General features: G+C 41.2%; 1 protein-coding gene across 3 annotated transcripts; it reads left to right on the top strand.

Annotated features, from left to right (window-relative positions):
• The first annotated feature begins 13,892 nt into the window (after window positions 1-13,892).
• Window positions 13,893-59,249, top strand: TCF20 (transcription factor 20). 3 transcript variants are annotated; one of them, XM_075723543.1, is made up of 4 exons: window positions 13,893-19,523; window positions 43,932-44,025; window positions 51,919-51,968; window positions 54,973-55,089. In XM_075723543.1, the coding sequence occupies exons 1-4, from the start codon at window positions 13,923-13,925 to the stop codon at window positions 55,054-55,056; spliced, it is 5,829 nt and encodes a 1,942-aa protein (XP_075579658.1). In that variant the 5' UTR covers window positions 13,893-13,922; the 3' UTR covers window positions 55,057-55,089. The 3 variants fall into 3 exon arrangements, with proteins under 3 accessions (XP_075579658.1, XP_075579649.1, XP_075579639.1); XM_075723534.1 differs by lacking the exon at window positions 54,973-55,089 and adding an exon at window positions 59,042-59,249 and having other exon boundaries at window positions 13,895-19,523; XM_075723524.1 differs by having other exon boundaries at window positions 13,895-19,523; window positions 55,006-55,089.
• Window positions 59,250-60,948: the final 1,699 nt, after the last annotated feature.

Below are 60,948 nucleotides of genomic sequence, written 5' to 3' on the forward strand. Positions count from 1 at the left end.
CCAAGTCCTTCTCCGCAGGGCTGCTCTCAATCTCTTCATCCCCCAACCTGTACTGATACCGGGGGTTGCCCTGTCCCAGGTGCAGGACCTTGCACTTGGCCTTGTTGAACCTCATGAGGTTCACACAGGCCCACCTCTCCAGCTTGTCCAGGTCCCTCTGGATGACATCTCGTCCTCCTGGTGTGTCAACCACACCACTCAGCTTGGTGTCATCTGCAAACTTGCTGAGGGTGCACTCGATCCCACTGTCTTTGTCATTGATGAAGATGTTAAATAGCACTGGTCCCAGTACGGACCCCTGAGGGACCCCACTTGTCACCGGTCTCCATGTGGACATTGAGCCATTGACCACGACCCTCTGGATGTGACCATCCAACCAATTCCTTATCCATCGAACAGTCCACCCATCAAACCCATATCTCCCCACTTTAGAGAGAAGGATGTTGTGGGGGACTGTGTTGAACGCTTTACAGAAATCCAAGTAGATGACATCCATTGCTTTTCCCTTGTCCGCTGACACAGTCACTCCTTCATAGAAAGCCACTAGGTTGGTCAGGCAGGACTTGCCCTTGCTGAATCCATGCTGGCTGTCTCAAATCACCTCCCTGTCCTCCATGTGCTTGAGCATATCTTCTAGGAGGATCTGTTCCATGATCTTCCCAGGCACAGAGGTGAGGCTGACAGGTCAGTAGTTCCCAGGGTCCTCCTTTCTTCCCTTTTTAAAAATGGGCACAACATTCCCCTTTTTCCAGTCAGCAGGGACTTTACCTGACTGCCATGACTTTTCAAATATCATGGAGAGTGGCTTGGCAACTACATCAGCCAATTCCCTCAGGACTCTGGGATGCATCTCATCAGGTCCCATAGACTTGTGTACATTGAGGTTCTTCAGGTGGTCTCGAACCTGATCTTCCCTTACAGTGGGAGGGGCTGGTACAGCGGTAAGCCCTGGTCCCCATCTTGTGGTCCATCAATTAGGGAGGAGTGAGGAGAGAGGTTGCCGGTGAAGACCGAGGCAAAGAAGTTGTTGAGTACCTCAGCCTTCTCCTCGTCCATTGATAACAAGTTCGCCTTTCTTGTTCATCAGGGGGGATACGCTTTCTTTAACCTTCCTTTTCTGGTTGATATACCTGTAGAAGCCCTTCTTGTTGTTCTTTGCGTCCCTTGCCAAATTCAGCTCCATCCTCACCTTGGCCTTCCTGACCTCCTCCCTACACAACTGTGCCGTTTCCCTGTATTCCCCCCAGGACACCTGTCCCTGCTTCCACTGCCTGTGCAGTTCCCTCTTACTCTTTAGTTTGACCAGCAGGTCTCTACTCAGCCATGCTGGTCTCTTCTCTTCCTTGCCTGATTTTTTACACTTGGGGACTGATAGCTCTTGTGCTCTATGGAAGGTGTCCTTAAAGATCTGCCAACTCTGTTCCATTCCCCTGTCCCTGAGGACCGTCTCCCAGGGGGTCCTTCTGACTAACTCCTTGAAGAGCTAGAAGTTTGCTTTCCTAAAATTTAGGGTCCTGACTGCACTCCTCGCTTTTCCCATGTCCCTCAGGAGCGTGAACTCCACCAACGCGTGATCACTGCAGCCCAAGCTGCCTCCAGCCTTGACATCACCGATGAGCTCGGTTGCATTGGTGACCATCAGATCCAGTATCGCGTCCCCTTGTGTAGGGGTGTCTATTACTTGGCTTAGGAAGTTGTTGTCTATGCATTCCAGGAGTCTCCTGGATTGCCTACAGCTCACCGTGTTGCTTTTCCAGCAAATGTCAGGGTGGTTGAAGTCCCCCAGCAGGACAAGAGTCTGCAAGTGCGAAGCCTCCCGGAGCTGGAGGAAGAAGGCTTCGTCAGCAGGCTCCTCTTGATCAGGTGGCCTGTAGTAGACACCAACCACCAGGTTCCCTTTGTTACCTCTGTCTCTGACTCTTACCCATAAGCTTTCGGCCTGCTCATGGCTATTCTTCAGGGACAGCTCTTCACACTGTATTGATTTCTTTACCATCCCTGGAGATATTTAAAAGATGTGTAGATGTGGTGCTTAGGGACATAGTTTAGTGGTGGACTTGGCAGTGCTAGGTTAATGGTTGGACTTGATGATCTTAATGGTCTTTTGCAACGTAAGTGATTCTATGATTTTATATTTTCATGTCTTTTCCTTTTGTTTCTCATCTTGCATTCAAGGGAAAAAGAGTCAAGTCAACAGCGTTTTGTCATACGGTGTACATTTTGGTTTGCCACTGTTAAGTTTTCCTCTCTCTCTCCATGCATGTGGAAGTGGAGAGGTTTTCATTCTCCCCCTTCTCCAACGTATTTGCATGAAATGTTGTGCTTATCAGATTTTCTGCTGTTCTTGATCCTGACCATACCTTGTGCATATTGCTACATAAAAATGGTCTTTTAGATAGATCTTGGAAAGTATGATAGACACTTAGCAGGCAGCGAATTAAATGAGTTGGGCAAAATTGTTACAGAAGGTGGTAGCAGATTGTCTTTGTATCGCAGGGCATTGCTGAGTGAGTGGCAGATTCTCTTCTGTACTGCTGGAGAGCGGAAGTAGCGGGAGCATAATTGAGAATTGCTCCAAAGTGATGCTATTTATTTTGCATGAAAAAAACCTGAACTGTGCTATCCTTATCCCCCTTCCCTCCAAATCACTGCATTGTAATGGAGAAACATCATTCCTTTGCGTTTCTTAGTCTACCGTTTACTGTGAGAGTGCATAAAGAGAACTTTACTGATGCAGAATTGTTTGGTTGCCAGCTGTGGTAGGGAATTGGCTTTGGTGATGACCCAGGGAGATCCACTGCAGTGTGGCATTCTGTGTCTCTGCACTTCTCACTTCAGTCAGCATCATGTTTACTGCAGTTTGGGGAGCAGGGTGGCGATTCTCACCCTCTGGTCTTTTTCCCTTTTGCTCTGGGGTATTTTCTACATTTGGTATCTTATGCCTTTTCTACATTTGGTATCTTCTCATATTCCAGTTATTGGAGACAAACCTGTTTTCTTTCTTGAGAATTGCTCAGCTGAGTACATGTTTTTTGAATGATGGTAGTAGTATCATGCAATTAGGAATTTGACTTGTTGTGTGTTCATTTTGTTTATTTCCTTGTCTTTTTGCCTTGCAGAAGTATAGTTTGATGTATGTTTGAAAGGTGGAGTTTGTGGAAAACCAAAGGGGTGTGTATATACAGTAGAGCTGCTGAAAGTGGCAAAGGGAGAAGAGGTTAACTGTATGTATACAGCCTAATCAAAAGCCTGTCGAAGTTGGTGGAAAAGGATGACTTGAGTGAATCTGGATCAAGCTCACCAGGGAAAGCACATCTCTTTAGCTCAACGAGAAGCAGGGACAGGAAGCTCCTAAATGTGGACAGGAGGAGGAATTAGGAAATATACTTCCTTACTTATCCACAGAACTGTAGTGTTTATAAAGACTTTGTTAGGCTGTGTTTACTCATGAAATTTTTCCAGATTAGCTCCATGTGCACGTTGCCCTTCTGAAAATAAGCTAAGGAGTAAGAACCTTTTGCCCAGTTGGTTAACAAGATGTGAAGAATTAAATCAGGAGCAGTTCTCAAGGTAAAAGGCAATGACTTGTTTTTGTTGTCATCCTTCTAGCTGAAACAAGGTAGCAAACTTCAAGTTTTCATTGAATGTTTGGATGTTTTAGAGCAAGGGAGGAAACAGCATCTCATCTTTATGTTCTTGTAATAGAACTCTAGGAATACATTAGCATTATGGAATGATTATATATAATCCATCATGTATGGTTTATGTTAATTGTCCTTCTTTTATTTAGCCTCCTCTTGCAGGGAGGCAGGATGGAGAAAGAAACAGTGGAGTCTTCTGGTTTTGTTTTTTCTTTTCTCTCCAGTGTACAGGATGAATGCAGGAGCTCAAGTTTAACAGAATGATGGGGCTGATTCTCAGAGTAGTGGACCATCTAAAGCTCCCTCTGTCTTACTTTGGATTCTTAACTCTAACATTTCCAAAAATTATGCTCAGAGTGCAGCATCTTTGTTATCCTCCACTAATCTGTATTTATAGAGGTGTTCTTTCTTCTCTGGTGCTGAATTCATCCCTCCTCTTTGCTTTCAACTGTGGACTTTCTTAAAGATATATGCTCTAGGATACAAGATGGAATAACATGCAGTGGAAGCGTCATCCATCAACTTTCCAAGTGTGTCTCCATCAAGGACCTCAAGCACTGCCCAGCGTTATCACTGTGGTGATACTGAAATCTGCTGTAGGAGGAGAAAGTTTTAGACCCCAGTTGTGAGAGGATCTGCAGTTGTAACTTGTTCACTTCTATGAACTGCTTATGTTCATTAGAGTTAATCTGGTGTCTGTGGTGTGGTCTGACTACTGTTGTCATTCACCGTGCCTTTGGCTGGAGCAGCAGAACTTAGAAGCTTGGAGTTAAGTGTCTGCAATTTAAAGTAGCAGGGTACAGTATCTTGTTTGTTGGTTACGGTGGCCTGAGTTTATACTGTATCATTTCAGACATTTAACTGAGGTGTATTGGAAGTTTAATCACCTTATAAAATTGACACAGAATCTTCTGGAAGGCTTTCATTGACTCCATGGGGAAGCTGGTGAGAGTGAACCAATTTAAGTGCTTTAGGCTAAGGCTTAGTGATACAGGAATTTCAAGAGTACGAACTTAAGGAGTTCTTAACTGTTTGCTCCAACACTGCAGCATGCTGCCTCCTCTCTGTCATCTGCCTGTGGTTATGCCAGTATAGCTACAGTGGGGATGCACGATGAGGTGGTTCAAGAAACTAGCCCAGTCTGAAAAATCCAAAGAAAAGCTGCAGTGCTGGGGTGGGAATGAGACTCTTGGGGATGGGAAGGTAGGAGCAGGGAGGAACTCCTTAAAATAGTGCTGCCACTGAAGTAACCTTTTTGATGAATCACTTAAATGTAGGAAATTATTTTGTATTAATCTGAACTGTTTCTCCTGTCTCCCTGTAACTGTGGCTTTAGCCTTAGTCTCTCCCTTTAGTCTCTCTTAGGAGACAACACTTAAACTGTAGGAATGGATCTGCTTCAACTTTTGGCCCCAGCATGAAGCAGATGCTGTGGAATCCAGAGGGTGGAGGAATGAGCAAAGTGATGTTTAGGGGATATAGATTGTAGGAGACAAGGAGAGATGTCAGGGAAAGAAAAGTTGGGTTTTTTTAAGTGTGAAAATCTTAAAAATGCTTGGAATTTTTTTTTTTTGAGGGAAGTTCAACCACTTCTTTCTTATGTTAGAGAAAAAACTTATTTTCACCTAACACTTTATCAGTAAGCATCATATGGCCTTGACTGTATATTTGTCTCAAGTCTTTCATAGCAGGAATATTTGCAGACCTTCCACCCCCAAATTGCTCTTAAATCTGTGTCACTTTAGAGGGATGAAGTGCTAAATTGATAGGAAGAATGATAACCTTGTCTAGTGAAACTTGAAAGTGGTATAGTGCATAGCTAAATTTCTTGTGTTGTCTTAAAGGAACAAAAATTATCTGTAAGAAGTTTGGAGGACATAAATTTGAGTACAGCTTTTCTGCAATTGTATGGTAGTTCTTTAATTTGTCTGTTTAAGTAGATCAAGGTTATTTTTCTACTTGATTTTAATGTTACTGCATATAACGTAACTGGGTGGTGTTATCCTCAACAATGGTTTTATCCTAATCAGTGGATTTAATTCTTATGTACGGTGCGTAACCTGTATTGTAATAATGCTCACACATAACTGATACTGTGTTAATTTACATCATACGCCTTGAGGAGTTCCCAGGAGTCTTAGTTACAGGCTCATTGTACCAGGCATTGTAAAATAGAATAAAAAGACTTAATTGTATAGACTACATTGAACAGAAAAGAAAGACATGTATTACAGGTAGTATTAAATATGACCTAAGTATTCATCTCAGCAGCTTGTCATAATTTGAAGAGATAATGCATTTAAGACTTTAAAGGCATGGGCTAGTACTCAGTATGAACAATTTATAAAAGTTAATTAAAAATAATGTGGTAGGGTTGGTTTTTTTAACTTCTGTATAGTTCTGAGTATTTGAGGTACTGGATTCATTTCCGCAATGAAAACAGGAGCTTGGACAGGTAGAACCTGGCAACCCTTCTCACTCTTTTCTGCTTTCCTCTTGCAATTAATAATTGACTTCTTTTCACTGTCTTCAATTTTGTAACTGAAAGGTGAAGGTTTGGTGAGAGTTGTGATGCCTTTGCTGAACCTTGTGCCTCACATATTTGAGGAGGTGAAGAGCAGATCAGGAGCTGTCCTTGAAATGGTTGCTCAGATTTTGCTGTATTGTAGAAGCAGACATGATGTTTGACTGTATGGAGACATTGGAGATATGGACACAGGTGAATTTGCAGTAAGAGGTGTATAATGAGCTTCCAAACTCTTTTGGAGGACTAGTGCATTGGGTTAGGATGTGCAATCAGCTGATCTGCAGCTTTGAGAAAAGAAATGAAGAGCTGAGGGTTCAGTATTATTTTAATTTTGATGGTGGGAAGGGTTGTTTGACTGTTGTGTAAAGATGAAGAGCCTTTAAAATATGAACTTCTGATTTCAAGTGCACTTCAGTAGCCATGCCACTTAAGCAGTTCCTGCTGTGTCCGTTTTGCTGGTACAGATGTTTGTGTGATGATACAGTGAATGTATCTGTCAGTTCAGAAATGGCTTTTCTCTCTTGCAGAATTGTTTTTCAACCGTATCAGTGCCCTGATCTGGCTTGCTGCGTGAACGGCTGTGTTAGCACAGTGGAAGAGGTGGGATCTCTTAAGCTAGTACATGGAGGACTGACCCTATACGTGAAAATAAATTGTTACTTTAATCTTTGACATAAAATGGAATCTGACTGATTTGCACAGGTGTTTATTAAAATAGCGGTATCTGTTAAAAATTTGGATGGATAACTTTCAGCAGTCGGTTGGTGGATTTTTAAAAGCTATTTAAGTGCGTCTGTGCTGTCAATTGAGACCGAGAACCAATGACATAATATACATAAAATCACATAAAATTCTGCTGAACTTTGATCATTAGTTATATTTCTAGAAATACGTGTTTTCATAGCACCACAACTTTAGTACCAGCTTACAACAAAATTTTGTTCTTGTCAAACTTCTTTCTTCATGCTTAGGAATATGAATTTAACAGTACACTTCACTCAAAGTGCAGAGCTAAACTGGAGATGGTGTTTTAGTTTTGTTTAGGTAGTGAGTAAAGAAGACTTGCAGCTGCAAAAAATCTGGTTGGGTATTTTTAATATTGGTGTTAAAATATTTTTTTAAAAAAATAATTCAGAAAAAAATATTTTGAGGGTGGGGGAAGAAATCAGCAGTCAAATAGCATCCACATGCAAAATTCTGATTATTTTGTTGTTGTTGTTTGTTTATATGGTGCCTCTTATTATAGCAGTTGAATACTCTGAATATGTCTGTTCACGTCTCCCCTGTGAGATAGGAAGATGCAATGACTCAGGCTTAGTAAAATTTTCTGTGGTCACTTAGGGAAATATATGAAATAAGAAGTGAATGTAGATCTTATCTAGCACAATAATCCCCAGAGCATTCCCCTCTCTAAGCTGACAAAGCTCACTGTGTTCCTTCTGCCACGCTCATCTGTTCTTCACCCATTCTGTGAGAAACATTTCCTTAATTGTTTGGATTTAAGCTCATACATACTGACTTTCTAAAAAGCTGTACAGACATTTTGATAAAGAAAGCATAGTGTCTCTGTGAGATGATGGAAACTAGTTAGAATCCACGTGGCCAAGCTTGAACTAATTTGAGGAATCTTTTGATGAAGTGGGCAGGACAAAATTCAGTTTTTATGTCAAGGCCAGTATTAGCACTGAATTGCAAGACATGTTGCTAATATATATTATTATTAGATATTGAAGCATGTGTAACAACTACATATGGGTATTTTTAAGACATAATGTGGTTTTTTTGTTTGTTTGTTTGTTTGTTTTTTTTACAACGTAAAACTCTGTTTTCAGTAACGTAGTATTCTGGTTTTAGCGGCAATTATACACTTTCCAAGGTACTTTATCTACTTCAACAGGTTCTGGCACTCTTGGTGAAAATTAATTGTATACTGTTAAAACTTTGAGTGGTGTAGTAAGGCTTCTTTGATAAAATAAATTATGATGGCTTGGTGTGAGCCAGATCTGACTGCAGTTTTCTCTAGAAGCGTGGTGGTGAATAAGACAATACCAGAGTTTCCCATGTCTGAGATCATTCTGTTTATTTGTAGTATGCGAAAGTAACTTTTAATGGAGCAGGATCTGAAATTGCTTTATAGAAAGGTATGAAGAGAATCTGTTTGTAGTTCAGGGTAACCACAACTTTTTGAAAGAAGTGAGCAGTGAGTATTATTGCTTGGACAAACTGGTGACCTTTTGAAGTGCTGGCTTCCTTGATTTGCTTCCATATCACACCTAGGGTTTAAAAGTAAAACTGGTTTCCCTTTCCTTTGAAAAAGGCATCAAACGTAGAACAAATAAGTTAGATCTGTTACTTTGTAAAATGCAGTCTTAGGTTTGATCCTTAGGTTCATCTACTTGTGGCATAGCTGATTTGCCTTCTCTTAAAAGCAGCAGACAGGGTAAAGTTCCTCCAGAACTGAAACAAGATCAATCTATTCCCAGCCATTACTCAGGTGTGCAAGTAATAACTGTGTACCTGCAGAAATGAGGGTTAGTAACTTGGCCTTGACAATGGAAATGATACTCAGTACATGGAAATCTTTTTCCTCTTATATTTCAGGCTTAATTGAGACTCTGGGATTGAGACAAATTATGCCACTGAGTTGCTCATACTCACATTCTGGCTTGGTGGGGGGGTTTTTTGGTTGTGGGTGTGCTCTGCTACTTTAAGATACAGTGAGGAAGGACAAAAATGGTAATTTTTACGTTTCGTATGGGTTGTGACTAGAAACGGCTACAGAGATGTGTGTATATCTCTGTCATTTGCACAGTATTTAGCAAATAAGTGTTTTAATCAGAAGCCTGGACACTGTAAAAAAAAAAAAACAAAAACACAAAAAAACCCCAAAAAACCAAAAAAACCTCTTGTTCGTGTACATTTTTTGACTATGGAAAATGCTATCTTACTGTTTGTCGCCTGCCTGTAACTACATTTTCTTTCCTGATAAGCATGCTAGGAAGCGAGAGGTCTTTGACAGATCACCAAAAATATATTGCATTTGACTGCTGCCTGAGACTTCTCTGCACAGATGGGTCGCAGTAGTCAACCCAAATCTAAAGAAAATTTAACGAAGCAGAAAGACCTCACTTACCTCCTACAGAATTAAGTGATGCTGGTTTCGTTTGCTCCTTTATAGGCATATTGTTAAGAATTAAGCATATCCCCATAGTAATTTGGGTTTTAGCTCGCTTGTTTTGAGTTGTCTGTCTGTAGTGCTGTACTACTATGCTGGCATCAGTGTTATGTGTGAAAATCTGGGCAGCTGTCCTGTATTTTGTCCAGTCCTTGATAATTAGGACAAAAAAGTTTTAAAGATTTATATGGATTTAAAAAAAACTAGTACAGTATGTTGCAGAAGATCATTTCACACAGTAATCTTGGTGTAGGAGGACTGATGAACCCTGTTTATCAGCAATGGTTGGGGGCAGTCTCATATATATTCAGGAACTGTTGAAAGATGCTTACATGCTGTTGACTACCATTTAATAATCTTGCTTACAGTAGCATCAGAATGCAGTAGCTCCATATTTTGAGGAACTCCTATGTTTTCACAAAGTTGTTCTACAAGGCTGTTTCGGATGATGAAACAAGAAACAAAATCTGTATTGTAGATGTGCTTAAAAATAAGTTCACATGGAGAAGGTAGGTTGAAAGATGCCTGAAATAACTTGAGATGTTTCACAAATAAGTCTGAGATATGGATAACAGGACCTACTGCTTCCCTCTATTCATGACTTATGTGCAGTGATTTTGTCACTGAGGCTGTTTCTTTATCAGCCACACAAGCTTGTAATATGCTTCCTTTGTTCCTACCAGGTTGAAGGCAAATTTTGATTACTGGGCTATTGGGGAAATAACAAAAGTGTTGGAGCAGAGTGAAACTGCTTAGCCTAGTGAATGTAGTCTGTAATCTCTAGATGGATATGCTTAGATGGCTCTACAGCTACAGGCTATAAATAGTTGAGGAGAATAATGAAGCTTTATTGATAGAGCTGGGTGCACATGTAGTGAGAGTGTAGGTGTGACACTGGAGTAGTAAAAGCTGTGCCAGAATCTTACCTTTCCTTTGAATAAGTGGGGAAGGCTTTGGATGTTTTTGTTGTGTGTGTTGGAAAACACTGTAAATGTGTGTAATTTGTGGCTGTTAATGGAGCACTTTTTTGGAGATGGGACTTTGCCCCTTCAGCTGGGGATAGGACTACGGATGTGTGCCACCATTATGGAGTTTTATGTGATTGTGTTGTAATCTACAGTCGGCAGCTGGTGTATCCTTCTCTTGAGTTCCTGCATGTGGAGGAGTATGTGCTAGCTGCAAATGTTTTCTTTAAAGGCTTCCAGTAAAAATTTAATCAAATATATTTTTTTCCTGTGGATCTAGGTAGACTTTGAAGGCCTCATCTGTCTGAATGTATTTTATTAACAAGGCTTGCCCGTGGAATTATTTTCAGTGGTTTTGCTGGGAACATAACACTTAGATCTAAGCACTTTACAGTGCTGTTAATATTAAGAAAGATCATTACAATAGTAATTGTAATAGTCCTGTGTTTATAGTACATAAATGACAGGAAATGTGCTATATGTCTTAAGTTATCAATGATGTAATGGATTGGAGTACCTCCTATCTTTTCTTACTCCTGTTATTAATGAAATGCCTTTTTTTGGCTGCTATTCTGCTGGTTGTGTTACTCAAGTTAAGTTCCTTGTGAGATATTCAAAGAAAGTGTTGTTCTGTAGGAGACTTTGAAAACAGAAAGCATTTGCTTAGGGCAGCAGCAATTTAAGTTCTCCTGATACTTCTCAGGGTAAAATCCAAGGTTAAAAAAAGTAATAAATTGAAGGAGAAAAACATGTTCTCCCTGTTTTGAGTTAGCGTCTGTATCTTCTGGACTAAATAAATTTTATGTGATCGCATGAGATTATGGAGGATAGGAATTTGTGCCTCAGGTTGACCTTTACTGGGTCTCTGTTCCTAAAGGTATTTTACAGCATCTTGTGCTGTTTCTGTGCCATTATGTAAATAAAATGATTCTTTTTTAATAGTGAGGAGGTCTTAAGAATGTTTCCTAGCATTTAATGTATGTTAGCAGTTTTCAAGCCTTTCTTAGTATTATTATAGAAGAATAAATATCATCAGTGATGAAAGTTTTTGGATGATGTAATGCAAAATAGGCTTCCTGAGACCTTGTTCAGACTATGCAAAGTGAGCTTTATTAAAGTCATATTTAAACATTAGTCTGGGATTCTGTGAGAGACTGAGCCTGTGATGAGGATGGAAATGTTGCCTTCATGAGAAGAGGATGCCAAGCACGTGACTGCCAGGGTGTGCACGCAGTCTCCATACCACATGAATGTTGCTGATTGCAGAGCCCCAAACTGCTTATCTAGAGAAGCTGCTTTCTAACATCTGCCAGTTACAGTAGATGTTCTCTTGCCTTTAGTTTGATAACTTTCTTCTATTTCTATGTATATTTTCTTTTCTGCTTTTATTTTTTGTCCCACTTTGCACCTTAACAGTAAGTCATAGAAAAAGGGAGAAAGAAGCTTGCATTAGATATCCCAATTTTGAGGGCAGGAGCTTCAACCTGATGAAGCGTCAAAGGGAATAATTCAGAAAAGAGAAGGATTTATCCATAAGAAGCCCAAACTGGGCAGATCAGCACGGTGTGACATTCATAGAAGTGTTATTCATGTGATATATGTAGTCTTTAAAATGCTAAAAAAGTGGGAGTTCAGCAGAACAGCAGACCTCTCTTATAGTATGACACTTAAAATATAAAGTATAAGATTAAAACAGCAGTAAAATTTACTTCCTAGAAGGGGAGAGACAATTGAAAGTATCAACAACTTGAAAGTTCCCTTCTGATTCTAGTAAATGTTTCAGTAATACTCTTGTGGACATCAAGCTGCACAAACCAGGGCCGCAACACAAAGGTGCATTTGAGTTAGCAGAGAAGGATTGTGGAGACCTGCATTGCAGTGGGGTTTTGTCTGTGTTCTGTAGCCTGCATGCACAGACAGATAGTGGAAACCCAAATATATCTAGGATACCTTTCTGAAAGACCCTAACAGTGGAGTTAGAGACTGCTGTATATAACATGCATGTTAATTTAAAAAAAAGAAAAATATCTTCAGAGGCAGATGGGAGAAGAGCATGATGCCAGACATCACCTGCATCTCCTCATTTGTATGCCTGTCGTCTTGGGGCTCTGCTGATCATCTACTTGAACAAAACTTTTATGTGCATAACTAGACCTTAATTTTGAGTGGGTTCAGTTGAATGTGGCAATAAAACATGTGGCACAAAACATGGCTAAATGAGAAAACATAATGCAGGCAAGTCTTTCCAGGAAGTCTCCAATCTGAGGAGTCAGGGTTCTGTTTCCTGGAAAAGTGTGAGCATTGTCTTAAGATTTGTTTAAAGGAAGGAGTCTCTCCAGGTGGCTTTATCCAGTTTGTTTTCAGGAAGAGAAAACCACAAGGTGTTTCATAAATGAAATGCTTTTGTCATCTATTTACTGATTTTTTTTTTTTAAATACTTATTTAAATGAAAAAAGAAAAAGTTAGTGTATATGCATATACTTGTTCATTACTATACTTTTCTTAATGTGTCTAGTGATGTGTCAGGCTTTTACAGAGGGACTAGCAAGGGTCCCCGGGCAATTTTGCAGCTGTGGTCCAGTCCTTGAGGATGAGTCATGATTCCACACACTGAATAATAGATTGAAGTACATAGGAGAACCTTCATGAAGTGTATTTACTTAGGAGTTGATTATGTAAATGTAGATGATGATACATGGTATTCCAAAATATATATTCTGGCTGACAGATGTTTTCAGTTAAGTTTTATTCAAGGTAATATTAAAGTCCTAAGGGATGAAGTTGTAGACCCTTTTGCTCAAATAGAGTGGACTTGTTCTGACTTTCCATCTTTTAAAACAAAGCAAATGGGGGGGGGGGGGGGGAATACCATGTGTTGTCTTGCTGTGTTGGTTTTCACCTAAATTTTCAGGTGTAGGTCCCTGGAGTAGTCAGAAGCAGAGCATGGAGCAGATGTCTTCGAGCATGCTGGAGCCAGTTCTGTCACAGGTTCCCATAGATCCTTTAATTGGAGAATCTTGGTTTGAGCTTTGGTCAATTGTATCTTGAGTGTTTTCTAACAGATATCTTTCCCAGAGTGAAACATGGGCCTTGGATATCATTCTTACAGTAGATCCAAGAGTGGTTTGAGAGTGTTGCAGGCTTCTCACTGTTGCATGTTTTAACAGGGTAGCAAAATACTTGATCACTCCCAGTATTAGCTATAGAGAATAGCTGGAGGGTGAGGATTGTTCTCCTTTGCTTTGCAAAATATTGTTGGAAGCTTGTTTCTTCAGGGGCACATAAACAGACCCAGTTAGTAAATGACTGTGGGGAAATATTAGTGCTAAAAATGCACTCCAACTGGTAGTAGGCTACCGACTTAGATTTTCTTGGGAATGATTCCTCTTACTTGCACTACCTAGAAGGTTGGAACATTGCAAGGAGAGGGGATACACATTGATGTACCAGAAAGTAGGAGACAGCTACTAATTTTTAATTGCTATTAAAGCAGTGAAATTGAGAAGTGGTACTGGTGTGACTGGGAGATGTGGATGCTATACCTTTTTTTTTCCTCTTTCTTTTTCTCCCCTTTTAGGAGGGCTTTTGAGCTGCCGCTCTGCTGCTGAACAGCATGCAGTCCTTTCGGGAGCAAAGTAGTTACCACGGAAACCAGCAGAGCTACCCGCAGGAAGTGCACGGTTCATCCCGACTGGAAGAGTTCAGCCCCCGCCAGCAGGCCCAGATGTTCCAGAGCTTTGGAGGAGGTGCTGGTAGTGGACGTCGTGGAGCAACAGGAGCCCCTACAGCAATGCCTGGTGAGAGCTCTGGCCATCAGAGCTACCAAGGTTTCAGAAAAGAAGCAGGAGAGTTTTACTATATGGCTGCCAACAAAGATCCAGTGGCGTCAGGAGGGCAGCAGCCGCCTCAGCGCAGGCCTTCTGGACCAGTACAGAGCTATGGGCCCCCTCAAGGGAGTAGCTTTGGGAGTCAGTATGGGAGTGAGGGACATGTGGGCCAGTTTCAAACACAGCACTCGACCCTTGGGGGTGTATCCCACTATCAACAGGATTATACTGGTCCTTTTTCTCCAGGGAGTGCCCAGTATCAGCAGCAGGCTTCTAGCCAGCAGCAGCAGGTGCAGCAGCTGAGACAGCAGATCTATCAATCTCATCAGCCTTTACCCCAGGCTTCCAGCCAGTCTGCTTCTAGCACCTCACATTTGCAGCCAATGCAGCGACCATCCACTCTGCCTTCCTCTGCTTCTGGGTACCAGTTACGAGTGGGTCAGTTCAGCCAACACTATCAGCCACCTTCATCGTCCTCCTCCTCCTCTTTCCCCTCCCCACAGCGTTTTGGCCAGTCAGGACAGAATTATGATGGAAGCTACAGTGTAAATTCTGGGTCGCAGTATGAAGGCCATGCTGTGGGTTCCAATGCACAGGCATATGGGACCCAGTCAAACTACAGCTTTCAGACTCAACCGATGAAAACCTTTGAGCAGTCTAAGCTGCCCCAAAGCGGGCAGCAGGGGCAGCAGCAACAGCACCCACCTCAGCACGTAATGCAGTATTCAAATGCTGCCACGAAGCTCTCTCTTCAAAGTCAAGTGGGACAGTACAGCCAGACTGAAGTTCCTGTAAGGTCACCGATGCAGTTCCACCAAAACTTCAGTCCAATCTCTAATCCATCTCCTGCTGCATCTGTGGTTCAGTCTCCAAGCTGCAGCTCTACCCCTTCTCCACTCATGCCAGGTGGAGAAAATCTCCAGTGTGGGCAAGGCAACATGTCCATGGGTTCTAGAAACCGAATCCTGCAGATGATGCCTCAGCTTAGTCCTACACCATCTATGATGCCAAGCCCCAATGCTCATGCAGGGGGATTCAAGGGGTTTGGGCTGGAAGGACTGCAGGAAAAAAGGCTCACAGATCCAGGGCTGAGCAGCCTGAGTGCTCTAAGTTCTCAAGTGGCCAATCTGCCCAACACAGTCCAGCACATGTTGCTCTCGGATGCTTTGGCACCTCAGAAAAAAAGTTCCAAAAGGTCATCCTCTTCAAAGAAGGCTGACAGCTGCACCAACTCAGAAGGCTCCTCCCAGGCAGAGGAGCAGCTCAAGTCTCCCCTGGCAGAATCCCTTGATGGTGGCTGTTCCAGTAGTTCAGAGGATCATGGGGAAAGGGTGAGACAGCTGAGTGGCCAGAGCACCAGCTCAGACACCACTTACAAAGGGGGTAACTTAGAGAGATCCAACTCCTCACCAGCACAAGGCTCACAGAATGAGCCGTCAAAACTCAGCAGCAGCCCTGCAGCTAGGGAAGATGTGGCCTCCCCTGATGGGAAGGAAGCTGTGGTGGCTGTGGAAAATGCCCCAAAAGTGAATGAAAAGGCAGTTGGGGTGATTGTCTCCCGGGAAGCCATGACAGGAAGAGTAGAAAAGTCAGGTGGACAAGATAAACCTGCACAAGATGATGCTTCCACAGCCCCTCAAGCACCAGCTAGTGCTAGTGGAACGAAAGAAGCCGGTCATGCAGGGACGCAGCCAGAAACTCAAGGAGGAAGTAAAGGGAGCAAAAGTGGAGATAACAGTAACCATAATGGAGAGGGGAACAGCCAGCCTGGTCATGCAGTTGTTGGGCCAAATTTTCCTGCAAGAACAGAACCTTCCAAATCTCCTGGCAGTTTAAGATACAGTTACAAGGATAATATAGCAGCTGGTATACAGAGAAATATTGGTGGGTTTCCACAGTATCCTTCTGGTCAAGAAAAAGGGGATTTTCCAGGGCACAGTGAGCGCAAAGGCCGGAATGAGAAGTTTCCTAGCCTCCTACAGGAGGTCTTACAGGGGTACCACCATCATCCAGACAGAAGGTATTCTAGGAATGCACAGGAGCATTCTGGGATGGCTGGGAGTTTGGAGGGAGCCATGAGGCCCAATATCTTAATTAGTCAAACCAATGAATTGACCAATAGAGGCCTCCTAAATAAAAGCATGGGGTCTCTCCTGGAAGGCCCTCACTGGGGCCCCTGGGATAGGAAGTCTAGCAGCGCGGCTTCTGACATGAAGCAGATAAATCTAGCTGATTACCCTATTACTAGAAAGTTTGATGTGGAGTCTCAGTCTTCTGCCCATGAAGGGGGAGCGCTCTCAGAGAGGAGATCAGTGATCTGTGACATATCTCCATTAAGGCAACTTGTCAGAGATCCTGGCCCTCACCCAATGGGGCACATGGGTCCTGAGGCCAGAAGTGGAAGGAGTGAACGCCTTGCCCCTGGCTTGAGCCAGTCAGTAATACTCCCTGGTGGTTTAGTATCCATGGAAACAAAGATGAAAGCTCACAGTGGGCAAATAAAAGAAGAAGATTTTGAACAGTCAAAGAGCTCAGCTAGTCTCAATAATAAAAAAACAGGAGACCACTGTCATCCTGCTGGCATCAAGCATGAATCTTTCCGAGGCAATGCTAGCCCTGGAGCTGCAGTCTCCGATGCTGCTCCAGACTACATTTCCCAGCAGGACAGCAGATCGACACAGATGAGACGAGCACCTGGCAGAACTGGAAGCAGCAGGGGTAAATCACCTTCTCAGTTTCAGGATCTTGCTGATAAGCTGAAAATGTCACCAGGCAGAAGCAGAGGCCCAGGGACAGATCTGCATCATATGAACCCACACATGACACTATCTGAAAGAGTTAACAGGGGTTCCTTGCATTCTGCTTACCCTCAGAATTCAGAAGGCCCATCTTTGGCTTCAGCATATCACACAAATGCTAGGCCTCATGCTTTTGGTGACCCTAACCAGAGTTTAAATTCCCAGTATCATTACAAGAGACAGATATACCAGCAACAGCAAGAAGAATACAAAGATTGGGCAAGCAGCACTGCTCAGGGTGTGATTGCTGCAGCTCAGCATAGGCAGGAAGGAGCAAGGAAGAGCCCAAGACAACAGCAGTTTCTGGAAAGAGTAAGGAGTCCCTTAAAAAATGACAAGGATGGAATGATGTACCTTCAAGGTAGCTCTTACCATGATACTGGAAGCCAGGAAGCTGGGCGCTGTGTTATGGGGAGTGACAGTACTCAGAGCAAATGCACCGAACTGAAACACGGCAACCAGAAGTTGCAGCATCACGAATCTGGTTGGGACCTCTCTCGGCAAACTTCTCCTGCCAAAAGCAGTGGCCCTCTTGGAGCAGCCAACCAAAAAAGATTTTGCCCTCAAGAAAGTGATGGGCATCGACGAGAGGAATCTACAGATTTGCCCAAGCCTAGTAATGCCATGCTCAGGCTCCCTGGCCAGGAAGACCAGTCTCCTCAAAATCCATTAATTATGAGGAGGAGAGTCCGCTCTTTCATCTCGCCTATCCCTACCAAAAGACAGCCACAGGATATGAAGAACAGTGGTGGTGAAGATAAAGGGCGACTGATGACTTCAGCAAAAGAAGGAGCTGACAAAACGTACAACTCCTATGCCCATTCATCTCAAAGCCAAGATGTTGGCAAGTCAGTTGCAAAGGGAGATTCCTTCAAGGACCTGCCAAGTCCTGATAATAGGAATTGCCCTGCTGTTTCCCTCACAAGCCCGGCTAAGACCAAAATATTGCCCCCAAGAAAGGGGCGAGGATTAAAACTGGAAGCTATTGTTCAAAAAATTACATCTCCCAATATTAGGAGAAGTGTTTCTACCAACAGTGCTGAAACTGGTGCAGATACTGTCACTCTTGATGACATCCTTTCCCTTAAGAGTGGACCTGAAGGAGGAAATGTGGCTGGACATGGACCAGAGGCTGAGAAGAGAAAGGGAGAGATGTCAGATCAAGTGGGGCCAGCAAGCCAGGATACAACTGGTGAAATAACTCTTCCAAGATCTTCAGAAGAGTGGCAAAGCAGTGAGGATGATAAAACCAAGAAAGAGGTCCCTGAAACTGCTAGTGTTGGTAAAGAAGGAGCAGGATCCAGTACAGCACCACCACCTTCTCAGAAGTCAGGTGGTCAGGGAAGGTCTGATGGATCTGTAAGCGGAGCTGGAACTCTGACCTTTTCCGACTCTAAAACAATTTCCCCTTCTAGTGTGTTTACTTCTGAACCAAATCTGAAGTCTGAGGAAAAAGATGGAGATGTGACAAACATTTCACCCAAGCCAGATGGTTTCCCTCCAAAGGGATATTTTCCCTCTGGAAAGAAAAAGGGGAGGCCAATTGGGAGCGTGAACAAACAGAAGAAGCAGCAGCAGCAGCAGCAGCAACTGCCACCACCCCCGCCACCCCCACCAGTACCTACACAGTCTTCAGAAGGGGTAGGTGGTGGTGGTGGTGAGCCAAAACCGAAGAGGCAAAGGAGGGAGAGGCGAAAACCTGCAGCACAACCACGGAAGCGGAAGCCTAGACGGGCTGCTCCGATTGTGGAGCCTCAGGAACCAGAGATCAAGCTTAAATATGCTACCCAGTCTGTAGATAAAACTGACTCCAAGAATAAGTCCTTTTTCCCTTATATTCATGTGGTAAACAAGTGTGAATTAGGCGCTGTGTGCACAATCATTAATGCGGAGGAAGAGGAGCAGAACAAATTGGTGAGGGGTCGGAAAGGACAGAGATCTTCAACACCCCCTCCTAGCAATGCTGAGAGCAAAGTGCTGCCCACCTCAACTTTCATGCTGCAGGGCCCTGTAGTAACAGAGTCTTCTGTCTTAGGGCATCTGGTTTGCTGCCTGTGTGGCAAATGGGCCAGCTATCGTAACATGGGTGACCTCTTTGGTCCTTTCTACCCCCAGGATTACGCAGCCACCTTGCCCAAGAACCCACCTCCAAAGAGGGCCACAGAAATGCAGAGCAAGGTCAAGGTACGGCACAAAAGTGCTTCTAATGGTTCCAAGACAGATACGGAAGAGGAGGAGGAACAGCAACAACAGAAGGAACAAAGAAGCCTAGCTGCTCATCCCCGCTTTAAGAGGCGGCACCGCTCTGAGGACTGTAGTGGAGCCTCTCGGTCACTTTCAAGGGGAGCTTCTTGTAAAAAAGCAACCACTGATGGTGGCAGTGGTGGTGAAAAGACTCCTTTGGACTCAAAACCCTCTATGCCCACTTCAGAAGGTGGCACTGAGCTGGAGTTACAAATTCCTGAACTACCTCTTGACAGCAATGAATTTTGGGTCCATGAGGGTTGTATTCTCTGGGCCAATGGGATCTACCTGGTCTGTGGCAGGCTCTATGGGCTGCAGGAAGCTGTGGAGATTGCAAGAGAGATGGTGAGTACCTAACCTTGCTATACAAAATGATTTGGTTTTGTTTGCAATATGTATACCACTTGGAATACCATTTTTCCTTGTTCTTCTCTCATGTCGTAAGCGATCATCTTTCATCTTAAATAAATCTCTGGTGATGTCCTTTTGATGGCCTCATTTAGATCTCTGCCACGTCTGATCAGACAGATTTTTAGGCATCAAAAAAAGCTGGATGCTTATTACCTACTAAAAGTTCTGGATGTCCAAAGGCTTTTGTGTGACTACAGTGATCTTTTTTTCTCCTCCTTATTCTATCCTATTGGATATTTATTATTCTCTAGGGCTCTTCTTGGAGTCATACAGTGAAAAGACTAAGTGGCAGCAGACACAAATTGCAACTAAGAAAATTCTAATTCAGTATTAGGCAAAAAATTTCACAGGGTGGTCAAACATTGGATTGAGGGAGGGGGAACAACAGAGAAGCTGTGGAATATCTGTTCTTAGAAATGCACAAATGTGACTGGGCAAGGCTCTAAACAACCTGCTTTACCACTGATGTTGGATCTAGCTTCAAAGTTGGCTCTGCTTTCAGCAGGGGTCCCTTCCAACCTAAGTTATTCTGTGACTGTAATACATATTACACAACTGCAGGAGAATTTGCAGTCCTTAGAAAATAAGGTGGATAGAGTAGAATCTCACAGAGGTCTGTAAGCTTTAAGTTAAACGTGGGTGGATTTAGTATTGATGAATTCAGTACGAATTATACCACAAATCATACTGACAATTTACTTTCTACAAAGGGCAAGTATACAACAAGTGAGAAGAAATACGTAAAATTAAAGCCAGGGACAAAGGGAGAACTTTATTCACAACCACCTGGTTGTGGATGGAGACACTCGCTATTCTTGATTTTTCTGAGACACAAGCTGACACTTTAAAACCATAGTTACGTGGCTTGCTTTGCCATCATCAGTATGCTGCATCCCTTTATTTATGGTTACCTTTTTGCATTGTACTTTCTGTCCTGGGCCAGACCATGGAAGAGGCACTAGACTACTTTTTCCTGTTGCCTTCAGATTCTTCCTTTTCCTGAACAGTGTTGGGATCCAGTTTTTATCTTCTCTTCGTTCTGTATTGTTACATAAAGCATGCTCATTTCCTCCCCATGAGCTTTTCTCTTCAGGTTTGATTCTTGGCTTGTTCTGCATTTTCACTCACTGTTCTTTGACAGTAATTACATGCTTCTTTGCCCTAACTTGATTTGGCCTGCATTCTTGTTTCTTAGCCTCTCATTAAACAAAGTCAGTTAATTTCATTTGGTTTTCATCGAGCTGTGCCAGCATGCTTGTTCTGATGCAACTGCTGAATTTCTTATCTGTGATAATTGCAAGGTTTCTTTCGCAATCTCCACCACCGTTTGGATTCTACATGCAATGTGGCCATGCTTTCGTATGTCTTGTAGTTCACCAGTATTTTGAATTTGGATCGCTCCAGCCTGATTCTCCCTTTTTCCTGTTTTCAGGGTGTGTCTTTCATTTATGATCCTTGTTCTCCCAGTAGCAAATGCCTTCTCTGCAAGTTCTTGAACCACTTGAGTTGTCCTCCAGCAATCCTTTTTGTGTTCCTGCACCCACAAAAGGGGGTATGCCCGGCAGAAACATGCTATGCTGATAGGCTCTAATCAAACTTGACAAATAGTAGCCCATTATTCACAACATTTTTGTATGGGTTTTGCATGTTGTTTGACATCTAGTTCGTTCTTTGCATGGGATCTTGATGACTTTCTGACTGAATACACTTTGGCCTACCATATATCACTTTCTTCCAGCCATTATGATCACCTCCTTGTCACAAATAGAATTTTTTTTCCTCCTCTTCTTAACCCTTTCATCTGCCCTTATGGCATCATACAAGAACATCTCCCTTGAACCTTGTGTCCTTTCTCTCTACCTCTTTCCTTTAATCACTTGCTCAACTCCTAGCTTTTCTTTTCCCTCATAGCACCTCTAGACACGAGTGTTTCCAATTTTTTTTTTTAAAATAAGTGTACAGAATGCCTGTGGCCTCTCTTGCCTTTGCAACTACCTCCTAATTTCCTTTCCCTTTTTTCATCTCAAAATTCTTTGAGTGCATTGTCTGGGGCTCTTGTCCTCCACTGCGACTTCGATTGTGCTCTACTACAATTGTAATGAGTGTTTACAGTGATCTCTTCCTGGCTAAGGTTCAGATCCAGTACTTAATTTTCCTTTCCCTGTCAGCTACATTGGCTGTGCTGCTCTTGAAGTGTTGTTCCACCGTTGTTTCCTGTCTGTGTCCTCTTTTGATTACCTCCTTTCTTTCCACTATTTTTTGCAGAAGCTGTTGTTCATTACTCCCAGCCTTTTGTGTGGGGTTCACTGAAGTTCTGCTTGTGCTTTCTTTCTTTTTATCCTGGAATACTGTGCATTTGGGTAGCTTTTGGTGACCCGGTCACTTTTTTCCAGAGTCTTGTAGAGCTTCCTTTTTGCTCCAGGTTCATATTCTTCTGCCACAAACTTGAAAATTGTTCTTGAATTCATGTTGAGTTCTCAGACTCACTTCAAAACATGGCTTTTAATCTACATCATTCTTAATCCATCGTCTGACATCCTGTTCTGATTTTCTTGTCACTCAGATTCACAATCTCCTCATTTGACTTTAAAATTATTTCTTCCTAATAATTTCTATTTAAGGCTGGAAGAAATATTGCTTACTTTCTGTGTATGAGGAGTAATATGTAGTCTTTCAGTGCTCTCCACTGTTCTGTTTGGGTCTGGTTTAATCTAGTTATAAGACTGAACTTTCAGAGGCAGGGACCATTTTCTTGTGTGTGCTTTGTTTTGTTAGGTCTTATACAAACACAGCAACAGGTGTCCTAGCTGAATGCTGGGCTCTTCTGCATTGCATCCATAAGAGTAATCCATCTTTCACTTCTGTCACAAATAATGGAATAGGTTTTCTCCTAGTGTTATTTTTTCCTTAACCTTTTTGTCCTGTTGTAGCAAACTGTAGTGCTGTATTCGTCTCTGGAAGCAGTATATCCTCCCCCCTTCAGCTAGGAGAGGGTTATGTGCAACACAAAAATGGAAGTCAGGGTATTCAGAGGCGTACCTGCCAGAAGCCATCCCCAGGCAGTGGAAAGGCTCTGTTGAACTAGACTCTTTTGCCCTGCTGCCTGAGGATAGCCTTCTGGCTCAGACAGCTGATTACCTATGCTTGTTGCGTATGCTCTTTCTTTACCTCTTCCTTGCTTTGCAAGTGCATTTACTTTTGTTCCCTCTGACATGCAGTTCATCAGTGTCCTGGAAAAGCAGATGTGCAAACCAGGTAGCTGCTTGCTAGCAGGAGAGAGTAGACATACGTGTGCACAAGCATACAAGAATCTAGGTATTAATTTTGGTCTAGGGAAAGACATTAGTTTATGGCATATGAAGTGTCATGAGCCTGGAAGTGAATAATTCATGTATATAATGCATTCTGTGCAAATTAAATACTGCCATAATTCAAAATCTATGTAAACTGTTTGTGATACCCACAAAGGGCAAAAGTGCACCAAATTTAAACTGAATCCATACTATTAAGTGAGTTGAAATATTTTCTTTAGAGATCTGGCTCTATTGTTGTTTATACAGCATCCTAGTATAGAAATAAGAAACTAAAACTTCTAGTCAAAGACCATAAACCATCTAACCATCATGTAGAGTTAGTGGCATAAGTAGCCTGTCCTGCATTTCTTCTCACACAAACTCACCTGTTTTTTCTCACATAGAAGCTTATTATAGATTCACACACACCCCCTCCCAACACCTCTGTTTCTTATTTGCCTTCCAGAATCAGGAATGAATTTGAAGCACTTCTCTTGCTATGTCAAGTTTTCAGTTCCTTATATGAATAAATGTCTGTGTCTTACTGCAGTTTTTTGAGAACAGCCCCATAGGCAATCCCAAGGAAGGCTTAGAATGTATGTGAGGTTGCTCAAAGGCTGACTTGTACCAGCTGCTCTAGAAGAATTTGAGATGAGAAGGTACTATCTTAAAAAGGTTTACCAAACTATGAAGTGACTCGCCTGAGCTTTGAGCTTTCCTGAAAGTCTGATTTCACCCTAGACTGAAAATGGTGTGAATGTATTATCTTCGAAGCAGCAATCTAGCTGTTTTCCAAAGTGCTAGAATCTCCCTTTCTCGAAGGCAAAAAAAGTGTTCCTCTTGCTGAGGCCACTCTAGAGGGCTTCTTGGTTCTGAGAATGTGAATAGTGGATCAGAAGAATTGGGCTGCTTCAGATGCAGAATGGCTTAATCCTTCTCCTTATTTTGAGGTTCAAAGTAGATACCCCAGCAGATGGACCTGCTTGCCTGTTCTTAAACTGCTTGTTAAACCATAGTAAGGGTGCTAACTGGCCTTCTTGCAGTTGGACATTTTTGGTTTCAAGGCTAATGAAATCTTGAACTGAAAAAATGCCGTCTCCCTAGTGCTGGATGATCCTGTTGCCCATGGAATGCTTTCTTTCAAATACTGAAGGTGGCCATGTTTTGGACTACGTAAAGCAGATTCTAAGTGATTTGGCGTAAGATCTTTGCCTTATGATTCTAGGAATCTTAAAGCAAGTATTCCTGCAGCATGTTAAAAATATATCCATATTCTTCCTCTGGAAATGTTTTTGTCTCTCTTCTTACAGTCATGTCAACCATTTCTTTGCATTTATAGATTTGGAAAACTAACAGTTGCATGCAGTTTGCTATAAATACCTTTATGGAAACAGTTTCCTACCTTGTTTATCTTCTCATTGTTTTCCTATTCATAAGAAACTCATTTTCATGCAAGATGAAATCTTGGTTACCTTTGAAACTGGCAAAATTATGAAGTCACTTTGGTAGTTGTCAGCAGATTTAATGTATTAAATCTCAGTATTAAATTTAAGAAGCTGTAAGTGAAGAACAATGCAGAGAACATTCTTTGTGTTAGGTTGAGCTGCAGAATCCAAGAAGATAGTTCTACTGTTGTTTTCTAAAAAGCTGTTCACTAGGAGGTGGTATACTGTTTCTTAGAAATTTTTTTTATAAACCACTTTTTTTCCAAGGCAGAGGCTCTGGCCTAGCACAGGCATTGCTTCTGGGTTTTTTTTTTTGGTTTTGTGGTTTGGGTTTTTTGCCCCCCCCCCCCCCCCCCAATGACCTTGCTGAAGGTAAATCTAGCTCTTGTTTCTGCTGACAGTGCTCTATGAAAGGAAAACTTGTTTATCCCCCTTTTAAAGATCTCTTTTAAAAAAGGCCTAAAGAATTTAATGCTTTTCTCATCAATCTCTGCTTCATTCCCAGCTTGAGATATCTTTTAATCCTTATACATGGAAAGAAGTCCTTGGAACCTGTTTCCTTTGTTGCTTCTTATTGAAAGGATCATCTTGGGTTTCAGTCAGGAGAACTTCAGAGTAACAAACAGTGAAGGGTAAAATCTGCCCATCATCTACCATATAATGGAAGGAGATTCTGGGTTTTCTCTGGCCAATCTGGAATTTTGTTTGTCCGACTCTCTATAGATTATCTTTCAAAGCCTGCTGCTTACCTGAAGAGGAGAAATCTACCTGCTTTAGGACTGTTTGCAAGCCTGTTCAGAAGATCAGACTGACACTGGAGAAAGTTTTTAAAAACCACATATGGGCTCACAGAAGTTCAGAACCTAAATGCATGTGTCTCTCTTTGCAAATTGATACTTAGATATTTGAATTTTTCGTTACTCTTGGGCAGTGGCAGCCTGCTGGCCTGTGTTGAATGTGCCTTTGTTAGTTTGTAGGACTGAAGGTAGGTTTACATATGCTATCCAGATTTGATGGAGAACAACTTCTGGTTTTGCACAGAATAGTTGTCCTTGACCACTTAGAGTCCTGCTAGTTGATGTCCCAGAATATGGTACAGATCTGTGGAAATCTGTACCATAGAGGAAGTAAGCATTGCCTATCTATAATATTTTGTTTACTCTCTTGCTTTCATAGAACCGTTTTCTTTTGTTTACCTCTACCATTCTGCACCCTAGCTGTAAATGGGTAAAGAAAGGTGCCTAAAGGGATCACTAAGAATTAAGCTATTTATATTCTCAGATTTGGGAAATCAAAGCCTAACAAAAATGCTACTACACGCTGTAAGTAATTGCTTTTAAAAAAAGGTTCCTAACTGTGGCTAATGAAATGCCTAAGCTAGGGAATCAGTACGAACTGAGAAAATTGTGGAAGGTTAGCTACCTCTGGCAAAACAAAGCAAAACAGTTTCTAGCCCCAGAAACCTGAGTAGTGTAGCACCATGAGTCTGGTGTCACTTTATTCTGTCTGTCTGCTTTGGCACAGGTGTGCTTTGTTTATCCCTAAGCTAGGCTAGGAGTGAGTTGCTGTCAAGAGGGGTGATCCTACTTTATCCTCTTTGCAAGCTGCTTGCTCCCACTGTTTCCCTTGTGCTAGATCTACCAACTGCACATTTGCACAGTGGGTTGGTTTTTAGCTAGCTAATCCATCAGAAGACTAGTTTGGAATGGAGGATCTTTGTGCCAGATCAGCCATCTGAATCTGCTTACTCTCTGAACCATGTTTGCTGCATCTGACAGGCACGGCCCTTTCCACGGGTAATTATAACCATTAGATCGAGTTAGCCATAACACAAAATTGTGCCCAGGTGACACCACCACTTGAAAAGTGTTTTTAGGCCCACAGTGCTGCTGTTTCTAAGTGTTGGGAGATGAATGCTGACCTTTTATTCATTATCCTTCTTTTTAGAGAAGAAAAATGTGCAGAACCTGACTTCCTCCCCTCCCCCTGCTCCAAAAAGCCTCTCAAGTGAAGTTCTGCATCAGGTCAGGGTTTAGCTGAAATAATAATCTGCTGCTTCAAAGACCACATGCCTGACAAACACAGGAGGGAAAACCTGTGTTTCTTACACCCGGACCTGTAACAGTAGAGAGAAATTTCCAGAGTAGGAAGAAGTGACACTGGAGCTTGTTAATTTTTTACTGTGGGGAAAGAGAAACCAGTAATGAATTTAAAAACTGCCTGTTAGCAGTCGCTGAAAAAAGGGTGTATTGAGAACATTGTCTGCTTATTTTCATCTGTGGCAACAGCTTTTAGTATGCTTTAACCCCTCAAGTGAGGAGTGCCACAGAATCTCAAGGCACCTTCTACAATTACCCTTAAAGTGGTTGAGTTCTTGGTTTTCATTGACAGACTGTGTCTAAACACCTAGTTGCCTGAGCTGGAAATGTGATCTTTCTTTCTTTCTTGAAGACAGTCTTTAGTACAATTAGTTTAACATTTGTTTTCATTCCTCAGGAAATGGCAGCATCTTTAATATTCTTCCACAGTGTTACAAAAATAAGGAAGCATGAAATTTCGGGTGGAGAGGAAATTCTGAAAGACAGGCTGAATAATGAACTTCAGATTTGGTTTTCTCAGAAAGGCATTGCCATCTGCTGCGCTACTGAGACTCTCTGTGCTGTCATGACTCCTGGTCTATAAGAGTGTGCCGCCACAGAGATGAGAACCTGGTAGGAGCCCCTGTTGTATCTCAGTTCATCGCCTTCCTCTGGTAGGGACCTAGAAGTGTGAATGACTTAGTGCTACTGCACTTCGTAGCTCACAGCAGCTCTGTATATTGGTATCACACACCAAAGAGGTGAGCAGGCAGAATCCACATCTACATTTCTGATGCCTATATTTCAGTATCTGCAGTGACTGGAAGCCATTAATTCCATTTGTGAAACGAAACTGACTTTCCTTGGCTTTACTGTGAGTAGAAATCGGGTAAAACTGGTGCAGCATATTGGTGATCATGGATTGTGGATGGCAGGAGGTACAGTTTAGTTGATGTCTCAAACATAAAGATGATACTGGGAAAAGAAGAAAGACTTTTCCAGTTTCGACCTTTTGTATAGGGCCAGAGAGAAGATGAAGGGTAAGCAGGGAAGTAATTTCTGTGCAGACTCCTTTGCCATTAGCTTATCCCAAAATATGGGCATTATGTCTGTGCTTGCATGTGGTTTTGTATTTTACTGTTTGTCTAGCTTGTGGAGTGAGGAAAGCGGAAAATAGATTTACTGACAATAGAGCGTTGGGAAAGAATAGGATGTTTAACTACTTACATTAGTTGTAGCCAGGAGCACTGGAAATTTGTATGTAAAAAGGAGCTTTCTCATTCCACAGTTGTGGCCTTTCTATAAAGCATCAGGGATCCTCGAAATCTATGTACAACTTTTGTTTAAAAATACATTTAAGTAACTTTAATTTCTAAGAAGCTCTTCCAAATGTGAATGGGGCCTTCTCTGTGCAGGTGATTTCTAAACAAAGCTTTAGAGCTTTTTGTCTGGCTATCCACAAGCTCACACAATCCTTTTTGTAAGATTTAAGTTGCCTGTTACTGTAGAGATGCCAAACTCTTGCTAAATTCTCAATAGCGAGTGAATACAATCCATTTATGTGTCACTTGAACTTGAAGCTGTTTAAGCTGTGCTGGCAAAAACATTGTTAAGATTCCCCAAAATTGGGGAGGAGGGTTGTTGTGCTGTTTGTGTGTTGTTTTGTTAACTTAAACTGAACTAACTTTTTTTAACTTAGACTAATTCCAGATGGTAGTCACTTGAACTGTATCCCCTTAACTTCATTAGAAGAATGCTACCAACAAATAAGTGTTGAAGGACATTCAAGAACTTCAGAAGTTTATTCTGTTCCAAGCCTCTGTGTTTAAGATGGCCTATATTTGATTACAACTAGTTAAAAATACAAACGTTAAGAAATGGTTTCCCTGACTTTGAAAAAATTATTACTTCTTAATCTTTCTTTGCTTGTTCAGTTTGATAAGAGGTTAATTTCTGGAGGTAAGAATTCTGTTTACATAATATTGTATGGATTATTAGAATTACAATCTATCTTTTTTTAAGACTCTCTAAATAATAAAAAAAAAAATCACAGTTTCTCCATTTGATTTTTAAAATAAACATTATCCTGAATCCTTTGATCACTGAATAAGCAAAAATAATGCTTCAACTATACTAATGTTCTACCATTCGTAATAAAGGAAAGCTCTTCAAATGCTGCAATGCAAACCAAGTTCATAAAAAGCTGTGTAAGCATACTGCTTTGTGCAGTAGCCAGACTGGGGTAGGAATCGTGCAGGCAAAACTGAGACACCTACTGATCGTAGTGTGAGATTTTTCTTTTTTAAATACAATATAGAAAGCAGTTTTTAAACTTTTTTTCTTTTCAAAAGTGGATTTTCATCTATCTGCACATTATAAACCTAGTTATATAACCCCAATATCTTTTTTAATTAGAGAAATATGTTCTGAAAGAGGTTAGATTAATTTCCCTAGATTTAGAAAGATGAGTAAAAATAAAACTGAAGTATGATGAGTATTCATGTAATAATTTTAGAAACTACAGCAAAACTAAAACTCAGGTTTTTTTCCTTGAAAAATGTTACTCTGCAGATACAAGAACTGGAGAAAAGAGGTTCTGTCTGTGCTGCACACTTTGCCTGATGTTATGGAAGGAGCCAAGAATGGAGTTTGGGTTCCCTGAATCTTAAAACCATCCTTTTCAGCTAATCTCTAAGCTATGCTACTCTTACACTGTTGTGCTCTGGGTAGTTTTTCTCTCTCTTTTGGCAGAGACAATATTTTTCAAACAATTTCATACACTTAGCTGGACTCTGTGTGAAGTATAGGATAGTCTTCATGGATAGAGCACTTTGGAAAAAAGTTATTAATGAACCTTCATTGTTACGGATTGGCTCTCAGCCAGCTGCTTAGTGATTAAAGTTTAATTGCATGATGATTAGTTTTCATTAGTAAGCAATTAGCATTTAACAGCAGCCTTGTACTGCTGAAGCTGTGGGTGAGTGTAAGTGGCTTGAGCCATGTTGAGAAGGTATGTAGCTGGAGATGTGGGCACAAGGTTGTTTGGGGAATATGGCGACGGGAATTCTGATGTTAGTTGCCCTCAGCAGCTCATTCCTGCTGCAGCGTTGAGCCAGGAGGGGAGATAAGGGTGGGAAATGGAGCAAATGGCCAAAACAGTACAGGTTGGACATAGGGCAGAGACTGGCTGTGGATTAGCCCTCATGTAGGGACTTATCAAAAATAATTGTCTTTCTCAAAGGGCCCTTTGAAGTTCCGAGTTGATCTCACGGTAATGCTGGTTTTCATAGTCCTATACCACTCTCTGCCACAACTAAAAGTCTTTTTTCAGAATCTCCTGCTGAACTTGATGAAATTTTTACTGCGATAGCAGTCCTTGATTGCTTTGTGCCACAGTGGTGTAAATGAGGGAAAAGATGAGTGCAGGACAAGGGCTGGGGGAAGTGGAATAAGATGATGGTAGAGGGAGGTAGGAATATGGCAAAAGGTCAAGTCTCCTTTGCTGTTAAAGGTACAACAGAACAAAGAGTGTCCCTTGTAAACCATTTCTGCTCCACTGAGGAGTCTGTTGTGAAGATGAAATATGGTGGTAATTTCATCTAGGCTAGTTAGGGTTGTTAGAAGCCATTCTTCTCCCCCACGCCTCCCCTTCTGCCAGCAGTACTGCTCTGTGACTGAACCAAGTCAGGTAGCTGATCTGGCCAGCAAATTCTCACTGCCCTCCTGCCCCCCTTGCTTTTAGCAAGCTAATTTTTTGGCTGGACCAGCTTTCTTGACCCTTAGTGTTAGTACTGATACAGGGAAATTCCCTAGCCTGGGGTAGGAGGGGGCAGCAGGTTGTGCAAGTACAAACCGATGTCTTAAAATGGTCTGGAAGTGAGTGGACTGGTCAAGACCATGACTTCAGGTAGAAAGTTTTTCCAGAATGATACTACTAATTACACATACTAGTAAATTCAATAAAAGGTACATTTTAAAATTTGTCTAAGGTGGTTCTCAAATGTATATATAGCTTCGCAGCATTTATTACTGATGTCACGTGCAACCATCTAGTTGTCTAGACGTATGAAAAGGTAGGGGTTTTTCTTTATTAGTAGTAGTATTATTATTCCGTGATTTAGAAGCACTAGGGACTGCACGCTCACTCCCCTCTTCTGGCCTAATTTGCCAGCCAGAGTAACCTAAAGCAGGCATTTCTCTTCAGTTAAAAGGACTAAAATAGCTGCAGTTTCTTTTGAAAAATTATAGCAGTGCTCAGGGTGTAACTTCAATCATGTAGATCTACTTAAGTTGTCTTCAGACTTGCTGAACTGTTGGTGAGAGTGGACATAACAGCGTAGGACTTTGTGTAAAATACTAACCCTACTCAAGCAAGACACAAAGACCGTGGCTAGTGGCAAAGCCCACCCAGTGCTCTATGTGCTGCATCTGCGCTGTTTTGTCAGTACCTGAGCTACCAGTGGTAAAAACAGATTGCATGTGTCTTCCTGAGGTCTGGTTGCGCAACTGATCATAGCATAGGTATGCTACCATTTCAGCCAGCTAATTGTTGTCTGTGGCCTAAGCTTTCCTTCTGTTTGGGAAAATATTAAAGGTTGATGTTAAAAACTGGTTGTGCAGTCTTCACTTACTAATGATTTTTTTGATGTTTCTAGGTCCTTGCATGTTTTCTTTTGATTTATGCTTAGGTCCCTTAGTTGTAACTCAGCTATGTGTTTGTCTTATTCTCATGGCTTGCCATTTCACAAAATGTGGTTTTGTTGGGACTTTGCACTATACTGCTGTTAATTGCAGCTTTTCTTGAACCTCTGAGTCCTTTATTCTTACTGAGAACTCATGCTTGCTAAATTTCAGAAAGTTATTGATGATTAAAGGAGGCTGTCCAGTTTCATAAAAGACTTACTGCTAAGGGATGGGAAAAAGGAGGGGGGTGTCCTGTGGCATGAATCTTTGAAATGGGGACTTTCTTTAAAGGACACTGCTCAATGTGAAACTTAAAAGGGAAAAAAAAAAAAAAAAAAAAGAGGGGGGGAATGGGAGGGAAAGGCGACTTCATGTACTTGAGTTCAGGTTTGAGAGCTGTGAGCTTTTCAGACTTTGTGCCTGCACTGTCAAAAATTCCCTACATGGCCTTTGACAAGTCAGTTAATTATTCTGTAAAGTAAGCTTTAAAACCACGTGGTTTGTGACCATTAAGACAAACTTGTAGGGTGCTTTGAAAATTTTAAGTACAGTATGTGTTTAAATTGTCAGATGTTCTTAATTAAATTGGAAGATTAGGGAGCTGATACAAGGTTGCATGTTTTAGTTGCATAGATGTAATGGGAGGAAGCCAAGTTTAAAGTTGGTTTATGTATCATTTAGAGCCAGGTCCACAGAAGATAATAAAAATGTCTTGTTATGTGTTCATCCAATGTTAGCTTTCTCTTTTCTTGTAGAAAGTTAAAATGCTGAAGATCCTAACTTGAATGTACTGGTACCATATGTAAATTTGTTGTTATATTCAATTGTTAAGTGTTTTCTGGGGGAATAACTCTTCAAGTTAAATTTAATCACTAAAATTTCAAGGTTGACACAAAGCATAACCAATGCTTTCCAGAAAACAAACAAAAATTTTTTAGATGTTAATTTTAGGAAATTGTTTAGGTTAGATGAGAAAAATTCCAATACCTGCATTATAGGTACATAAAACTATTTTATGATGTTTTAATGCAATCTTAACTCCTATACTTAAATTTAGTTACTCCTCCTTTGAAGTGTCACATATTATCATTGGGGAGAATAAGGATTCTTTAGAGATGCCACATGGTACTATTCCTCTAAGCAGAAAATCTGCAGACACAGTTCCTGGGGAACAGGAGTTTTGAATAGTTACCAGTAAATTCAGTTTTCTGGACAACCAGCTTCAAGGGTAATGCCAAAAGAATAATTTTCCATTCTGACTCTGAAGCTGTCTAACAAATAAGACTTTACTGCTGACTTACACTTCTGATTTTGGGCTAGAGCCTTCAGAAGATGGAGGAATAAGAAATGAGAAGAGGGTGTGCCTGTGTAAAATAAATTAAAAACAAACCAAAACTGCCTGTATCCTTCGATTTCTGCCTCAGGTGAAAAAAGATTGAAATTTCTCTTTGATCTTGCGCAGTGACATATTTCTAGTAATCTATGGCTCATACCAGGCCTTTTTATCTTAGTATAGATTGATCTAGACTTACAAAAACTGAAGATGTGGCTTGAAAATAGTCAGATAATATTACTGCCTTTACCACAATTCAGCAGTGTTCTGAGCAGCCTGAAAGATCTTCAATAGGTTGGTGGGGTTTTTTCCCCCTTCGGGTATGGGGAGAACCACATGGCTCCCTAATCCTTAGACGAAGGAAGTTCTTCCCCCTGGAGAACAACATTAAGTCTTTCCTTTAAGGAAACTACTGACACTACCTCAGCTGCTTTGTGATATCCAGCTGGAATGCCATCCGGCCTTGGACTTCTGCTGCTATTTATATTTGCTGCCACTTCTCAACTGCTGCTAGCTCATATGAAATTTTCCTGTGTCGTGTGTCTCTGGCAAGCCTACTGACCCTAGATATTTTTGAATAAATTCAGTTTAGAATTCATGAAAAGTAGCTATTATTGTAATGGGCAGTTTAAGCAGCACATATATCATTATGGTTTTTAGTTTTTTTCCTGATAATTATTGAATAGTGAAAGAACGTATTCCTCTTTAAACCCATTCAGATTTTTGGTTAGCAAACGTTATTTTACATAGAGCACCTCCTCTGTATCTGAGGTCATTTCATCGATGTGTGTTACTAATTTGTTTAGTTTTCCTCAACTGTGACTGATTATTTATTGCTGTAGTTTATGAGATTGTATCTTATTCTGGGTTTTTGGTTTTTTTTTTTTAAACACTGTGTTACTTGACAGCTTATCACTAAAGAGAGATGTAGTGACTTGCAGGCATTTCTCCTTCCACAAGCATTGCATCTTACCTCTTCTCTTGGCTTCATTTGACCTGCTGTTGCTCATCTTTGGCTGCTTTTCCTAGGTGGTAGCAGCAGCCACCAGTGACCTCAGGAATACTTGTGTGCACTTTGCTACTCCTTATTATAGCTCTGCCACCAACTGCTGCTTCAGCAGCCTTCTGGAGGAGCTGTTGTCTTCTCATCATTCTCTCTCTAATAGTATTGAGTAGTAGTTTTTTTTTTGCTACCCTTTTTCTAGAGAGACAAGTTGTTCATTTTCCAGTAAGATAAGCATCGTACCATTTTCACCTATCCTTACTTGTAGTGGAATATATTTTGACTGTGCAATAGGAGTGGCTCTTTAGACCTTAATTTAAAAATTGATATTCTTATTAATGAGTAAACATCTATTTGGAATACTGTTACCAAAAAAAAAATTCTAAGCTATCATTTTCGCATACCTACTTCTTTCACATTCATCTGCCAGCTTCCTCTTTTCTTATGCCTCAATAAGTTACTCATCATTATTTTATCTGCCTTCATCCTGCCTCCTTTTCTTCTTTCAGTTTCAAGAACTTATGATCTATTTCCAATCAGTGCATCCTGGCTACTTTTGTAATTTCCTAAATGAAGTGCCTCACTTTCAAAACCTTGTCTGTTTACCTTTGTTTTCCTTCACACATTTCTTCAAAGACCTTCTTGTCTGGGATTTCTGCTGAACAATTGGATATGCTTAGCCTGCTGCTGTGATGGACTCTGCCCAATGCTGCTGGCTCAGTCTCACCATTCCTATTTCATTCCTTTGCATCCACCAATGCTTTGTTCTGTATTACTGAAGTGTCTTGCACAGTGGGGCTCTGTTTATGATGAGGGCTTGCACAGATTATTACAAATAATGACATATGGTTTATTTCTGTCCAATGTTACAAGTCTTTGAGTTGTTGGCAGGGATGGATTTGTGCTGCACCCTTTTTCCTGCCAGGCTGCATAGGTATTTAATATCTTGTCAAAATCTTTTCCGTTTACAGTTTGCCTTGCTCAAAAGCATTTCCTTATTTTTAAGCCTTTACAAAGGTTTTATTTTTGTTGAATCCACTGCCACTAACAACATAGTGATTGTGTCCTTAATGAACTAGACCTTTTTTTTTTTTTGAGCCTTTCATAAGTACTAAGCATCATCTCCTTTTTTTTCCTTTGACTAGAGAAGAACTGGTTCCATCATGCAAACAAATGCATTGAAAACAAATTCCTTGAGTTTATTGCATTTTCTTGTTATGTCAGTTTTCTTCCTTTTTTATGTCACTCCAGTTATTCCAGTTATTGATATTCAAAGGTATCACTTTACAGGCGAGAGCTTTTGGTAATTAATTTATCTAAAAACTCTTCCCTTATGGTGGTGATGTTGCTTTGTTTTAAGGCAACTGCATGCTATTGTTTTATACCGCACTTGGTAGACCTTGTGCTAAATAGAAATTCACCATATATTTGGATATGTCCTGTAATCAGTACCCAAGATGGTCAGGAGAGAAATCTAGTACTGTCAGAAAATGCAACTGGAGTAAATGCTCTCTTGCTGACTATGCTGTTCCCACAACTCTGTACGTCCTTATCACATAATCACTGCTTGGAAATTTGAATTTCTTTTTCCTCTTTTAAGTCTGCTCTTCTGTCTTTCAGACCTTTTTGTAACTAAATTGCACTTATTGTTGCACGTCTAATTCCCCAAATGAATAGCCAAGATAACATAAACTGTATAATTTTTTTCTGCTAGACTTGCATACTTTAGCAAATTCAAATCCCTATACTTGCTAGTGGTTGTCTGAAATGTTTCTCTCATTCAGGGTGGATCTTTGTCATCAAAGGAAACAAGATTTATGCATTTCTTGTCGTCTTGGACTTTGTAGTCTGTGTTATTTTAATATTCCTTTTAAAATATGAAATGGCTACAAAGGTGTGTACTTAGTCTGCTTAATTTGAAGTTAAACATGCATTTTCATTACTATTTAAAGTTACTATTTTTTGTCAGTTTGCTAAATCTATTTTAGTTAACCATCAGTTTACTCTTGAGGTATCTAACATCAATTCTGATTCAGTTATGCTTGGTCCTTATTTCATTTGGGTTTTTTTCTCTTTACATTGTTTCAGAGGCAGGGAGAGTTCATCCTCTTCAGTGACTTTCTCAGCCTTTCACCAGTCTCATCTCCTAGAGTATGTTCATGCACGTTTAAGCCTTTGATCACTCCACCAAGTGAATGAAACACTTAGGCTTGTATGGAGTAGTGAACATGAATTTATCGCTTAGATCACATTTCAACCCTTTTATATAGTGTTACAGTTTAGCTCAGCCTTCCTGTTATGGAGGTAAGACTGAAGAGTCTTAAAAACTTGTAAACAGTATATTTTCTGGGTGCCTACATTCCTGTGAGTAATCATGGGTTTATTTTGTTGTTGATTGTGGAATTTCACAATCTTGGTCTACAAAAGAACTGCTATTCCAGGCAGGTGCAAAAGTGTGTTTTGTTGTGGTGTCCTGTCTCCAGCAATAGCCAGCAGCAGTTATCTTTGGAGATGTGTAATAAACCAGGCATGTAGAGAGTGCTACTTGCATATTTTCTCCCTCCTTTCAGCAATCGCAGCTTTAGAGTAGTCTCTTTTGCACCACTGTGTTTAACAGGCAGTGGTATACCTATCCTTGATGAATTTGTCTAATCTGTTTTTGAACTTGCTTATCTTTTGGCCAGTGCAGGATTCTTTGGCAACGACTTTTATAGTTTTAATTACTTGTTGTGTGGAAAAAAGCAGATTTACTTTTAAATTTAAACCTGTTATTTCCTCTTCCTTCTTGGAAGTGGCTAAGAATCATTCCCTTATGCACATCGTATTTGATTTTGTATATCTCCGTCCCCCTTCAGTTACCTCTTTTCCAAAATACTTAGTCTTTTCTCATATGGAAGCTCCTTAGGTTCCTAGTTATCTCTGTGGTCTGTCTGGTGGGGTTTTTTTTCTGATCTGTTGTATTTCTTTATTAATAGGGTCACCAGAACAGCACACAATATTAAGATGTCAGGATACTACAAGAGTAGCAGGTAGACATAATGAAGATTTGGGTTTCATTATTGATTTCTTTTCCTAATAACTTACGTTCTGGCTGTCTTTTTTTGCGTTTGCAAGGACTGCATGATGTTTCTGTCCAGGATGACTACTCATACCTTCCCATGAGTAGTAAAAGCTAATTTAGAGTCTGTTGTCATGTATATGCGTAGGTGAAAATATTTTCCCCATGTGTATCACTTTGCACTTAACAACATTAATTTTCATCTCCATTTTATCATATGGTTATCCAGGATTGTGAGATGTTTTTGCAGCTCTTTACCATCAGTTTGAGATCTCACTACCTTGGATAATTTTACGAACTTCACAAGTTTTCACACCTTATTGTTCACCCCCCTTTTTGAGAGTCTCTATAAGTACAGTTGAATAGCTTAAGTGTCTGCATAGGACCTTAGCAATTTTTGCTGGCAACCATTCCTTGTCAAAACTAACCATTTATTCCTGGTTTTGTTACTTTGTCTTTTTCCTTCAGGTTGAGGGAAATAGAATGCTCTGTTCTTCATTTCAAGTGCTTCTGTTGTACTTTAGTCAGTTTTGTATGTATTGAATACGATTTCCCTTTTTTAAGACATTTTACAGTTCTTGTATTTCTTCTGGGTTTTTTTTTCCATGCCATCCATTTTGAGCTGCAGCTTCCCTTTGTGCTTCAGCAGCCCGTGCAGCACTGCAGTTCTGACTTTTTACTGTGTTTCCTAATGTGGCTTTATTAGTATAGCATCTTCCAGATCATTGATTTGTCTATTTGCTGAAATCTTGGGATCTAAATTTGTCCCTAGTTTCTTGACTTGAAGATAGCTGCTCAGTTTTACTTCATTGACTATTTGCCTTTATTATTACTTGATTTGCTTGCTACAGGAATATATATCATAATTGTCGAGAGATACCTTTTAATAATGCAAGTTTTAAGGATTTTTATCTTTTTAATTGTGGGGTTCATTTTTCTGATATTCTGTGCCTGGTTTTTGGAGAACTTAAATTGTTTGACAGGAAATGGAAACTAATAAATCTGTATCCTTCAGTACTGGTTGTTATCTCTAGCCCCAGTCACATAAGCAAATTTTTTCATTAACCCGTATCTGCACATCAGAGTGAAAGTGCTGTTTTCCTCTCCTATTTCCTAAAAATGTCTGCCCACCTTCTCTTTCTTCATATCAGTCCCTTTTTGCAGCAGTCTTCCAAAATCACTTACTCCTTTCTCCGGTAGCAAATAGTGCAAATATTTTTTTAGTTTTCCTCATAGCTTGTTGGAGTAAGTTGTCTCTCTGCATCCCGCTTTCCAGGAAAGAGAATGCGGCTGCCTACTGCTTCTGTTGCCCTTTCGCCTGGATATTAAATCTGAGCTTCTGCCTAGCCTGCCAACTGTTTAATCAGAAATAGTCAGAAGGCCCTCCTTCCTAATATTGCAGCTGACTCTGAAATCCTCGTTATCTTACATCTGCATTTGTGCAGTGCAATTATACAGAAGCAGTTATTTTCCTAAAAGCTTATAATTTAAACAGATGAAGGAGAGAGTATGAAAAACGCATATAACATGTAAAGTGAAGACCTGTACCTGTATCATTAATGACACGTATATTTCATTTTTTGCTTGCTTTTCGTTTTTAGTAACCTTCAGTTCATAGAGTCATAGAATGCTTTGGGTTGGAAGGGACCTTTAGAGGTCATCTAGCCCAACCCCCCTGCAGTGAGCAGGGACAGCTTTAACCAGATCAGGTTGCTCAGAGCCCCATCCAACCTGACCTTGAATGTTGCCAGGGATGGGGCCTCCACCACCTCTCTGGGCAACCTGTTCCAGTGCTTGACCACCCTCATTGTAAAAAATTTCTTTCTTATGTCTAGTCTAAATATATTCTTCTTTAGTTTAAATCCATTATTCCTTGTTCTATCACAACAGGCCTTGCTAAAAAGATTCTCCCATCCTTCCTGTAGGCCCGCTTTAAGTACTGGAAGGCTGCAATGTGGTCTCCCCGCAGCCTTCTCTTCTCCAGGCTGAACAACCCCAGCTCTCTCAGCCTGTCTTCATAGGAGAGGTGCTCCAGCCTTCGGATCATCTTGGTGGCCCTCTTCTGGACCCGCTCCAACAGGTCCATGTCCAGTTGTTGCTTTCCATTTTATTCTGTGTCTGCATTCTTGACACTGATATGCAAGAAGGGGAGAAACAGGGAGATACCTAGAAAGTGAAGCAAAGGAAAAGGGAAGAAAACAGAGAGCAAAGGAAAACTGGTGCTTGGAAAAGAGGAAGTTAGAATGAGGCCTGAGTGTGGGGCACAGGTGAGCAAACTGAAAGAAGCAACTGATCAGCAAGAAAAGACTCTTTGGATTGTAGACAGTAGATATGATATGGTTGCATCTGTTCTGAATTGTTTGGTAATTGTTCCACAAGAAAGATGGTGGAGGAATCATCTGAAAACACCTTATATTAGTGTTAGGCAGAAGGAATTCATTTCTGCTTCTAAGCAACTGTTCCTGCTGCTGCCCAGAATATGTTGGAAGGGCTAGTCTGGTGGCTCCCATCCTCCCACCAGCAAAACCTTGTGCACTGTGGGATTCCAGTACTCCTAGACAAAGACGTTATCTCTGTCAGTGCAGAGCCAAGGGGAAAAGTTAAGGTGTGTGTTTTACTTGAGCAGCTTGTGGGCACTTCTTTTCACAGGCCTAAGAGCTTGTGCTTGGTTGGGAGGAGGAAGGTAGGTAGCTCAGGATGTGTTTGTGTTATAACACCTATGTGGAGTTGGGTACAAATCTGAGGGAGGCAAAAAAAGTTATCCAAAAACCACACCCCTATTTATTACATTTAGAGCGGTGTGCTGTCAGAAGAGTTTACTCTTGTACTAATGAAGAAATACAAATTGCAGCGAAAAAAGACCCTTAAAGCAGAAGAAATATAGCTAGTGGATGTTCTAGTATTTTGAATGAATCGGAACAGCTCTGCTGCCACTGTGATAGCTGTCCCCCTACTGTTCACACTTCAAGGTTGGGTGTTACTTCATTTTGGTAGACAGAGAATGATGAGCTGTAGTGAGGAAGAAATGGGCTGCTAATAGCATGGAGAGGTAGAGACAATGTATCTGGCTTTAATACTATTGATAATTTAGTTCAAGGGATGGAGTGTCTCTTCTAAATGGCACTTTTCAGTCTCTCCAGCCTGTTCTAAGTGAGATATATGTGCCTTGTGGCCAGAGATGAATTGTGGAGATAGGACCTCTGAATCAATCTTCACTGTGTGGTCTTTTTTTTTTTTCTTCCCCCTTCTTCTTCCCCCCCCCCCCCCCCTTTTTTTTTTTTTTCCTTTTCTAATTTAAGCCAGGAGTTGATTAGATGCCTGGCAATGATTACTATCCATTGGCACCTCCCATTGGGAGCACACTCCAAGTACCAGCCTTCAGCTCTTTCAAGCAGGGGAGGTTAAGCAGGCTGCTTACTGAGCAAAAGGAATTTCTCTTCCCATGAGAGCTTGAGTGCTGTTTCCCTGGCTAAGAATGCTATAATTCCTTTACAAGTGACAAGCAGGCTGCTACCATCTGCTGGTGAATGGCTGCAGGATGGTGGCGTTTGGGTGAAAATTTGCTCATGGACCAAAGAGAACAATTAGTGGTCATTAAGCCCAATTCACACATTTCCTGTATGAAGTTCTGTGATTTTACTTTGGTTTTAGAATATTTTCTAGTTGTAGTGTACATATTTTATTTTCTTTTTGTTTTGAAACATAAATATATAAGGATAAGGGTCCTGACAAAAGCCACAAAAAGTACTAGCAGGAGCTATGCGCCTTTTCATCTTTTAAGGCACAGCAGTGATGTCTTGCAAAAGTAGACTGAGACCATCCAGAAATTTTTTAATCACTTTGTTGTCTTTCTAGAAACACCTGGATATATTTGGAAACCACGTGGCAGTACATGATGATAGTCTCTTTCAAACATTAAGTGGTAGACTCATAAGTTGTTTTAGAACCATACAGCTTTGTAGGGTGTCTGCTTTGTTCAGTCACTCTGTGGTGTGTCAAGAAGGAAGAACTGGAAAGAAAAGAGTAGTTATTGTGTATGTGGTTCTCCCAGCTTCCCCTGAAAGAAGCAGATGGTCGGGGGTCCCAGGAGGTAGAAGAAATGGGGCCATTAGACTGTCAGTGGCTTGTGAAAAGCAGAAGCATCTGCCAGAATGGAGACTTGTTCAGCAGCAGGGGAGCCAGCAGCAGCAGATGATCTCTGCCTTGAGCAGTCAATGGTATTGTAGTCCACTGGGGAATTGCTGTTGTGGGCGTAACTGCAGGTAACCTTGGTAATAATCTAGTTGGTCTGGCAGACTTAAAAAAAGGGGGGAAATGAAGGCTTGATGCTCATGCTCTGGCATCTTAACTACCCACTTTTCCTAATCAGTCCTGACTACAGCCGACTTGAAAGTATACCGTATCCATTCTCAGCTGAGCACTACAGTCACACTTAAAATTCGTCAAAGTGCCTGTCGTGTTTCTGCTGCGAGTTTCAGAATAGCAAGATGAACCATGCTAGATGCAACAAAGAATAAGTTCAAAGACTAAATTAACGTTTGGAAAAGTATCAAAAATTTTTGCTAGGGGTTGTTTCATTTTCAATTGTATCGCATAGCACACTCTTTTAAGACATGCCTTTTTAGTCTTAAGAAATATTTTACATAGCTGCAGTTTAATCTCTACTGCTGTGGTTCTTATGCTCTTACTGACTGCTCTGTACAGGACACAGTGTTCCAGGAAGAAGGACCTCTTCTGTTGCAACAGTGTGATGGTACTTCGAAGGCGAGATAAAGTGAGGAGGACAGAATGCTTCTGAGGAACAAAACTAGAAATTCACATCTGTGTTTAAAAAGGATAGTCAGTTGGGGTTCTGTCCTTTTAGAATAATTAATCTCAGTCAGCCACATCTAAAAGCGAGAATAAAGCATACAGGTAAAGAGCTCTGGTTCAGAACTCCTCAAGCTGCGCTTTGTGAATACTTGGCATAGGTGAATCTGGGACTGTTGCCAGTACATAATATTCTTCTAGGGTTGACTTCATAGCCAGGAAAAGACATTTTCTATACATGAAACTTGGTTTTACTCCCATGAGAGGGTGAATTACATTGCAGTTTGGCTAGAGGTCCATATGTTTTGGTATGCATTTAAATATTGGTTTAGGAGTAATGGTTTTAAACTAAAGGAGAATAGATTTAGACTGGACATAAGGAAGAAATTTTTTACAATGAGGATGGTCAAGCACTGGGAACAGGTTGCCCAGAAAGGTAGTGGAGGCCCCATCCCTGGAAACATTCAGGGTCAGGTTGGATGGGGCTCTGAGCAACCTGATCTAGTTAAAGGTGTCCCTGCTCACTGCAGGGGGGTTGGGCTAGATGACCTCTAAAGGTCCCTTCCTACCCAAAGCATTCAATGATGATTCTATGATCTTTTTGTTTTGGTTTGGTTTGGGGTTTGGTTTTTTTGGGGGGTTTTTTTTGGGGTTTTTTTGTTAGAACCTCTGGAAACTAGTGTTCGTGTTCTGACAGGCAAAAATAAGCTGTTTGGGTGTCTCTTTCTAGGCCTCAGGGATGCTTTCCTTACATCATAAATACTGCAATAGTTTGTCATGATACAACTTCACTGCTTAGAAGGTAGACACAATTTAATAGGGAGTGCTGAAGATCAGGCTCACTATGCTTTGGCGTAACGGAAAAAAGAAGGCAGTATTCAAGCCTGTAGTTGTAGATGTCATGAGAACTGACGTCTCACAAGCTTTTCTGTTAGTTGCATCTGCTTTGATTTGGAGAGGGCCACCTGGTTTATGGCTGGAGCTAGTTTTACTTTCATCCTCATTCAATCATTTAAATACAAACTGTAGCCATCTCTGCATAGCATGGAATAGTAGGAAGAGCAATGACTGTCACATATTCTTAGTGTTTTTTGAAATATTGTAACCAAAACCCTGTTTACTATGCAGAGCAAGGCACTTCGCTGTGGCTGTTATCTTTGGCCACATCTATTCTGCAGACCTCCGCTGCCACATGTATGTTATTCAGGGACGTGAAGAAGTGTGGCCTAGCTGCTGTGGCTATCTTGGCTTATGAGCCTCCCTGTACGGTAAAAAACTGATGCTTTTGTCCGGTGCCAGGTACACTGCTGGTTCAAGCACACCTGTTCTGTGTGCTGTACAGGGGTAGCTTGCTGATAGTGTTAATAGAGCACATGTAGTTTGACACTAGCTTTTCCAATAGAAAAAGAGTTTTTAGATCATGTCATCATCTCTCTGTGTGCAGTCAGTGACTAAAGGCAACTTCTTATAGCCTAAACTCAAGGTGAATTGTACCAGTTATGCGAGGCCTTATTGCAGTGTTCGTTGTGGTTATACGAGGCCTTATTGTGGTGTTGGTTGTGTTTATCAGCAAAAGCAAAATTGCTGTGTTTCTTAGTATAACTCAGAAGTACTGTAGATCATCTTTTTTGGTCAGTAGTCTATTTGTGGTTTAATTTTTAAATAGCAGTGGTGTCTCAGCCTTTGGTGTTTTCTGCCATATGTGTCTTGTTTTCTTTTTAGAAGGGAAAAATGTCGACCTGTCAGAAATCAGCTTTCATCAGAATGTTAGATTAGTTAATGAAAATCACTTACTGTATACATTCAAGACATAAAGTTGCTGTCCGAATGAGGTGCATGATAGGCCTGCTTCCTTACATCATTCCTTAAGTCATTCAGGATGAAGTAAATGAGTGAGTGGCTTTCATTCTGCTGCATTAACATCTGTCTGATAATATGGTTAAATACAGCATTGACCAGTTGAGATAATAGGATTTAAGAAATGAAAATTGAATGTGGTCATCAGATGAGTCTTACTACTTTGAAAATGTATGAGCATCTTTCTAGCATTGCAGGTGTTTCTTTTGGAGATGTGCCATTTCTGAGATGGTGAGGTATTTTTCCCTTGATAGCATCTTCTCCTGCTCCCAGTAAGCCTTTTTTGATCACCTGTGAAAAAAATGTTCAACTTGGCCTTGATCTTCTTGGACTGCTAGCGATAATGAAAATGATGTAACCAAATTACTTTTACATTAATGATATCTTCTAAATCATTCTTTGTCATGCTAATTCTCATTTTTAAAGCTGCTGTAGATTCAGAAAGCTCTTTTCCTCCGATTTTAACACTGATGTCATTGTCAGGTACTGAAACATAGGCCAGTGAAATGGATTTGAGAAGTGTTTCAAGTTCTTTCTGAATGGTTGGTTTGAACATTTGGTATCACTTGCCTGGTTAGCACAGTTGAAAATTTTGTTGTTTGAAAGAGCTTATGTTGCTGCCTATTCAAAAGACTTTCTTTGTATGGTGTGGAAAGATAGAGTCTAACACTGTCATACTCGAGAAATTTGTGCTGGAATGCGGTTGATAAAATTCCCAGGAAAATACAGATATTTGCAAAGATGATGGCAGTCTTCATTGCTGTTTCTTGGTTTCCCTTTCAGAAATGTTCCCATTGCCAGGAACCAGGAGCCACCCTAGGCTGCTACAACAAAGGCTGCTCCTTCCGATACCATTACCCATGTGCCATCGATGCAGGTAAAAGCAAATGACATGCTAACTATATTTTGTGTTTGTTCATGTTAGTTCAAAACATACGACACTGACTAATTCCAAGGTGCTTTACAAATTTATTCCCTCTCAGTTTCTCACCTCCTATGAAGGTACAATAATACAAATAGTGAGAAATGGCATCAGATAAACAGTGTACAATAATGCATTGGGACCAGATGGAACTTATAATGAAAAAGAATCTACCTGAAAGTGCAGCAAAAGCCTGGTTTTGGGGAATGCAGCTACAGTGATTGAAATTTGGCTGCAATATGAGAACTGACCACTCTTTTCTTGGGGGGGGGGGGGGGGGGGGGGGGGGGGGGGGGGGGGGGAAGTAGACACCCTTTTTTAAAAGTGTGCAAGTAACCAGAAAGGTGTTTCCTCTTTCAGGGTTACACTCCTGTGGATAGTCACAGTAATGATTTCAAGTGCAAAGTGTTTGTAGAATCATCAGTACCACTTGCAGCACAACCTTCCTTCTCCCTCCTTAGAAGCATTTGAGCCAGTCTCTTGAGTAGGTCAAATCTTCATCATTGGACAAGCTAATGGTTTGAATGATATTATCTCCAGCTATGAGCCTGGGGTTGTGAGTCGGTGTTTTGTGTACAATAGCAACAGTTTTTCATGGAGATAAACTTTATTCTTGGCTAAAAAATCCCAGCTCAGAATGCATGATGTCCCACTATTCTAGTCCTCTGTAACTCCTCACTTCTGCAAGTTTGCAGATGACACCAAGTTGGGCAGGAGTGTTGATCTGCTCAAGGGTAGGAAGGCTCTACAGAGGGATCTGGACAGGCTGGACTGATGGGCCAAGGCCAGCTGTAGGAGGTTCAACAAGGCCAAGTGCCGGGTCCTGCACTTTGGTCACAACAACCCCATGCAATGCTACAGGCTTGGGGAAGAGTGGCTGGGAAGCTGCCTGGCCGAAAAGGACCTGGGGGTGCTGGTCGACAGCCGGCTGAACATGAGCCAGCAGTGTGCCCAGGTGGCCAAGAAGGCCAATAGCATCCTGGCTTGTATCAGGAATAGTGTGGCCAGCAGGACTAGGGAAGTGATCGTCCCCCTGTACTTGGCACTGGTGAGGCTGCACCTGGAATACTGTGTCCGGTTTTGGGCCCCTCACAACAATAAAGACACTGAGGTGCTGGAGCGTGTCCAGAGAAGAGCACTGAAGCTGGTGAAGGGTCTAGAGCACAGGTCTTATGAGGAGCGGCTGAGGGAACTGGGATTGTTTAGCCTAGAGAAAAGGAGGCCTAGGGGAGACCTTATCACTCTCTACAACCACCTGAAAGAGGTTGTAGCTGGGTGGGTGTCGGTCTTTTCTCCCAAGTAACAAACGATAGGACAAGAGGAAATGGGCTCAAGTTGTGCCAGGGGAGGTTTAGATTGGATATTAGGAAAAATTTCTTCATGGAAAGGGTTGTCAAGGGTTGGAACAGGCTGCCCAGGGAAGTGGTTGAGTCACCATCCCTGGAGATATTTAAAAGATGTGTAGATGTGGTACCTAGGGATATGGTTTAGTAGTGGACTTGGCAGTGCTGGGTTAACGGTTGGACTTGATGTTCTTAATGTTTTTTTCCAACCTAAACAATTCTATGATTCTTCTATCGTACAAAACTTAGTCTTTTAACAAGCAGGTAAGGATTTAAGATTACAACTCTTGACTGGCTAAAAATTGCAAGCTTCCTGTTTGTTATCCCACTTCCACAGCAGCCCACTTGTTTCACCACCTATTTTATGCTGTTTTTCAAATGTTACAGTATTTTAAGTAGGTATGCTCATTTCTGAATGATTGCATTGCACCTCTCACTGTGAAATCCCATGCTATTGGAGCACCACATTTTATTGTAATAGAAATGTTTTTAATGAAATTAATATTGCAGTGGACTACTACTAGTACCATAGTATAGATGGTATAGACTACTACTAGTACCATAGTATAGATGGAGAATATGTGAAATAAGGTGTTTTCCTATGAGACATCACATTGTCATGTGGCCATCTGTCAGAGTGCACCATTCCAATTCAGGTTGCAAAAATCACACATTCAAAAAATTGCCAGAAATAAGGGTGTCCATCTAAGTTTAATTGTGGTCTCTTGTGAATGTATGTTATAAGATAGTAATTGCCTTACTAAAGACTGACATCTTTTTCCATAAGGCCCTACCTCAGCCTGTAGGATGAAAGGGTACTCATTCATGAACATAGGTTGTCCTCACTGATTCTGTATTTTATTTACTGCATATGATTCAATGTCAGTTCTGAAAGTGGAACTGTGGAATTTTCTGTGATGTTCATCTCTGTCATGCCTAAGAATTTCATTAACATTAACAAACTTTTTATTTACAGTACATTTGAGAGGCTGAATCATCAGATTTATGTTCATACTGTGTTTAGTAGTTTGTTTCTGGTTTGTGACCTGCCCTTTTCAATACCATGAAAAAAACAAAATAAATTGTAGTGAATGTTCCCAATAGTTTGGGGTGCTTAATCTGAATTCTTGTGTCACTAGGTACAGTATGTACATTTTCTATGTTCTAAACACAGGTATCAAAATTAAGATGCTGTCCTTTTTCTTCAGATATACCTTCCTCATTAACTCTGCTCCACTTCAGCAAATGCGGTAGGATCCTCCAGATGACAAATTTACTGAACAATCATGACTAATTCCCAAGAGCAGTTCTGTGTTATGCACAGAAGAGGCAGTGTCCTATACAAAAACTAGTATATAATCATACTATTTAGTCCATATTAAAAGTAATACAATATGTCTACCATATAATATGTAGAAGTGGACTACATGAAATTTGGCATTTTCTCACATTTGTCTTGACTTTGCAACCTTAGAGCTTTTTTTAGAGCAGCTTTTTGTGTTCAAGTTGCAAGGCTATGCTTACTTCATTTTCTTTTAATTTTCTTATGAGACATCACATTGTCATGTGGCCATCTGTCAGAGTGCACCATTCCAAGCTGATTTCACTCATTTGAGCAATACAGCAGTAATAAATTGCAAACCACTCAGTGGGCTAGAGCTGCATGGAGATGGGATGCTTCGTGAGTTTCACAAACATATTTAATAGCAGAAGAGTGGTATAACTGGTGCATCTCTGGTTGCACTCTAGGAAGAATATGATTTAGTGAGAACAAAGACTTCTCTTTGTTTCTCTATACGTTTTCCTTTCTGTTTCTTCCTCTTCAGTCTGTATGTGTCTGATATGTTCTCAACTCTGGCTCTTCATACCAGCCACAGGCTTTTTATCTAATTGGTCTCAGGTTCCTCTTCTCAACTTTATTATCCCAGTCTCTTTGTAAGACCGAATTCTCCCTACTCCTTTCCAATATTGCCCAGTTTTCTAGCTGTCATTCTGGCTTCCTCCTCTCTGCTTTTACATCACCTCCTCCTCTCCTTTTTTGCTCCTAGCTCTGTTTTTCATCTCTGGGCTTCTTACTCCCGTTCACTTCTAACTTAGCTCCTTGTCGCACTTAACCCTGCTAGTCTCCGTTTGTTCTTGTATATTGCCCTTGATCATCTTCACCTTTCCATGAAGTTCCCACTAGTTCTTAGTCTCCAGTCTTCTGGCTGAATCAATCCTGATTCAGTCTTAGCCTCCTTCTGCTGGCACTCATCCTTAATTCCCTGCTCCTAACTTCTACTAGCACTAGTCTCCTCATTCTGCTAGCCTCCACTCTTTCTCCAGTTCCAGATTTCCTTTCTTAGTAACCTTCTTACTTCTGCTGCCTTCTAGACCTGCGCTTCCCACTTCACAGTTCTGAAATGGTCACCTTCTTCCTTCAGGCTGCCTGAGCCTTGCAAGCATTCCCTGATAGCTTTCAGTGCTTTTGGTTCTGGTGCCTAAATCTCAGGCCAGAGGTATGTTTGTAGGAAAGACCTGCTCACCCCCAAACAAAAGCATATTTGTTAGAATTTTCAAATGACCTAGCTACTAAAATCTAAGAAACCTCTTCTGAGGATGGGCAGATTAAAATCCCTTTCCCTCTTTGTAAAGAGTTATATTTCCTGATTTTGTGGTGAGCTGGCAAGGGCATGCCTTAGCTAAAATTCAGGCCCTACTGCAAATCAGGATATGTTGGAGTTTTTCAGAGAAAATTTGCTGGTATATTTAACATGGGCAGAATAACTTTTTCCAAGAAAGAGTTTTAAGGAAATGGTTAGACTGCTTTAGCTGAAGTTTTCAACCAAAACAAATAAAAGAACTCAGCTTGGAGTACGTTCTCAGCACTAAAAATTTCAGCCTGATGGTGTGACAGTAAAAGACCTTGTTTGCAGTTGGTTTTATCTGTGGGTGTAATCAGGCTGTCTTAATCTATAGCCACCCTTCCAATAAATCTGTAAAAGAAATAAGCAAGCTGTATGGAAGGGGACTTGATTTTCATTTATGCCCAAGCAGAAAATGTAGGCTTCCATGAGAAGCAAATAAGCATTCTTTTCTTTCCTTAGCCTGCTGTCTGCCTATAAACCCTTTTTATTGCTTATGCAGTGCTGCTCTCTTTCCTGTAGTGAATCAGATACAGATACTTCTGAAGTTCCTTGAGTTCTGTGGTAGTTTCATTTGAAGTTGACTGTCCTGCTTTGAAGAATGGTACCACCTTGCTTTATTGAGGATCTGGGACAGATCCTGAATCCTCAGAAGTTTGTGCTGACGTTAACAAGGGCTCTCAGGCTTTTGGAATACATATGACTGGTTTCGTATCTTTAAAAAAAAAAGGGGGGGGGTGGGGGGGAAGAAAACCCAAAAAAAACAGAAGACACTGGAGTGGTGTGTTGTGTGTTTTTTGTTTGGTGGTTGTTTTTTTTTTCACTAGGGTATGTCCAGTCATAAACACTTGATGTTTGAGTTACTGTAACATCCATGGAAGTGACCATGCCTTAGCAGGGATGAAGTATGCATGTCACACTCCTAGGCAGTTGCACTGCGAGTGTGTTTTTACCTTTGCATTGGTGTGGATTGGAAGTTGGTGTCCTGTCAGTTACTGTGCCTCATATGAAAGGCAGTACATTTTTGGTAAAGGACTGGAGGGCGAAATATCTCAAAACGGCTCCGGTTACTTACAGCACTGAAGGCTGTCCCTGCGGCGCAACCTGGCCTCTGGCTTCTGCACTGATGGTCAGCTTCCAATCCCACCCTGGTGAGGAGCCAAGTTTTGCACCGCTGTTGCTAATTGGCTGCTATGCAAGGCATGTGGCTTCATAAGCTGCCAGTTCGTACATATGGATGCTTTTACATAGCCTAATTCAGCCTTCCTTTAGATCTCCTTTCATAGAAAGTTAATCTTTGGCAATATAGGGTGCAAGAGAGCTGAACTCCTCTTAGCCATTTGCATAAAAATCAGGATCAGTAGTGCCACTTAAGTAATTTTTATATGAAAATGACTGTGGTTAACATTGTCTGTGTTTGGCTTGCATCTGTCCAAATTTATGAAGAGCCTCTGATGTCTCAAGATAACTTAGTCCTAGGGACATCTCCATGGAAACAGGATCTTTGTTTTCTGAAATTCTGTATCCTCTCCCTCTGCTTGTTCCTCCCCACCTGGAGTCAGATCCTGATTGTTGCAGCACCCTTGTCCCCACAGCATGTATTGTAGGCAGATTTACAGTCAAAAATCTTTTGTATGAGAATTAGGAAAAGACTAGCAGCAAAATAAAATTAATTTTCAGAGAACAGAAATCCTGTGTCTTCACAAGTATTGTTAAAGATGAGTAACAGGCAGAACACAGAGGGTGAGACAAAGTGTGAAGCTTACAGAAGAATAATTGCGTCTATTAAAAATGTTTCGGGTTTTCCCTGACTACTTTTTGGAGAAAAATCTGTACAAACAAGGACGAGTCTCAGTTCTTTCCTTTCTGCCACAATGAACTGATCATAACTATGTGTCTGATGACTTCATGATGAATTGTAATCTGTGATATAAAATACTTGGAACTGCTAACTGAAATCCAGGCCAGCTTTGTAATGATGAACAAGTTTTGCCTTATTGGTATTCAGCTGATTTTCTACAGTGAGCTGATGAAATTTTTCATGGTTGTCCCTTAAGAGAAACAAAAAAATTGCTATTAATTGGGTCTGCTATTAGTATTTGCAACAAAAATGCCAGCCTCAGTAAGAAATTGAGCTCCATGTGCGGATCAGGCATGAGGTACGAGGTTTCTGACAGTTCTTCCTGATCGTTGTACAGTCTTCCTTTCTGATGTACTGGTTGGAGAAATGCATTCATTACCGATGTTGGGTTTCCAAGAAAGAAGAGAACTCCATCCTGTTCTAACATACTGTGTATGTTTTTGATGATTGCTCCGTATATTTTTGATGATTGCTGTATTATGCAGTGATAATTCATGCTGTAGTCTGAATGTACAATTCCTGCCCTTATAATGAGACAACATTTTATTTATTTCCTGTTATTTGCTAATACCCCATTTGAAATTGTTATCTGTGGCAGGATTAAGGGGTTTACTCCCCTTTGCTAAAATCTCTCAAGTAACAGCCTATTGCATGCTGTTTCCCTTTGATTCAGGCCAGAGGCATTCATGTTGAAACATAAGCATTTCATAGCAGAGGGATGCTCTGCCAAAGCTTGGGTGTCTAGAAAGCTTTTCCCTCAAGCTTTAGTTGCAGTCTCCTGCTGTCTGCTAAACTCTTCCAGCAGATTGAAACAGCAGGTAGCGCTGGTTATGCTACATACTTAAGAGCATTTTAAATTAGCACATTTTATTTACCATTGTGCTTCTTTACTTGCTAGCTATTTGGGTAGGTTGGAGCAGACAGGAGGTTAAAAGCACCTTGCTGAATTCTCACGATGTCGGTCACGCTGAGGTGGTGATGGTGCTCGGTCAGCCTGCCTTCTGTGCACGAGGCAATTGGAAAGAACAATGTTGGAAGTTTGGGCAGGTTGAGAGGTGGCCCTGCAGTTCAGAGTGCCCAGGGCAAGCAGCTGAATTGTCTCGTGAGAGTACTGCTTTTTCACTTGGCTGTGAGGGTGAAATACAGGGTATGTGGAAGGGACAAATGGAAGGCAGAGAGCTGGCTGGTGGTGCTCTTGGTGTGGGCATAGCGCTGAAGTTCTGGGAGCTGCCGACTCGGCATCCCTTAGAGGCATCATCTGGGAGGGAGGGTGAGAGGGGAAGCAACACTTACACTAGCAGTGCCAGTAAAGAAATGCTCTTCAAACGACAGTATTGTTTAATTTGTTCCTAAATAAACAGTTCTACGTAGGTGCCCCACTTTCTGTAATAGGTTTAAATCATTAATTAAACTATTCCTTAGATCATAGAAGCTTTACATATACGAATCATGGAAGCAGATCCAAGAGCATGAGTCACCTGACTAGCAGACATAGTGTTAAAGTATAAACTGATCCCCAGGATTTGGGTTTGCAAATAAACTGTTATATACACTATACCTGGAGACACACACCCCTTCTCCCCATGATGTTGGCAGGGACTTGGGGTAAAGATGAAAGACAGCAATTTTCCTATGAAGTATAAAGCAGGGATTGTCTGTTGGATCGGATGAATGCGTCCATCATCCTTGTGCTGTAGCAAGGAAGGCTGGAATAGCTGAAGGGGGGTTGGGATATAGGATTTGTAGACTTGCTGTTGTGACTCTTAGCCTACACAGAGGATCAGGGAGACGGGTTGCTTGGACATGGCTTGGTAATCCAGGCAACATTGTTACTTAGGGTGTTCAGTAATTTTATTTGCTAAGACTTTGGGGGTGGAAGGGATGAACCTACTAATAAGATAGTATTCCTGTAAGAGATCTTTGAATGAAAAATATATACCTGTGAGGCATTAACACATGTGATGTATTATTCAAGTTGGTTTTTATTAAAAAAGTAATAAATTGCTGTCTTCTCCTCTAGATTGTTTACTAAACGAAGAGAATTTCTCAGTGAGGTGCCCCAAGCACAAGGTAAGAATCCTCTCCTGGATTAGACCTGGGTTTTGCTGCCCTCTGCTGGTATCTAAATTTGGATTAGTAATTTTATACCTGGATAACATCTGTAGTCAGAGATGCTTTTAGATTAATTCTTCTGTGATGTGTGCTTGTGGTATATTCTGGGGGCAAACATCAACCTGAGAAGAATACAGAGTTTAAGAAGATAAAGTAAGTTTTTGCCCTATCTGTTCAGTTGTTCTTTAGATCCTTGATGACTCTTTAGAAAGCCCAGCTTCATTTCCTGTCTTCTGTGATAGAATCAGTACATTGCTCGCTGTTTCTGTTTGAGTGCTATGTTGAAACTGGTGGTGGTTTTTCTCCTTGGACTTACTGAGGATGCAAGGAGGAAGAAAAATAGCTTATGGAAAAGTTTCCACCAGTTTTTGGAAACATTTAGACTACACCATGAACCCATGTTGTGATGAACCTGAAACACCTTGTTCTAGTTTAGTGGTAGTAAGTAGACTGAGTCTTACCACTCAATATATCTGTTTAGTTGTTCTGTAGATCTTTGACTCTTCAGAAGACCCATCATCGTTTTCAGTTTTTGGTGATGGATTCAGCATACTGCTTCTGCCTAGGGTTTGGGCATCCTTAACTGAATGTCCCTGGAGCCTGCAAACACAGTGGTGCTAAGAACTGGACTGCTGTTGCTCTGTCCGTATGGAAAGAGGAGACAAGGCAAACAGTACATACCCCTTGTACATGTAAGCAATGTGATACAGTGCTGGGAATACCCCTCCCAGCCCGTAAGAGAGAATGTGTCTCAGGGAGGCTGTGGATACTAGTCCACCAGTTTTAAATCCTCAGAGTACCCAGACAAATGGCTGTTCTTGTGGCCAGTTGGATACAGCAGGAATTCTGCAAGAGTGTGGTTGGCATATGCTGGAAAGTAAATGATAATAGGGAAGAACTGTGTTGCTTTCTAGCAGGGATTAGTCTCCATTTAGTCCTTGTCTGCAGAACTCTTCTCTGCCTAGAATTAGACTGACATCTGGTGGTCTTTTGTCTTTGCAGATTATCTTTAATCTGTCTTTTGTAAACATACAAGAATTAGTCTCATGTTTCTTTCTGGATGTTCTACCACAATTTGATGTATTTATACACACGTATTTAAAATGCGCTGGAAGATTCTGGGGACATTCAGGCTGTTATCCAGAACTGGCCCACTTTTCATCATATAAAAGAAAATACATTATTCTGCACAATTGTGGAATAATGTTGAAAATGTACACCAAGCTTAAATTGATGCGTTAATGCTACACAAAACTGCAGATCTTGCTAAGCAAAAACGGGAAGAATGAACTCCCCTTACTGTGGAATGCAACTACCTAAGTACCGCCCTCTGTCTAGCTTTGGATACTTGACTAAGGAGAATATAGGCAGGTTACGTCTTTGAAGGCTGTTTTATTTTTGCTGCCCATTGCCTGAAGTATTACAGGGAAACAAAGTGTTAAAAGCTTTTCATAGCTGGCTTGGGTCACTGTTGCTGTATATGAGTACTTGCAGTGATGGTGCTCAAACCATGAAAGGAGACAACCATTTTACAGAATCCAGCATCACGGAGAAGATACTGAGCAGGCAAATTGGTTTCTGAAGTAATCTTGGGGGTTGGGAGGGTGAAAACTGCCAATTAAGTTGATAAAGGTACTTCATGAAGAAAAAAAATTTTGAATTTTATTCAAAACTATCCCACTGCAGATCATTTTCTGTGTTGTGTCGAAAATGGAAATTCAACACCAGCAGCCTTTCTTTGACACTGAAATTTGTTGGCTTTTGCTTAGTAAAGACATGAATCATTTCTTTGAAGTCAAGCAGAGTTTTCTTTGCTTGGCTGTGACTCTTCCCTTGCTGTGTGGTTCACTGATCGTTACTGGTTTGTTCCAAATCCTTCTGCAGGACAGAGTATAGTATCACCCTGCTCCTTCCATTGTAGTGGCTGGAAAGGGGAGTTCCAGCCAGTTGCGAGGCAGGACAGGAAGGTTGAAAACTATTGCTCTAGAATGACTGGAGAACAAATTGCATCAATTTTTTGCATGATATGAACATGACCAATTGAGAGGAAGAAAGACTTTAGATTAGACCATTTTAAACTATGCTTTTAGGTAACAGCAGTTTAACATTAGTAGCTAATTAGTAGCTGTCTAATACCTCATTCTTCTGTTCTGTAGTTAATGGGTGGAAAAACTAACTTTTTAAATTGGCTCACACTGAGTAAGTCCCCCAGTATAGTGCCTCTTATCCTTTTTCAGTCCATGCCTCACATCGGTAAATACACCTCATCATAATAAGTGGCTCCTGGAGAGCAAAGGTGCTTCTTGCCTCATTAACTGCACTTGACACTTCAGGCATAAGCAAGCTTAGTCCAGAGGGACTGGTCCTGCCTTTCCCTGTGCTCCCCAGTGAGCTTTCCCATTTCCTTCTGTCAGCATTGATGCTTCAACCATCCATGTCCTGAATGTGCTACTTTTGCAAAATAGCAGCTTTTATCACAGGGAAAACGCTGTCTGAAAACTAATCATCTTTTGAAGGGTTGGCTTCCTCTTGCAAATCCAACTAGCTGTGTGTCTGCATCGCAGCAAGTGCTGTTGCAACAGAACTGATGAGGCTGCTGAGGCACTGAGCAGGATATAAAGGGGATGAGATAACTCATGTTTTGGTGGCACTGCAGTCTTAGATAGTCTTCAGCCATCTGTGGGGGCAATTTCAAGTGATGTTTCTCAGCTTGTTCTACCTCTTTTTGTGTTAAATTCTGTGTTTCTTAAAATTAACCAGGCTTTTATATCCCAAACTCTACTTTTGTGGAATTGCCTGCTTTTGTCAGAGGGAAACTCTCTGTCTGAAAAATCTATGTCTGGTTCCAATACTGACTTCTCTTTCTCTCTCTCACTTTCTGTATGTTTGCTTTCCCTACCCCTGTTGTCTTTTTCTCCCTCATTTTCTTTTTCCTCCTCCTTTTGGCTTGCTGGTTCGTCAGCCCCTCCTTCCTTGCTCTCTTCCCTCCTTGCAGAACAAGATGGTGAAAGGCAGCCTCAGCACAGAGCAGTCGGAGCGGGGGTGAGGGGGGAAGTGTACTCCTGGGAATGGAAATAAAAGCAAGCACAGGTGAGTTGGGGAGAGTTTCCAGTTTCCACCTGCCTTCTTCTGTGGCTCCTTACCTCCAGTGCCTTCCCCATTCCTATGAGAAATCAAGGTGCTCTGGTGTATATTCAGAAAATTTGTAATAACTGTTTCTTTTTTTTCTTTTCCCCTGCTACCATTCTATTCAGGCTAGTGACTTCACTTTTTTTTGTATTTCTGCAGCAGTTCCTTCTGTTTAGTGGTAGAGGCAAAGCTTGTTAGCTGTTACAACTGCCTGATTACTCTCCCGGCTAAACCAGTGGCAGAAATCTCCTTTCATATTGCCATAATCATGTCCATAAGGATCTGAAAGGGTTTTTTTCCCATAAGTCTCAGAGTAGTTAATAGTAAGCTTCCATATAAATAAATTCATCAAAGTCTCTTAAATTTGGTATGTAAGGAAGAATTAATAATAGTGATGAGTTCAAGATTATTGTAATCTTGATTCCCTTTTTTCTGGAAACGTAAATACAGAGATAAGTAAATTAATCTTATCAGGAGCCCATTACATTCCTTTCAGACCAGCATTTTCCTCTATTTTGCAAACAGATATGGGTGAGAGAAGATGGAACTATATCCACAAGTGGCCACAATTTCATAAGTTTGTAATATTTACTCTGGTCCCTTACCTCCCCTCGCTGTGGATCCAGGGTGGGCTGTAGTTGCCGTAAGTCAGCAGTGCTGTGGAAAGCAGCAGTTGTGCTCTTGCGCTGCAACTCCCCCACTGCTTTTCCTTCCTGCCTCCTCCTTTGTCCAGTCCCAGCATTCATACAGCCACGTGTGAACTTGGTGGGGAATTCAATTTGTCTGAAACTGCATTCTGTCATGTTAGCATCTGAGTTGGGTCATTATCCTAATCTGGTTCACTGTGTGGCTGGGCAAATATCCTGGCACAAGGAAGGAGTAGCACAGAAGTGGGAGTTAGCACCCATGAGTGGGATGAGGTTGGGATTTCTTATTTCATTTCCACCAAGTGTATTGCCATTCGGTGGCAACCGGGACATCTAAATGAAATAAGTGTTTGGTTTCAAATTAGTACTTATTGGTACCCTTTCCCATGAACTGCAGCCCAAGAAGGTCTCTTGCCTTCATTTCACTGCTCAGTTGCATTTCTTACTCAAGCTAGTTGCTTCTCTTTTTATTGCAATCATGCAGATGAAGTTGCTCTTTCATGTCTGTTCTCTGAGCTGATTATAACACTCCCCTTCCCTCACTGCTGTTCCCTTGCTTCCCAGGCACCTCCCTTACCTTAAAATTGTAACTGTTTCTTAAGTAATTGTGAAGTACTTTTAATGGCGTTTTCTGTGAAGGTTGAGAGATTAATCAGAGAATACTGTTTTTTAGTGCAGTAGCAGAAGACGGGTAGTGTTTCATGTAAACACTTCGTAGACTGACTTCTGACTTGGTTTAGCTCTGCTGTGTTCTGTGATTTTTCATTTTTAGCAGCATTCTTTCCTGGCTTTGGAATGTTGTTAAAACAAGTTACTATGTAAACAGTAATTGAAGTTCATTTTTTGAGTAACTTTTTCCTTCCATGGTAAAGGGCATTGGGATTCTTTTAAGCTTTTCTCTTTTCCTTAAAGTGTAAAACGCAATATAATTCATAATGTTAAAACAAGATGATAGTCTCACATACAGGGCACCTGTTACAACTGTTTTAACACTAGAGAAGTTTTCTCAGTGATGTTTTTTTTGGGCCATTTCTTTAAGGTGCTGGTGAACGTTACTATGTCCCAGAGACCTTTACACAGCTTTGTTTCCTGCATTATTGTCCAGTGTTAACTCTTTTTCTTATATTTCATAGGAATGTATTGGCTTAAGACCTTACAGGCTGTGGAATCTCTGCACCATGTTCACTGTGTACTCTAGACATCTCTCTAAGGCATCATTTCTTTCCAAAACCACATTTGCCTCAAGTAGTTCTTATCTGAAGGTCCTACTTAGCCTCTCCCTTTTGTTGCTGAGAACGTCTTGAAGATTGAGTTCTCCAACCTGACCTTGAATCCCAAAATTAAAACCATGCAAATCTAAAGGATCCAATTATTTTCAAAAATACTTTAAAAAAATTAAAAATTGCTGCATTACTGTGGTACTTAAAGACGTTTAGAAGAATTCTGTAACAGTGCTGATGGTGCAGGAGCTGCCCTTCTGCAGGCCTTAGCGTAAGATAGAATGGGCACTCAGCTGTTAGATTGGGCTGTTTTAGTCCTGGTTCACTCCTAGGCCCAGCAAGTTAAGAAAAGTCCTGCCTGCTGGATAACATCCAGGCAAGTCAGTGTATTCTGTCTCTTGCTTCTCTCTCCCTGAGCCAGTTGCCTCTAGAACATTTGGATCAAATCCAGATCTGGAGAGTGACTGTGAGAGTGAGTCTGGTGCTCTGGATCTTGTCCAGGAACGGGGAAGGACTCTCTCTGTGCGGTGAGCCTGTTTCCTCCCTGAGGCAGTGCCTAATGCTCTGGACCGATTCCAGGCATGGGCAAGCTGCAGTTGTACAGGAGCCAGAGACAGTAACACGGCCTTGACACTCCTTCAGTGAGGGCTCACAGTTGCACAGCAATGAATACCACAAAGGTCAGCTGCCTGAACTCTCCAGGAACCTCTCTCCTTTCCTCTTCAGCTGTAGCTCCGTGGCTTACCCATCCATTTTTCATATGTACTCGCCTGACTCTTTCTTTGCTCTTAGCCTGGCACCCCTGTATGAGGGGATATTTGCAGCCAAGAGGTAGGCTTGCTGGGATGTAATCTAATTGGTGTGCTGATAATCAGAACAGCATTGACTTCTGTATCACACTTGGTTAGGGCTCCTGGAGTTTGCCAGCTACGAATGAACATGGGTGTTACTTCATTCCCAGGCACACCTCTAATGCTGTTAACCGCTTTCCATATGCATTGCTTATGTTGTGAGCTTTTTTCCTTTTCCCAAGCTCACTGGCTGGTGGGGAGGGATTTATCTAAGTTATATCAAAGGGTTAACCTTAGTAAATAAACAAATTGCTTCTGGGCTCACTCGTGTTACGGGAGAATGGAATAAAGGAATATATTATTTCAAGCTTTGCTTTCTTGGCTGCGCAGATTAAGAATGAGAACGTGGCTTGGAAAAATGAAATTTTAACTTTGTCTGCAGTTTCTCTTTTGAGATGAGCCTCCACCACCTTAGCAAACTCCTGAAGTTAATTTCCTTGCCTCAGAGAATTTCTGGACAGGGAGAGTGAGTGTGCCAAGCACTTAGTCTTTCCATGAACCGTTGCTGCCACAATAATCTGGCAGATAGAACAAAAAAGCAATAGAAAGAAATATTACCCGACCTCCAATTAGTTTTTAACTGCAGCTTTACCTTTAGCTTGTGAAATCTAGCCATTTCCCAGATCTGGTTCCTGCAGCTAGACTTCTGTAATTTTGATACTGGTTTCACTCTCTGCTGCATATTCACTGAAAAATACTGTCATATGGTAGCATGGTGACCTGCATGAAAATACTTGGGTCCAGTCCCTGAGGGGCAGCGTGTCATCCCAGAAGCTGTCATCGCATTTGAACGTGGTTGGCCCCTCTGTTTCCAGTTTTCATAGTCAAGATGAGGAGCGGACATGAGGCAAACAAGCTCCTTTCTGGCTGCTGGAGGTAGCTGTTCTGTAAGAGTGCTGTGCCGTTGTCGTGGCACAGATCGTCCTGTCATCCTGGACCTCCTCCGAAGCTGGGCTTATTTAATTTTCTGCTGGTTGTTAAACTAATACTTTTTATCACATGGATTTGCTTTTATGAGCTACTCACTGTTGTGCTTCCATCCGTTTTTATTCCACAAAACTAAAGAGCTTTTGGTGTTACTGCTGTGGTAGGCTGCTGAGCGGGTTTTTCCAAAGCCTGGGGGGCGTGCTGGCAGACGGAGGGAAGGAACCATTCCAATATTACTGTTTCACTTTGTTTTTCAGGTTAGGCTGTTGAGATAAAAAGCGGTGGACATTCGTGACTGAATGGAATCTCTCCCACTGTGCAGCCATGCCCCCTCTCGACGTGCCTGCCAATGCCAGCACTTCCTTCATAAATTCTTACATCACACTCAAGACTGATGACATCACAGAATCTGACCAAGGAGTCTGAACCAGCTGTTTCCATGGACACAATCTCCATAGTGACAGTGGGAAGGGGAGGGGGAAAAAGGAAACAGGTGGGGGGAATTAAAGAGGGAGGGATAAATATATATATATATAAAGATCTATTTTTTAGTCTTGAAAGACTTTGTTTTAAATGAAAGGTGCGCTATATCCCTTTTGATGCTTTTGATTAAAATTAACAAAACCCCATATAAATTAAAAAAGAAAACTGTAGCTAAAGTAAATATTAAATCCAAAATCAAAGCAAGGCTCGTGGAGCCTAATGTTTTGTGGGAAAGAATAGGAACTGGGAGTACTCCAGACAGGACTTGTCTCCCTTCTTCTTGCTTTCTTTCTCACAACATCCAAGGAAGTTCAATTTTAGAAGACAAACAACATCGTGATAAATTGTTTGTAGGGTGTGGGAGGAAGGCTTGGATGGTTGCAGGTGATGGGGTGTCAGTACTTGTGTATGCAGGGTAGGGAGGTTATCGTTTTTGAGAAACACTATGTATTGATAGTGGAAGCTTGAAAATCATCTGAAGACTTTTAGGTCATGAGACTCATGAAGTAAGAGGTAGCTGCTGCTTGCTAGATCCCATAAACCTTGTTCGTGTGGGAACGTCTGTACCATGCAGGGTTGCCCTTTGTGGCAACAACATGCACCCCCAAATCATTCCAAAAAGCTGCCTTCAGTTTTGAAGGCAGGTGAGAGGAAGATATGGTTTACCTGCCAGATTGGGGAACTGGAAAGGAAGTCTGAATGTTGGTGGAGTCAATGTATCTTCAAACTGATGAGGAAAATCCACTTAGCCCTTTTTTTATTTTATGTTTTGCTTTTCCTAAGGAAGGAAGAGGGAATGTCAGTGTAACAGCCTACACTATATTGTTAATTGGAGTGGGGGGGGGGGGGGGGGTGTAAATTATGTAATTTTAAAACATTTGGGTTTGAGGAACAACAACAACAAATAATCATGGGTTTTTTTCTTGTTAAGGCCTTAAGAAAGGGGTTAGTGCATCTTTCAGGGGTCACTCTGCCATGGGAATAAAATAGCTGTTTCACAAACAGTTTTATATAAAAAAAGCTTAAAAAAACCAAAAAAACTAATAAACTTCATTTTAACCTTGTCTCCTTTTGTTTTGTGCGAACTTGATTTGTTTAAAAGGACAGAGAGACAGTACTATCTGCTGCTTTTTGGTTTCTTTGCCTTCATCAGTTCTGCCTTCAGTGATGACCTTCTGAACTGGCCCAGCAAGACGAAGACCACAAAAGCTTTTAAAAATTAAAGCTTAGAATTTGTTTGATGTTCAGAGATAACGAGCCAATGACTGGATGAATTTTCTGTTCGTGTGAGTTGGTGGTATTTCACCAGGTCACAGACTTCTTTCACTCATAGGATGGTAGCATATCCTAGCGATATCAAACAGCGTGGTGTTTACTGGGAAGTCACTAGAGATAGGGATCTAACCAGCATGACTTGGATAAAAAAAATGGGGTTGATATTGTGGGGAGGGAAGAACTATTTTAAAAAGTTATGTACTGGATGCTTGCTCAACTACTCGCATTTTGGAGTATTCAGCACATAAAAAATAAAATCTATGATAGCTCATATTAAGATATCTATTTTAACTCTATTTTTAAAAGATCAATTTAAAGATTTGGGAGATAATTTGGCAGTTATTTATTTCTAGAAGTTGCTACTCTCACTGATAAATATTTGGAAAGAAAGGGCAGTCTTCTGCTT

The sequence above is a fragment of the Pelecanus crispus genome, chromosome 1 (assembly GCF_030463565.1).
Source record: "Pelecanus crispus isolate bPelCri1 chromosome 1, bPelCri1.pri, whole genome shotgun sequence".
NCBI classification, from domain to species: domain Eukaryota; kingdom Metazoa; phylum Chordata; class Aves; order Pelecaniformes; family Pelecanidae; genus Pelecanus; species Pelecanus crispus.

Bases quoted from the DNA above. Each gene is read 5' to 3' on its own strand.
- TCF20 (XM_075723543.1), top strand. From the start codon at position 13,923: ATGCAGTCCTTTCGGGAGCAAAGTAGTTACCACGGAAACCAGCAGAGC. The intron at 19,524-43,931 runs GTGAGTACCTAA...TTTCCCTTTCAG, and splicing joins TGGAGATTGCAAGAGAGATG to AAATGTTCCCATTGCCAGGA. The intron at 51,969-54,972 runs GTAAGAATCCTC...CTGGTTCGTCAG, and splicing joins TGAGGTGCCCCAAGCACAAG to CCCCTCCTTCCTTGCTCTCT.